This window comes from Nicotiana sylvestris, chromosome 2, assembly GCF_000393655.2.
Source record: "Nicotiana sylvestris chromosome 2, ASM39365v2, whole genome shotgun sequence".
Lineage (NCBI taxonomy): Eukaryota > Viridiplantae > Streptophyta > Magnoliopsida > Solanales > Solanaceae > Nicotiana > Nicotiana sylvestris.
The window spans coordinates 54402696-54474784 of NC_091058.1; the positions used below are offsets into that span (position 1 = coordinate 54402696).

Below are 72089 nucleotides of genomic sequence, written 5' to 3' on the forward strand. Positions count from 1 at the left end.
AATCCGACCTTAAATGGAAGGATAACCCTTGGCAAATAATGGCCAGGTATTTTGATACAACGTCATACGCTGCTCCTGCTTATAAATACAGGATGCACTATGAGATTATACTCTCAACAACAGGATCCGCTGAAATTCAACACTTTTATCCTGCTAATACTAGAAAAACTTATACTTTTTCGAAAATCATTCTTAAAAGGGTTATACCTTCTGATGAATGGAGTATCAGTACCCTCAAGGATCGTGAATATACACATCCTGACCAAAAAATTTCGGTCAAAATTAATTATTGGAACTATGTAGAGAGTTTTAATAAAACTTTCCTTTATGAAAATCCTAATAGGAAACATTCTTGGTTTAATAAACTCTGTCCTAATATGTTTGGACAGCAAATCCCAAATTGGTTCTTCAAATGGTGAAAGTTATACGGCCCATCATTAGAAATACTTCCAAGACTATTTAAAAGCTTATATTCTCAATGGGTAGATATATCTCCCAAAATTATTTCATTACAAAAAGATAATATCTTTTATGAGGGCATTGCTGCCATGTACTTTTTCATAGAATTTTCTATCCCGTGGATAATGAAAAGGGATGTACGAGTTGGTTAAACAAGTGAAGGAATTCCCTGTTTAAATAGAATCTTTTATCACAAGTTTTGGACAAAATTACTCCAGTCCAATCAGCAAGGGAAGTTATAAAGTGAAGAATTAATCCAACAAATACAGACCAAAATAGAGGCCTATGTCAAATTAGACAGAACACAGGTTGCAAAGGAAAAATTAAGTCCTTTTGAAATTATCACAAAGAAGCTCCAAATGAAGAAAGGGGCTATATCAAAGAAAGATATCCTTACCTCGTATTTTGAAGAAATAAAAAAGGATCTAACAAGAAACTTTGAAACAACAATTAGAGATGATATCTCTATGGCTTCCATTGAAAGCACTTCAAATGACGAAGTATGTATAGTAGGTGAAGCTTAGAGCCCCTCGGACACAAAAATCAATATTGAAGAAATTGAAGATTTTCTTACAAAGCTAAAGGAAAATGCCGAAGAATCTTTGGAGAAAAACGACAAAGGAAAAAGTAAAGTCTGAATTATTGAGGCCCCATCAGTTAAATTATTGGGGTAATAAAGACAACTTTAAAAAAGTAAAGGGTCCCTCCATTATTGAAAGAAATCTGATTTTATAAAGCAATTTGTCTGTTTGTAATTATAGAACTTTATCTTTTTATCGTGTCGGCCACACCTATAATTATTTTGTTGGCCAGTTCTACTTTTTAGTTTTGTTTATTTGTAGACTGATCCATTATATAAGGATCATTTTCCATTCTTTAGAGGCAGGCGTTAGCCAAAGTATAAGCTCTGCCTTCTCTCTAGTCTCTCACTCCACTTGTAAAGAACCACTTCTGTAATATTTTCCATTTTGAAATAAAATCAAAAAGGTCGCTTGGTCACAACTAAGGGTCTCTGGTCTGGTACTGTTCTTCTCCTTTTCTCTTCTATTCTTACGGTGTTGTTAGCCTAATTGATAGGCTAAACAGGTAAGTGTTAAACTTGGTTCTCGAAGGTTATTTACTATGCATGCTTGGTAGTTAGGAGTTTACTGTGTCAACCCAATGGGGTTTTGGGTTAAGAACTATATAGACCAGACAGTTACCAATCTCGACAGTAGACCTTGGTTAGGCCAATCTAACCGGTGGAGCTCGTAAACCCGTTTAGGCAGGTGGCCGTTGAAGGGTTGTAAGGAGCCTCATGGTTTAAGGTTTACTGTAGAGGTTAGTAGCTGGCCAAGACTGGTATTCTTGTAATTCATTCCTGATCCCTATTCGGAAGCGATCTTGTACCCCCTAAATTATCTCACTAATGATCAACGCTTTCAAATAATGGATGCAACCAAGACTGAAGATGAAAAGACTGTTCAAAACTCAGCCTATTCTTTAGTCATGAATATTATCGAACACTTTTCTGGAAGATAGTCTGATCATAGTGAGACCATTAGAACAATGCTCCAGAATTTGAGGTGTAAAACCCTCACATCTTTTAGATGGTATAAAGATGTTTTCTTGTCCAGAGTGATGGAACTGCCAGAGAGTAATAGTACTCATTGGAAGTCCAAATTCATAGATGGACTCCCTCCCTTATTTGCTGAAAGGATTAGAAAAGTCCTTAGAGGCACAGGGATGAGTATCGATTATAATAATTACTCATATGGTAAATTATTTAGTGTATGCACTCAGGAAGGTTTATCTCTGTGTAATGAGATCAAGCTAAACTAACAAATTAAGAAACATCATCTCACTGAGAGACAACAATTAGGTGAATTTTGTGAACAATTCGCCATTAATATACCATCCAAAAGAAAGAAATCCCATAAAAAGGATTTCAAGAAGAAGAAGGGTTCGCCGGAAAAACGACACGAAAAGACCCAAAGAATGAAGGCTTTTCATAAAGCCAGAAAGGATTGTATTAAATCTAAAAACCCTCAGGCCTGTTATAAATGTGGAAGAGTAGGCCATTATGCAAAATATTGCAAGATCAAAGATAAAATTAAAGAACTTAATTTAGATGATCATATCAAAGATTCTTTATGTAAGATCCTTTTGAATTCTTCTCCAGAAATATCTGACATTGATGAAGGATCTTCATTAACAAGTGAAGACCTAAAGGTCCTTCATGAAAAGTTATACTTCATCTTCTGAAGAAGAGCAAGAGTCATGTAATAAGGGTCAATGCTCAAATCATTGTTGTAATACCGACGATGAACTTTTTAATATTTACTCCCAATTTAGGGACTTAAAGATCAATGTCCTGTCTAATGACAATTTGATTGATCTACTAAGGGTTATTAAACACCCTAAATTAAGGTCCCAACTAATAGATAAAATTCATACGAGTCCAGAAGTAGGAACAGAGGTGGAAGAAATTCCATCTCAAGAAGGACCTTACACCATGTCTGAAATCAGAAAAATGGTGAAAAATAAATCTCAACCTGAAAGGCTTGCTACTGTCCAAGATTTAAGTACTGAGATAAGTTATCTCAAGAAAGAAATCTCGGAATTAAAGGCTTCAAATGTAGCTTTAGATGAAAGAATTTTCAAATTAGAAAATTTTGGGGTGATTAATACAGATCCCAGTATTAAGATTACTGAGATAGATAATATTGCTAGTTCTTCAGAAGAAAAAACTGCTAATACTTTACTGGCAGTAATGGATTTTCCTGAAGATGAATTTCTAGAAAAATTACAATATTTTATCACCCAAAAGTTTTTAATAAAAATAACTCTTTTAATTGACTACAATTTCAAAAAGAGTTTGTTGCTTTATTTGATAGTGGAGCAGATTTAAATTGTGTAAAAGAAGGAGTTATACCCTCCAGATATTTCCATAAAACAACTCACCGTTTAAAAAATGCTAGTGTATAAGCCCTAGGTAATTTGTATGAAATACCCATTGCACCACCACTAGCATTTTTTAAACGGTGAGTTATTTTATGGAAATATCTGGAGGGTATAACTCCTTCTTTTATACAATTTAAATCTGCTCCACTATCAAATAAAGTAACAAACTCTTTTTTTTGAAATTGTAGTCAATTAAAAGAGTTATTTTTATTAAAAACTTTTGGGTGATAAAATATTGTAATTTTTCTAGAAATTCATCTTCAGGAAAATCCATTACTGCCAGTAAAGTATTAGCAGTTTTTTCTTCTGAAGAACTTGCAATATTATCTATCTCAGTAATTTTAATACCGGGATCTGTATTAATCACCCCAGAATTTTCTAATTTGAAAATTCTTTCATCTAAAGCTACATTTGAAGCTTTTAATTCCGAGATTTCTTTCTTGAGATAACTTATCTCAGTACTTAAATCTTGGACAGTAGCAAGCCTTTCAGGCTGAGACTTATTTTTCACCATTTTTCTGATTTCAGACATGGTGTAAGGTCTTTTTTGAGATGGAATTTCTTCCACCTCTGTTCCTACTTCTGGACTCGTAGGAATTTTATCTATTAGTTGGGACCTTAGGTCTTTAATAACCCTTAGTAGATCAATCAAATTGTCATTAGACAGGACATTGATATTTAAGTCCCTAAATTGGGAGTAAATATTAAAAAGTTGATTGTCGGTATTACAACAATGATTTGAGCATTGACCCTTATTACAGGACTCTTGCTCTTCTTCAGAAGATGAAGTATAACTTTCTTCATGAAGGACCCTTAGATCCTCATTTGTTGATGAAGATCCTTCATCAGTGTTAGATATTTCTGGAGAAGAATTCAAAAGAATCTTACATAAAGAATCTTTGATATGATCATCAAAATCAAGTTCTTTGATTTTATCTTTGATCTTGCAATCTTTTGCATAATGGCCTACTCTTCCACATTTATAACAAGCCTGAGGGCTTTTAGATTTAATAAAACCCTTTATGGCTTTATGAAAAGCCTTCCTTCTTTGGGTCTTTTCGTGTCGTTTTTCCGGCGAACCCTTCTTCTTCTTGAAATCCTTTTTATGGGATTTCTTTCTTTTGGATGGTATATCAATGGCGAATTGTTCACAGAATTCATTTAATTGTTGTCTCTCAGTGAGACGATGTTTCTTAATTTGTTGGTTTAGCTTGATCTCATTACACAGAGCTTAACCTTCCTGAGTGCATACACTAAATAGTTTACCATATGAGTAATTATTATAATCGATACTCATCCCTGTGCCTCTAAGGACTTTTCTAATCCTTTCAGCAAATAAGGGAGGGAGTCCATTTATGAATTTGGACTTCCAATGAGTACTATTACTCTCTGTCAGTTCCATCACTCTGGACAAGAAAACATCTTTATACCATCTAAAAGATGTGAGAGTTTTACACCTCAAATTCTAGAGCATTGTTCTAATGGTCTCACTATTATCAGACCATCTTCCAGAAAAGTGTTCGATAATATTCATGACTAAAGAATAGGCAGAGTTTTGAACATTCTTTTCATCTTCAGTATTGGTTGCATTCATTATTTGAAAGCGTTGATCATTAGCGAGATAATTATCCCACCAGCCTTTCAGCTGACCAGTAAATCTAGCAATAATCATTTTTGTTATTGCTCTATCTGTATTTTTATTAACTTTACAGATAGTACTGTACACAAGCATTCTATGTACTGTTGTATATATTTGCCTTTCAGCAAGACCATCTATGTTCCATTCATAAATATCTGACCCACTATAACTTTGGTGGTATGGTCATTGTCCTGTTCTTCTATTAGAACATCTTGGGGGGTTGGTCTAGGATAGTAAAACATTCTTTGGTAAGGTTTCCAAGCATACTTTTCTAAGATTTTATTGATCTCGTCATCTACTTTCAGATTGCTAGTAGATACATGCTCTAAACTTAGAGGACTAGCTCTAAATTCACCTAACTTCTTAACAAGAAGTTCTTCAATATTTTCTAGACTTACGTCATCTAGACTTTTCAATTTAAAGTCTTTTACCTCAAGAGGTGGTTGGATACTTGTAGTACCGATTTTCTCTTTACCTTTAGTATCCTTCTGTTGGATTTTTTGGACCTCAGCTATAAGCTTGTCCAATTTCTCATGAATCTTAATTACATGTTCACTCAGAATACTCACATATATATTAGTCCAACTCATAGTATGCAGCGGATCTACCGGAATACCAATCCATAGTCCCAAATGTAAATATCTAATATAGGGGGAATCTATCGGGTGCAGTCCCGTAGTTCCAATGTAAATATGCAGGGAAATCTACCGGAATACCAATCTGTAATCCCAAATAAACAAGTAAGGGGGATCTACCGGGATATCGCCCGTAGTCCCAAAGTAAACACACAACAACATCACGAAGAATATTCAATTCTATCCAATTCCATACCAAGGAAAAACAGGTATATCTAACCTAGCATGTTGCATAGAATTCAAATAAGGCAGTTTGAGCAAGTAAACTAGTTAAGTCACTTAGACATACTTTCTTAAGCTAATACTAGGCTTAAATTGCAAGTAATGTACACCAAGGAAGAAAACACGATTATAGTTATTTAATGAAAACATGATTTTCAACAATTAGCACATGTACGCACTCGTCACCTCACGTACAAAGCATTTCATATATCAACAATACCCAATCCTAAGGGGAGTTCTCTCACACAAGGTTAGGCAAACCACTTACCACGAACCAGCTCAATCAACTCAATATCACGTTCTTGCCACGAGTACCCAACTTTAAATGGCCCAAATCTATTCAAAGTAATTGCATAATGTAAATATAACTTCAAGTAACTAATTCAGCTAATTAATTCGAAGCTAACACGCGAAATTAGGAAAATTGCCCAAAACGTCCCCCGGGCTCACTTCTCGGGATCGAATAAAATTCGCAAAACTAGAATCCTCACACTCTCACGAGTTCATACATATCAAATGCACGAAAATCGGACCACAAACAGCCCCTCAAATCCCCAATTCTAAGTCTCCAATTTCAAACCCTAAACCCCCAAATTTAACCCTCATTTTTCATAAATTTCTTGCCAAATCAGTAGAAAAATACCATAATAACGAGTTTGGGTTCCAAAAATCTTATCTCCTTGAAGCTCCCTTGAATCCTTTCTTAAAAACTTCCCAAAAAGCTCAAATTCTCGGATAAAATGGCAAAGAATAGGCTAAAATCGGGATAGAAACCTTATATAGGTTCTGGCCCAGGGTTTCTGCACATGCGGCCATTTCCTCGCACCTGCGGACCCGTACCTGAGGTCCTAGGTGTGCATCACGAGAATTCACTTAAAGCACCAAACCGCACCTCCGCTTCTTTTACCGCATCTGCGGTCTCACAGGTGAGCTCCAGCTCTAGCACCTACGACTTCAGAACTCCAAACGCCCAACCGCATCGAGGTTTCTCCATCACTTCTGCGAGCCCGCACCGACGGTCCCATGCACGCAGGTGCGGTTATGATAGATCCAACCAACTTCAGATTTTTCCTAAGTCCAATTCAACTTCCGTTAAGCACCCGAAACTCACCCGAGTCCCCCGGGACCTCAACTAAATATGCCAACCAATCCTAAAACATCATACGAACTTATACCCTCGAATCATATCAAACAACGCTAAAATCACAAATCACTCTCCAATCCAAGCCTAAGGATTCCCAAAACTTCCAACTTCCGCTTTTGATCAAAAAGTCTATCAAACCTCGTCCGAATGACTTGAAATTTTGTACACACGTCCCAAATAACACGACAGACCTACTCCAACTTCCGGAATTCCATTCCAACCCCGATATCAAAATCTCACTATCGAACTGGAAACTTCAAAAATTCGACTTTTGGCGTTTCAAGCCTAATTAAGCTACGAACCTCCAAATCACAATCCGAACACGCCCCTAAGCCTGAAATCACCCAACGGAGCTAACAGAATCGACAGAATTCCACTCCGAGGCCGTCTTCACACTACTCTGACTACGGTCCAAATTCTAAAGCTTAAGCTCTCATTTAGGGACTAAGTGTCCCCCAACACTCCGAAACTCAAAACTGTCGCGACCCAAATCTCGGTCGTGATGGCGCCCAACACACTACTAGGCAAGCCCGACCATTATTCAACACTTAACCCAATTTATCAAAAATAGCGGAAAGAAATATCAATTAAGCAAGATTAAAGTACTGAAGATTTTAACAAAATACACAATATAATCTCACTAGGACCCGGTGTCACGAATCTGAGCCTCTAGAATACAGAATATCATCCTAATACACGGTATATCCAAAGTCCGATAATGCGGAAATAAAGAGATAGGATAGGAGGGAGAAGATCAATGGCTGCGAACGCCGTGCAGCTACCTCGATACTCCCAGAGGCTGGATCTGCTGATCAACTGGATCTACTGAGCCTGAGACTGCCCTGGATCTGCACACAAGGTGCAGGGAGTAAAGTGAGTACTCCGACCCAGTGAGTAATAAAAGTAACTACAGTCCGAAGATAAGAAAATCCAGTAAATACACAAAGTAAGCTACAATCCGAATATACAGCAACATATGGAACTGAGCAGCTAAACACCAGTATAAATACAAATACATGAATGCAATGCAATGCATATGATGGTACATTCCAGTACCCACTGCGGCGTGCAGCCCGAGCCATCCATATTTATTTATCGTCGACGGCGCTCACTGGGGGTGTGTACAGACTCCGGAGGGGCTCCTACAGCCCAAGCGCAATATCTTGGTCAGTCATTGTTACCTGACCGGTCAGCCATTGTTACCTGACCAATTTATATCATACAGTGCCATTGTTACCACTGTTCAAGTATATCATCCAGTGTCATTGTTACCACTATTTCAAGTATATCACACAGTGTCATTGTTACCACTGTTTCAAGTATATCACACAGTGTCATTGTTACCACTGTTTCAAGTATATCACACAGTGTCATTGTTACCACTGTTTCAAGTCACTTTATAATCAGTCTAGAAAATAATATAATAAGCCCCTTGGGCATTTACAAAACAGAAGTTCCCAGCCCGGAATACATTTAAAAATATCATTTAAGTTTTCAACACTTAGAATTATGGCTGAGTTTGCAAAACAACATTTAAAACCTTGGACTGAAATTAAATGATATGCAAATCATGCTAAGCAGTAATATCAATCCTCGAAGGATTTTACAAATCGGCACAAGGCCCCAAACATGGCATCAAGCCCAGTAATATCAATGAAGTATGTGTATCAATCACCAGTATAGTATAAACATCACACGGGATGGACCAAGTCACAATCCCCAATAGTATCCGACCCCGCACTCGCCATGGAGTGCGTGTCACGCCTCAATATAGCGTTACGATGTGAAAGTCTGGGGTTTCAAATCCTCAGAACAGCATTTACATCTATTACTCACCTCAAGATGGCCAAAAGTCTACTCCGCGATGCCCTTTCCTTTCGAATCGACCTCCTCGCGCGTCGAATCTTGCCAAAACCACAAGAAATATATTACAATAGGCTAAGGGAATATAACCCAATCAAAAAGACTCGAAAAATATCGAATATCACGAAATTTGCAAAACCCGAGCCCCGGGCCCACTTCTCGAAAAATTACGAAAGTCATATCACCGGATTCCTCGTCTCGCCATGAGTCCGTACATATAAAATTTACCAAAATCGGAGTTCATTTGACCCCTCAAATCACCAAATCTTATTTTCAAATCCCTAGGCCTAAATCCTCAATTTTTCTATAATTTTCATGCTCAAATCCATACATAATTGATGTACTTAACTCAAAATAGGTGGGGATAACTTACCTTCACATTGATGATGAAAATCCCCTCTTGAAGCTCCCCAAAAATCGTCCATACTTTGAAGAAATGAAGAAAAGTGAGCTAAATCCGTGTATAAAAGAATCTGTCTGTGCTTCGTCGAGTTGTACCTTGCACTTGTGCTATACAAGTTGTATATCCTATTAAAATTGTTCCTTGTCGGACACCTTTTGTTTAAACACCCATAACGTCTTGTATAAATATCCAAATGACAAACGGTTTGAAGATTTAGAAACTAGACTCAAAGATCTTTAATTTGATAGGTTGTACACCATATAACTCTTTATATATCCCAAGATATGAGCTTCTAAAGTGCATCGTAAATTCTGCCGAAATTGCTCCAGCAGCCCTTTTCGATCCATCTTAACTTTCTGAGATGATATCCAAATCGCGAATGGTTTAACTTTCCGAAAACTAGAATGTATGGGCTACAACTTTTGTGTTTTGCACTTTTTCTGATTTCTTATAGATTACAAGATATAAGCTTCCAAACTGGACTACTCGCACCTAGAATTTTCTGGGCACAACAGAATTTTCTGCAATTTTTCCCAAGTCCGAAATCACTTCGAGACACCTTCGAAACACTCCCGATCCCTCGGGGCTCCAAACCAAATATGAACACTGACTCTAAAACATCACACGAACTTGCTCGAGCAATCAAATCGCCAAAATAACATCAAAATCAATGATTTGAGCCTTAAATCCAAGAATTCTTTCAAATTTCATAAACTTTCAAATTTTCCAATTTAAGGCCAAAACCCGTCAAACAACGTCCGTTTGTAACCAAACTTTACAGGAAGTGCTTAACCAACATATATGACCTGTACCGGGCATTGGAACCAAAATACGAGCCCAATACCATTACTTTCTGATCAAATTTCATTTTCATTTTCCTTAAACATTTTCAAAAAATAATTTCACGAAAAAATTCATTTCTCGGGCCTGAGACCTCGGAATTCGATTCCGGAAACACGTTCAACTCCCATATTTTTCTATGGACCTTTCGAGACCGAAAAATCACGGGTCCGGGTCCGTTTACCAAAAATGTTGACCAAAGTCAACTTTAACAATATTAAATATCAAAAAATTTCAAATTTTTCCCATAATTCATATATTTCAACACAAAGATATTCCGGACACACTCCTAAGTCCCAAATAACCTACCGAAGCTATCCAAACCATAAAATTCGCATTTCGAATCCGATATCAAAATTTCCACTTCCGGCCAAATTTTCTCAAAAACCTTCAATTTTCCATCTTTAGCCGAACGACTCCAAAATGACCTACGGACCTCCGAATTCACTTCCGATCGCGCTCCCAAATCCAGAATCACCATATGGAGCTACTCCCAGTCTCGGAATCCCAAACGGACATCAATAACACTGAAATACATTTTAAACCAAACTGATGCAATTTCTTCTAAAATGTTATCTTCCACAATAGGCGCCAAAACGCTCTCGGGTTATCCAAAACCCGATCCGGGCATACACCCAAGTCTGAAATCATCATACGAACCTGCTGGCTGCTGGAACCTTCGGATCCCAATGCTGAGGTCGTTTACTCAAAATTTCAATCCTAGTTCATTTCTTCAATTTTAAGCTTTCAAAATGAGAATTTCCATTTAGATTTGACTCCAAACTTCCTGAATTTTAATTCTGACCATACACACAAGTCAATATACCTGAGATGAAGCCGCTCATGGCCTCAAACTGTTGAATGACGTGCCGGAGCTCAAAACGACCGGTCGGGTCGTTACAATCGAATCCCCCCGAAAACTCATAATAGCATAAATAAACACGGGGAATGCAGTTAATAGGAGAACGTAATGTTAATTCTTAAAACGACCGGCCAGGTCGTTACAATACTTGATAATTTCAAGCAACTATAGATCAACTAGGAATTTGAATATAGTTTATAAAAAAAATTAGATCAAATACTAAGGCAGCTTGAGAGTTTTCATACACTGACTGGATTGGATCAAACGTATATTTTAAATATGGTTTATAAAAATTTTAAGTCAAATGTGATCCATACTTTTTCATGTTTAACAAATTTATATTATGAGCAATTCAAGGTTTCACTAGAACTTAGTTTGACATAACTTCTAATAGAAATTTTACTTTTTAGTGGAGTAAAACAATAAGAAATTGCTTCGAGGAAAGTAGAAAGAAAGAAATGAAAAAGAAGTTAATACGGGTATAGCCTGTTTGGCCAAGCTTTTCAAGAGGCCAAAGTTTTTTTTTTTCTTTTCCCAAAAGTATTTCTTTCCCCTAATTTTAGGTGTTTGACCAAGTTTTTGGGGGAAAATATGCTTTTGAGAAGAAGCAAAAACAGTATATAAGAAGCAGAAAAAAGTAGGTTCTTCCCAAAAGCAGAAGCATAAGCAGTTTTGACTTTTCTTCTTACCAAAAATACCCTTACCAAAATATAGTATATACCAATATACCGTTAGACCTAATACTTAGGATATTAATATATAAGTATTTTTTCTTATTTTTAGGATAACTTTATAATATATATAGTGACTTTAGGGGTGAATGCTTTTATATTTGTTGAATGATTTTTAATATATTTAACTTATATCAAAAGAAATAAGTACTTTTAAATTTTATTTTCATATTTTATTTAAATAAAATAAAAAGATTTAATTATTGCATGTAATAACAAATTTTTGAGATTATTTAAAGACTTATAATATTAACTATTAAGTAAATCTATTCATGTCCTTATTTGTAATTTAATACTTAAAAACAATTATTGAAAAGCTTGGTCAAACACAAATTATTGCTCAAAAGTGCTTTTCAAAGTGAATAGCCAAACACAAATTGTTTTTCTCCAAAAGCACATTTAAAAAAAACACTTCTCAAAATAAACTGATTTTTCCAGCTTGACCAAACATGCTATTAATGCTCAGACATTGGCCATTATTTTTAGGAAATAAAATTGATCAGTTTGGATTAGGGGTGGGCATCGGTCGGTACGGTTCGGTTTTGAACATTATTGGTTTTGCCTATCGGTTATCGGTTTACAAATATCATAACCCGATACCAAACCGATAAGATATTGGTTATCGGTTATCGGTTAATCTGTTATAATTCGTTATCGGTTCGGTTATCGGTTTACCCGATAAGATAAAACAACTACAAAAAATTTCAATATATAAAACAAAGAAATCAAACTGCCAGAACGTGTAAACTGCCAACTTTTGTTGTTTCTTAACAAAAACACGCTCCCACTTCTGTGCAGTATCTACTGATGTCTGGCGGAGAGCTGGTGATGAGTCTTGCGTCTTGACTCTTGGGGGTTGCGACGGAAACAAGAATGAGAACTGAGAGACAAACGACTGAAGACTAAAGAGTGAAGAGGGAATTAGGAAAATAAATAACCTTAGTATATACTTAAGGGTAAATTAGTAAATTACATCATTCTTATTGGGTTATCAGTTTTTACCCAATAACAAAAATGCAAACCGAGCCCGAACCGATAACCCAATAAAAAAAAAATTTAACTCGTTACTGAACCGTTAACCCAATACCGATAACCCAATAAATAATTAACGGTTCGGGTTATCGATTTTACCCGATATATGCACACCCCTAGTTTGGATTGTTCCAAAGTCTCCATAGAGCAAATAAGAATAGGTTAGAATCACAGGATTATGTTATTCCATTATAGACAAAGATAAAATTCAAAATTAAATTATATTAATCATATTGTAATATGACTTAGTTGCATATAAAGATTAAAGTTATATATATATACCAACTATTAATGTAATATAATACAGTTGTATATATTTTATTTTTATATTTAAAAATACACACTTACATTTTTTTATACTATAAAAATTATATGCAATATTAGTTTGAATAAAATTTATTTTCAATAGTATACGGGTGTACGGAATTTGATTTTAATATATAGAAAGTCGTAATTAAATCAAATGTTTGACATAATTTTTATTTTTTCCTAATTGATCAGAGGGATACTCTGGTCAAATAAATTTCCCAACGAGTTTTGAAGTTTTCTTCCCCAATGCAATGCCCCACTAAATCCTCGTGCCTTCCTAGAAACCTGAAACATAAAGTTACGGTCCGGACAGTTAATGACTCCGTTAAGAAAGCCCTGCATATTTTTCCAAAGAGAACCCACCGCCCGCATCTCTCCTCTCTCAAGTCCCGAGTTCCAATCCCCCCCTCTCTCACTATATATAAAGAAATATTTCATGAATTGTCAGATCTCTTTCTCCTCCTTTTCAATTTCTGCGTTTAATCGGATCTGAGTAACCCTTTCTTCCCTGTTTCTCCTCTTTTTTCGCGTTAACACTTTGTTGCATAGTTCAGACTTGACAGCTTAGACTTTGGGATGCATTCGGATAAAAATAAGGAGGTAATAGATGATGGAGAAGATATTGAGGTTGCGGATGATATTAATCAGTTCCCAACCGGTTTGGGACGAAAGTACAGTCCAGTAGTGGCTCACGACGTTAATGATAGTGCCGTTGTTGAGATGACTTCTATTCATCCCGGATCTTCCTCCTCTTTCCCTAAACACGATCTCAAGTACACTACTCTCTCTCTTCTCCTGTTGACTAGTATTGACTGGAAATATAATAATAACTCTTTGTGGGATTTATTGAGACCAAGTAACAACAACAACTACACCTCAGTCCCACTTGAAACAAGTTGGGGATATGAATACTCACTGATCATGTTACTCCATTTAAACCATTGCCAATATTATGCAAAGGATTTAAGTTATACAGTATACATTGAGAGTCTAAAGATATTTTTTAGTGAATTTTAACTTGTGATAGTCGGTTAATTACCATCACAGATTCTCTGCCCCTTGAACCCCCCAAACCACCCAAAAAGAAAAAAAACAAAAGTTGACCCTCAGAGGGTGATGTAGGATTTGAATTTGATGGGTTCGAGATGCCGTTGAACCCACTGACCATTTGAGTTATTGGGTTCGAAATTTAATATTTGTACATATTTGGTAAATTTCTTTAAATTGGGTGCTCGACTGCTTTCTCACATGCTCCATTACTCTGAATAGTTATTATGCCAAAATTGGGTGCATTGGCATGTCCACCATTGTTTCTAATATGAGTTTAAGGGTGTGCAGAGATGTCGTCTAGAATTTTGTTGTCTCTTTTATTTCTTGAAAACCATTTCAAGCATTGTTCTGATTGCACCATTTCTTTTCAGGAAAGTTAAAGTGGGTGTCCAGCCAAATATGGCCTCTGAAGAAAGAGAAGAGTCATTAGCCAATCAAAGCATCAATGGTCCTCAAAGAGAGTCCAAACTGGAATTATTTGGCTTTGATTCTCTAGTAAATATTCTAGGTCTCAAGAGGTAAGAGGTACAAAATTCTGTGTCTTTTTTGTTTCATTTTCCTTCTAGTCCACTAACTTTTATTTGCGGGTGAATAATTCATGAAATTCTTTCGATCTCTTTTGTTCTCTTTTTGCTTAATAACTTTTTAGATATAGTTGCATTTTGATATCATTGGAGTAGAATTTGAGTTTTCTGGTGGGTGCTGTGAATCGAAGTCTAGAGAGAGAAGCTCTTCCATCTATCTAGAATCTACTGATTAGAGTTTCAGGCTAGCGTCTCTCTTAGTCTAGGATGCTTCCTTCTTTTTGTAAAGATCTTGATCCCCCCAGTCTAGGATGCTTCCTTCTAAGAAAATTTTCCTCCAAAGTCCGTCTATCTTTTACTTTTCTGAGGCATATCGGCTTTTAGAATCTGTATCCGTTGATTCTTCTTTTGAAGTGATATTTTGAGTCTCCTCTTTTGAATTAAAAGTTTTGATATACAAAGTAACTTGCCTAGCTATAAGGTGACGAGAAATGGAAATCATCAGTCTTATATCATGTTCTTATACATTTTTCGATCGGGTAAATATTTCGTGTTCTTACTCTTCTTTCCTTTTATTTATTATACTGTCAAGATGGAGAGGAGAATGTTCTTTTCCCGGGTGAAATCATGTGAGATTTTAGAAGGCAATGCATGTAGATTCAATTGGTGTGAAAGAAGAAGATAGTTTGTTAGTAAAATCAATAGAGAATGCAGAAATTGCGTGGGTTTCATAACGCAACTGATATCAGCCTTAGAAGCAAGGGTTTGCTTTGCGGAAGATAGAGGAGAACGGGGCAACTTTTTGATTACCATGTACTTCAGAACTACAGTTGGAAAAGTGCTTTATAAGTTTCACGACCCAGGACCAGATGGGCCATGACTGGCACTTAGCGAGCAACTACCACTAGGTGAATCTTGAATCACTGGGGACAAGTTAAGCAAAATAGTTTGCATCTCATATAACGGAAACAGATGACATCCATTTATGCAATAATCATACAATAACAGAAATATAACCGTCAAAATAGTACTAGTCAATATATCCCATACGTATAGGCCACAATGTACATGGAGCATCTGAATAAGAGGCTAAGTGAGATGGGACATAACCCAATACTGAATATAAAGTAAAAAGAACTCAGACATAGTCTCCACGGAAAGGTGGATAGCTCACCACTGATGCTGGATAGAGATATGCAGACACTCAAATGTCGGCTGCTGTATCTGCCCCAATATCTATAGGAGCCAACCTGCTTTAGGTAATTTGGACATAAAGGAATGAAAGAAGTATTAAAGAAAAAGCAGAATCAATAAATAGAGTTTGATACAAATGTTATTTTCCGTCTTTTTGGTTTAACATGCTGGATGTATGTGATTTAGGCATACTGCTTGGTTTCCTAAGCTCCGATTATGTGTTATGGGAGACTGGGATTTTGTACTATAATTATTCTTCTGCTCTTGGTTGCAGTTTATATGAAATAAAGTTGCTTACTTATCAAAATATAAAAATGTCCTTAACAACTAAAGTACTTTCTAACTTCAATTTTCTCTCAATTTTGCTGGTTAAATAATGGAAGAGTTCTTATCAATCTTGTTGTTCCAGTATGACAGGGGATCAAATTCAGGCACCGTCTAGTCCAAGAGATGGTGAGGATGTAACTATCACATTTGAGCAACCTAAGGTACTTGAACTGATTTGTTGAGCATCTATTTGATTTCCCTGAAGCTTTTTTTCATGCACAGTTAAGACTGTTTCATGTTCACAAAAGTTCTGGAATTTATTTTCAGTCTTTATTCCTGTGGCCTTCATTTTCATCTCCTATGCATTCGTCAGTCTACATAGGGGTAAAAAGTGAGTGATTATTTCCTTTTGAATGAACAGTAATGCACAGTAGGCTATAATATTGGCTGTACGATCAAGCTTATAAGAAGACAAAGAGTATGGTAGTACTTAGGTTTTCTACTTAGGATGTCAAATCTTGTACTCCCTCTATCCCAATTTATGGACATTCATCCCTTTTTACTCGGTCCCAAAATTAATGACATCTTTCTACATTTAGTAATAACTAGTCTTAGGTTACGCGCTTTGTGCGTGTACCCTATATTAATGAGTATATAATTAAAATAGTTAATACTATTAAACAACATGGTTGAGTCATAAAGTAAAAATTAAAGAAAAAATGTAAGTTCCTAAAATGATGAATATATGTTGATCTATTTAGCTACTTCAATAAAGGAAGAAATCATGTCCTACAAAAGGCCTCGAATATAAATGAATGTTGATTGTATTTAGCTAGTTCTATAAAGGGAGAAATCACGTTCTACAAAAGGCCTCAGATATCTTACTATGATTTTTTAGAACTAATATTTGCACCAATCCAATAGGTTAGAGGACTACACGGTGTTAGAAAAGAATACACAGAATTGTAACCTGCAAATCTTATCCAATATTAATCACAATAACATGTTCATGCTAATTCTTGAAAAAAAATCAACTGCAATTAAAGAGGAAAAGCAATTCAAAACCAATTCGACGAAAGAAAGCAAAGGGAAAATTTCTATCCGTAGAAATACCTAAATAATGTCGTTAATGAAGACAGTTATGTCGTTTGTGTAGAGGTGGTTGGACTAAGAGAAACTTACCGCAGAAAAAATCTTATTGTTGATTTGCTTTTTCTAACTCAAGAATAATTCTTATTAGTTTTTGCATGATTAGGAATAAAAGACTCAAATCCTATCTATCGAAGACTCAAATTTAATTGCATCAGACTCCATAAAATTAATAATGGTGAATTGCGTATATTTAATATTTATATTATAAATCTTTGTGAGAAGGCACGAGAGAAAATATGATATATTGATATTGTATGTTCAATACAATACAAGAGGTCCTTATTTATAGCTATACTATACAAGGACATACTACTATTCCAATGTGGGACAAGACTACATTATGTACATATCTTAACACTCCCCCTCAAGCCGGTGCATACACATCATATGTACCGAGCTTGTTACACATGTAACTAATACGAGAACCAGTAAGAGACTTAGTGAAAATATTTGCGAGTTGATCATTCGACTTTACAAACTTTGTAACAATATCTCCTGAAAGTATTTTTTCTCCGACAAAGTGACAGTCGATCTCAATGTGTTTAATCCTCTCATGGAACACCAGATTTGACGCAATATGAAGAGCAGCTTGGTTATCACACACTAGTTCCATCCTACTGATTTCTCCGAACTTTAACTCCTTGAGCAACTGCTTGACCCAAACTAACTCACACGTTGCCATAGCCATGACCCGATCTTCGGGTTCGGCGCTAGATCGAGCAACTACATTCTGTTTCTTGCTCTTCCACGAGACCAAATTACCTCCTACTATAACACAATATCCAGATGTAGATCGTCTATCAAAAGGTGATCCTGCCCGATCAGCATCTGTGTACCCAACAATTTGCTCGTGGCCTCGTTCTTCGAATAGTAATCCTTTGCCTGGAGCTGACTTTATATACCAAAGAATACGAACAACTGCATCCCAGTGACTATCACAGGGAAAATCCATAAACTGACTTACAACACTCACCGGAAAAGAAATGTCAGGTCTAGTCTCTGTGAGGTAATTCAATTTTTCAACCAACCTCCTATATCTCGTAGGGTCTCTAAGAGGATCCCCCTGTCTAGGCAGAAGCTTAGCATTCGGATCCATAGGAGAGTCAATAGGTCTGCAACTCATCATTCCAGTCTCCTCAAGAATGTTTAAGGCATACTTCTGCTGTGAAATAACAATACCTGAGCTAGACTGAGCATCCTTAATACCTAGAAAATACTTCAAACTGCCTAGATCCTTAGTTTGGAAGTGCTCAAGAGATGTTTCTTCAGATTAGTAATACCATCCTGATCGTTGCCAGTAATAACAATATCATCAACATAAACCACCAGATAAATACACAGATTCGGAGCAGAATGTCGATAAAACACAGAGTGATCAGCCTCACTACGAGTCATGCCGAACTCCTGAATAATTGTGCTGAACTTACCAAACTAGGCTCGTGGGGACTGTATCAAACCATATAATGACCTGCGCAATCTGCATACACAACCACTAAACTCCCCCTGAGCAACAAAACCAGGTGGTTGCTTCATATAAACTTCCTCGTCAAGATCACCGTGGAGAAAAACATTCTTAATGTCTAATTGATAAAGAGGCCAATGATGTACAACAACCATTGGAAAAAAAAAGACGAACAAATGCTATTTTAGCCACGGGAGAGAAAATATCACTATAATCAAGCCCAAAAATCTGAGTATATCCTTTTGCAACAAGACGAGCCTTAAGCCGATCAACCTGGCCATCCGGATTGACTTTGACTGCATAAACCTAACGACAACCAACAGTAGACTTACCTGCAGGAAGAGGAACAAGCTCCCAAGTACCACTCAAATGTAAAGCATACATCTCGTCAATCATAGCCTGTCGCCATCCAGGATGAGATAGTGCCTCACCTGTAGACTTAGGAATAGAAACAGTGGACAAAGAAGATATAAAAGCATAATGAGGTGATGACAGACGATGATAACTTAGACCAACATAGTGAGGATTAGGATTAAGTGTGGACCGTACACCTTTGCGGAGTGCAATTGGTTGACTAAGAGGAGACAAGTCCGCAGTAGGTGCAGAATCTGATGCAGGACGTGAATCACCTGAACCTGATGCTGGATGTGGACGACGATGATAAGTCAAGAGTGGCGGAGCTGCAGAAGGTTGAACTGGATTATGTGGAGGAACTGGACCTATAGGTGATGGAACTAGAGCTATAGATGGTGGAACAGGAGCTATATATGGTGGAGCTAGAGATGTAGAGGAAGATGGATGGGAGATCGTGACTGGATCTCCAAAAGAAGAGGATGGTAGTACCTCAGAAATATCTAAGTGATTACCTGGACCTGTGAAGTATGATTGGGTTTCAAAAAAGGTAACATCAGCGGACATAAGGTACCGCTGGAGGTCAGGAGAATAGCATCGATACCCCTTTTGTGTTCTCGAGAAACCAAGAAATACGCACTTAAGACCACGGGGAGCTAACTTATCTGTTCCTGGAGTAAGGTTATGGACAAAACAAGTGCTTCCAAAGACATGGGGTGGAAGAGAGAACAAAGGTAAGTGAGGAAACATGACAGAGAATGGAACTTGGTTCTAGATAGCTGAAGATGGCATACGATTAATAAGATAGCAAGATGTAAGAACTGCATCCCCCAAAAAATGCAACGGAGCATGAGATTGTATGAGTAGAGTACGAGCAGTTTCAATAAGATGTCTATTCTTTCTTTCAGCTACCCCATTTTGTTGAGATGTGTACGGACAAGATGTTTGATGAATAATCCCATGAGTTTCATAAACCGCTGAAATAGGGAAGACAAATGCTCTCGGGCATTATCACTACGAAATGTGCGAATAGAAACCCCAAATTGATTTTGAATTTCAGCGTGAAATGTCTGGAAAATAGAAAACAACTCAGATCGATTTTTTATCAAAAATATCCAGGTGCACCTAGAATAGTCATCAATGAAACTGACAAAGTAGCGGAATCCTAATGTAGAATTGACCCGACTAGGACCCCAAACATCTGAATGGACTAAAGTAAAAGGTGACTCTGCTCGATTATCAATACGTCGAGGGAAATGAGAGCTAGTATGCTTACCGAGCTAACATGACTCACACTCTAGAGCTGACAAGTGAGATAAACTAGGTACCATTTTCTGAAGTTTTGACAAACTGGGATGTCCCAATCGTTTATGTAATAAAGCTAGTGAATCAGTAACAGGACAAGTTGGGGATGGAAGACAAGATGCGAGTCCATATGATTTAGCAAGGATAAGGTAATAAAGTCCATTTGATTCACGTCTGGTACCAATGATCCTCCCTATATTGCGTTCCTGTATAAAAACATGATCATCAAGAAATAAAGCGGCACATTTAAGTTATTTGGCTAGGCGACTAACAACTATGAGATTAAAAGGACTATTAGGGACATAAAGAACTGAATCTAAAGGTAAGGAAGGAATTGAGCTTGCTTGACCTATTGCAGTTGCCATGGTTTGAGACCCATTGACCATTGTGACTCTAGGAAGAGATTGAGAATACGAAATAGTAGTGAAAAGAGATTTGTTACCAGAAATATGATCTGATGCACCTGAATCAATGACTCAAGGCTCAGAGGATGAAGATTGAGAGACACAAGTCACACTATTACCTGTTTGAACAACGGAAGCTATCTCATAAGATGTCTGCTTACCTGCTTTGTATTGAAGAAACTCAAAATAATCCGCTAAAGAAACCATCCAACTATTTGAAGTATCGGTTCCCATGTCGCTACAATTAATAGTAGTAGGGTTAATTTGAAATAGTGGAAATTAGTTACTCCTTTGGAAAAACTGAAGAAATCGCTAAGAAAACACTGTTTCTGCCCCGGAAACTTAACATTGTTCTGCGTGGAAAAAACTGTTCATGCCAGAAATACTGTAGCAACCGGAAAAAATTCAAAGTGGTCGGAATGAAATAAAAACAGTAGGAGTAGGATCGGAATTACCAGACGACCCAACTGTTCTGAAGAAATTTTTTCAAAAAATGGCCGGCAGTCCACTTCTGAAATCACTGTTCACGTCGGAAAAATATAAAAGTGGTCGGAATTTGGTGTAACCTGGATGGGTAGGCTCGGAATTGCAAGGGAATAATCTGTCCTGAAGAGTCGTCGCCAAAAAATGGCCGCAAGGTGGCCCATGCGACGTTGGAACTTCACCGGAACAGTTTCTTCCGACAGCTACAGTACTGCCGGAGATTTTCACTGGGGTTTGGTCGCCGGACAGTGACTACTCTTGTGGTAGTGTTGGATTTTGCACAACACTGACCGAGACAAAGCAGAAGCAAAACAACTTTGAAAAATCGCCGGAAAAAAAGGTTCCGGTGACTAATTTCACTTCCCGGAATTGCTGGAATTTATGCACAACGATAAATCTCTCACGATTGCTCTGATACCATGTGAGAAGGCACGGGAGAAAATATGATATATTGATATTGTGTGTTCAATACAATACAAGAGGTCCTTATTTATAGCTATACTATACAAGGACATACTACTCCTATTCCAATGTGGGACAAGACTACATTATTTACATATCTAACATCTTAAATCTTAAAACATAGAATTTAGTCTATGTTTAAATTAATTCTAACAAAACATAGAAAAGGAAATAAACAAAAGCATGGACAGAAGCAATATTCTCACCACATTCACCTGCAAGGAAATGAAGCTAATTTTAATGTAATATGACAGTATAAAATGATTAAATAACTCTAATGAAAATAAAAAGAAATAGATAGTAAAAATTTGAAAAGAAGCAAAGCATTCCTGTCGTATTCAGTAAAGTCTTCGTATAAGGAGTCCTCTTTTAATTAGTTAAAAATGTTAGAAACCTAGAGAAAATTTGAAAATAAACAACATTATGATTACATTCCTAACGTGTGCTGTAAAGTTTATGTAAATTAATATCGTAACATTCTTCTTCTATTAATTAAAATGGTCAAAGAATTTAGGAAAAGTAAAAAAATATTGAAGAGTCAAAGCGAAAAATTACTACTCAATTCAAATAAGGAATAGTTTAGTAAAACTATTTTCAAACTCCTAAATATTAGGAAAGCAATTTAAAGTTAAAATTTTATTCAATATGAAATCTCCTTTTAAAGGATAAAAAAGGTGAACAACATTACGATACGTGCGATGTGTGTACCCTATATCGATGTGTATAAAATTATAAGAATATAACCCTTGAAAATAAAATTTTAAAAAATATAAGCTCTTGAAAATGACGAATATTGATCCTATTTAGTCAAAAAGTAGTGAATGGCCTAGCTAAGCATGAAAACAACCAAGACAATCTTGAAAGATTAGTGTTCTATTATGTATCCCTTCTTTTATTTTAATTTTGTATCAAAATGAGCGTTTAGGTACTTATTATAGACATGTCAACTACAAAAAGAAAAAAATTAGCGATGGACCAATTATGTAGCTAAATAATAAAAATTCACCGCTAATCATATTTAGTGATAGAATAAGTGACAAGTTATAAAAATATCCTATTATCTACAAGATGAATTTTGTAACTAACTCCTATTTTATAAAGTCAAATTATGTAATAAACTTTCTTAGTAATAATATTTGTTTCTTTTTTTACCAAAAAATAATAATTTAGGTACTTCTGTAAATTAATTATGGTAATTAATTTTTTTTATCACAAATTAATAATTCCTATTTTCTTTTCCACAATAATTACTATTTTAAAACATAACGCCGTAGTAAATTTTAAGAATAGAAACAAACGGATTTAACAACCAAGCTTCTAAAAGAATACATCGTAGATTTTCCTTGTTGGAAAAGAAACTTTCCTCCTACTTTTTTGTATTCTTTCAGTGTCTTAATATTGTGTATCCTTATTAGGAGAAGATATCAAACACTAAATTATATTTTAAAAAAACTTCTTTGATTTGGAACTCCTAAATATTAGGAAAGCTTTGACTTTACAATTTTATCCAATGTAAAATATATTTTTAAAGGGTAAAAAAGACGAACGGCATTCCGCTAAGGGCCTTCGTGCTTTTAATATAATATAGATTTAACTTTAAACTTCTCATTTTACCATTAATGAAATAATTTATAACTTTCATAAATTTCTATGCCTTGTTTTTTTATCATAAGTTTCAAAAGTCTTTATTTTTCTCCTAAACTCCGTGCCAGTCAAGCACCGTCACTGAAATTGGGGCGGAGGGAGTATGTTCTATAGAATTTTGAGCTTTACGTCACACCGTTCCATATTCATTCTTTCATCAAAATAAGTTTAAACATACAATTATTCTCCTTTGTTTAAGAAGAATTAACCTAATTAGCTGCACACCCAACAACTTAAACTAAAAATAACCCGTGATGTATAATATATGTATAATTCATGTAGATAATATGTGTATTAACCGTGTATAATTTATGTATACTGGCTAGAAAAAGTAAACTGTGAATCCGGCTGGCTATTTGTGTAAAATCCCTTTCTTATGAGAGAATTTCCTTCTCATCGATTTTTGAACATATTGGAGATAATTTAAACTTTAAAAGCTGGTTCTGTGCGATAGCAAGGATCGTTTAAATTTTTCGTTTAGCTATTCCTAGGTTTAGATTAGTTGTTTAAGTGGCACAAGCGAGCGGTAGTTTGCTAATTCTTCATTTTTGCGACAGTCCTGTGGAGAACTTATCTGAGGCAAGTTATCTATTGTTTCCCTGGATTATCTGTCGTCCTATTTGTTTGAGGAGTTCAGTTGTAATTCATATAATTGGTTGTATCGTAAAAGGATTTTAGCCAGCTCATAAAAACTATGCATCTGGTGTTTAATTTAATATGGGGAACTTTATTTTGATCTCCAATGGTTTTCGCAGAACCTTTTATTGCTTCTTTGGTGCTTTATGCAACCTTACCTGAGGAGGTTATCCTAGGTAATTCTAGCTTCTCTGGTTTACTGCTTTATTGCATTGGTGCTGTATTGCTGATGCTTGGTGATTTCCCTCTTATCCTCCATCAGCTGTTGTTGGTTCACACTGAACTTCCCTAAAGACCATTCCAGATTTAAATATGTAGCTACTGCTTGGTTCTTCTTGTCCTCCATCAATCAATCAGCTATTGTTGGCTCATATTAACTTCCTAAGGAAGGACTATTCTAGCTTTAGATATGTAGCTTACTATGTTGTTGCAATATTCTTTATTTTTTGTAAAGAAGAGGAAGAGTTACTCACATGTTTCTTTCCAATAACAGTAAGGATACATATGGAACTTGTTAATGAGCTTTAGATATGCAGCTAATTGCTTGGTTGCACTTTTCATTCTCTTGCAAAGAAAACAAGAGCGACTGTCACATGTTTCTTTCCTCTGAGAAAATTTAGCCGTGGAATTTGTTGATGTTTCCATGTTTTCGTTGACACTTAATCATTGCACATACCTGGCCAGTAAATTTTGTAACGATGGATTGCTTAATGAAACTTTGAGTGCTTTTTTAACATCTCTCTATGTCAAATGTTTTTTAAGCCAACTGCTGATAAGTCGGGCACATGGATGGGAGTGTTCATGCCATGCTTGCAAAATATTTTGGGGATCATTTACTACATTAGATTTTCATGGTAAGTTGCATACTATCTGGTGTAGTACCAATCAGCTCTTCTCGTTACTCCATAAATGTGTGGTTATATTGATATTATGATGTACTCAAACTGATCTGCTTTAGCCAACACCTCTGACAATCCCCTCCTATAAAAATTGATTATTGCGAGTAGATATCGAAAGGGAGAAAAGATATCTTCGGGTAAGATGAGGAAGTGAAAAGTAACAGGAAAAGGAACAAAGAGCAAATGCTCCCACTACTTTGATCTACTTGTGTTAGTTTGATGATACGCTCTAAAATGAAATAACCGCTCTATTTGCTTCGGTTTGTTCTGTGGATACTGCAGGATTGTTGGTATGGCTGGCATTGGAGAGTCATTGTTGCTGGTTGTGTTCTGTGGATCATGTACTTTCCTGACTACAGTATCATTAAGTGCGATTGCCAGCAATGGTGCCATGAAGGTGGGAAACTGTTCATCAGTTCGATGCAGATTAAGACGATAGATTTCCAATGTCGCTTCACAGTATAACTAGCGGCACTGATATGTGTATTTCTGTTGCCCAACATTGGTTAAACAAGGATAGGGATGAGTCAGTGTGTGGCCATCTCATCTAAAAGCTTAAGTTGTTAGAGAGAGCACACTTTTGATTACTTAACTACTATGTCGTCAACAATGTCCTTGTGCTTATTTGGTTAATGATATCCTTGATTTGTTTTCTCTAATCTAGGGTGGTGGGCCTTACTATCTCATTGGTCGTGCATTGGGTCCAGAAGTTGGTGTCAGCATTGGGCTCTGTTTTTTCCTTGGGAATGCAATTGCTGGAGCAATGTGAGTATACATCACTTTATATTGGTATGAAGGAGCTACTAACTTGGCGGAGGTGCCAAAGTAGGTTAAGTTGCTTTCATCATTTCAAACTATCTAAAAAAGAATTTTTTGATGTCTGTATTTACATGTGCCTGCTGGTTAGGTATGTACTGGGAGCTGTTGAGACTTTTCTAAATGCTGTACCAAGTGCTGGCATCTTTAGAGGTATTTCTTAAGTGAGATTGATTTACTTGATTTGTTACAAGTTAGTAATCCAACTTCACTTTAAATTCTGGTTTTGCTATGTCTGCTTTTTAGAAAAATGGTTTGGCTGTTGTATGTACTTTTACTGCAAAACCATCTGATATCCTACTTGGCTTTATCATAACATTGATACAAGTAATTTATTGTTGATTTTTAATGGATAATACATTATTGTTTTCAAATTCATTTGTATATCTGAACTTAATTTATCATCGATGCAGAAACTATCACACGAGTTAATGGCACAGATATTGCAGAGCCCATTACAAGTCCAAGTTTGCATGACCTGCAGATTTATGGGATTGTCGTCTCTATTCTTCTCTGCTTTGTAGTTTTTGGTGGAGTAAAAATGATCAATCGCGTTGCACCGGCATTTCTTGTACCCGTTTTATTCTCACTGCTTTGCATATTTGTCGGCATCTTTTCTGCGAGGCATGATCGTCCTGCAGGTTTATGCTGTCTATGCCTTCATTCTTGCTCTTTTTCTGTCTTACTCTTTTCCTGTTTTCCTCGAGAGGTTTTTGAAATCTCTGTGTGTAATTCTTGTGTGCTATACACCTTCTCTGTATGAGGTCTCTATTCCATTTTGTATGATACTCTTTCTTTTCCAGTTTGTTCCAAAAAGAATGACAACTTTCTAGATTTGGAAACTCTTTAACTTTAAACTTCTTATTTTATTCTTAATGACATGCTCTTATAGTCACAGAAATGTCATGACATGTTTAAGATCACAAGTTCTCAAGCACTCTTGTTATGTGGCAAAAGTCTTCCTTTCTTTTTTAAATTCCATTCCTAGTCAAATACCACTCTATAAACCGAAACCGAGGGAGTATAATTTATATAAGAGCATGCTTGACACTGATGGTAATGCAAATTCATCAGCCTTGGCCCTGTTAGTTGAGTCTATGTTTACTGGTATTGGTAAAATGGTCTTTAATTCTTGATCAGAACTTGATATCTCAACCTCAGGGGTTCTCACCATTTTATGTTGCTTTAGTGATGACCCTTCCATGGTTCATACATCATTCTAGCTCATCTTATTAGTTTGAGGCCATCTTGGAGTATAGTAATGTTGAACGTTTTGTTGAACATTATGTTTCTTTGCTTTAAATAAATTGCATCTTTGAAGCTGCAGATGGAAGTCAAGGGCTACATATTGGTGATAACAGAAGGCTGTAGAATACAAATTAATTACTGTTTTTTATAAGAATAAAGTCTCTTAAGAACTCTAACTACAAGCAGACTGGAATCCTAAAGCTAACTTAGAATGCAATCAAATAGCATCGAAGAACTAAAACTACTAAGGAACAACTATAAAAGTTACAAAAAGGAAAAAAAAGTCCCAACTGTAGATGGCGAAAGCCTTGGCTACAGTAACAGCTTTGTTACACGAACTGTGAATAGTAAACTTTGCACAGTGCTTTCATGGACGGTACTTTATTTGCTCCCTATATTCCTGCATTATTTGCATTTTATGAGAAAGAATTTGTGTGCTCCTTTACGTATGATTCGTTTGTTAAATTATAACATGAAATTTGAAAAGGCAATGGATGAATGAGATTTTTGAAATGGAAGCCCGAAGATTAATTCACTTATTTCATCTTCGCTTTAGTGGGATGGTTTCCTGTGTCATGATATTTTGAGGACTGGCGTAAAGTTAAGATGGCTTTTACTGACTTATCACTTTAGCGATGGATATAGAAGATTCATATAGCCAATCCAAAATTATATTGGGATTGAGGTTTAGTTGATTGAATTAAGTGATATAAGCTTTGTCCTCCCTGAAGTTTTGTTAATCATGATTTTCATTTCTCTATATATGTATATGTGACACCACTGTTGCTATGCATGGTACAGTTGGGATCACAGGGTTGAGTTTGGAATCTTTCAAAAATAACTGGGGATCTTCTTATCAGATGACGAATAATGCTGGAATTCCAGATCCCAATGGCAAGATATACTGGGATTTTAAGTAAGGCATGCATTTGTTCCTTCATTTTACACTATCCTTTTGCTAGGATACGTCATTCGTTCTTCTTTCTACCTTTTACTTCAATGTGCATAGTGAAAGCATTTGGAACTAGGTCTAACATTTGTTTCCTTCTTCATGTTAGTGCATTGGTAGGTCTCTTCTTCCCTGCTGTGACTGGGATCATGGCAGGTTCAAACCGTTCAGCATCACTAAAGGACACTCAACGTTCAATTCCTGTTGGGACCTTAGCTGCAACTTTGACTACTACTGGTTTATATCTGGTTTCCGTGCTATTATTCGGAGCTGTTTCAACTAGAGATAAGCTTTTGACTGACAGGTAGCATGAAGTGACTTTATGATACATTATCATACTTCGTGGTGCTGTCCTTGTTCCTACCTGCACTTGCAGCTTTGAGTGATTGCTTTTTGAAAATGAATGTTGAGTATGTTCGGTAGAGAAAGATATAGCAACAACAACAACAACAAACTCCGCCTCAATCCCTAGCAAGTTGGTATCGGCCGTATGATACCTCTCTATCCGTGTTACTCCATGTAGTGTAATTTTTAACTTTACCTTTCTAAATCGAGTACGTAAGGGAAGTGGGTTAAGACATCTCTTTTTCTAAAGTGGACATCATCAAATTATTAAGACACACTTTATTTCTTTTAAAGTTCTAAAACTCAGTTTAGAGTGTGATATGAATTTTTTTTAAGAGGAACACCTCTCTATAGCCTCTCCATATTTAATCATATTTGTTGGGAGGGAAAAAGAGGAAGGTGTGAGGTGAGGAAGTAAAAAAGGGAAGGTAAAATTATTTCCCTTTACTCAGCTATTGGAGATGATGACATTCTACCTGAAACTGCATCTAACTCTTCATTTTGTGTGGAAGAGATTATTTCATGATGCTTAATGGTATTTGGTTCAATGATCAAGAAATCTTAAATTGGGATTCACTGCATTACTAAAAGTATTTGTGCAGGTTGTTGAGTGCTACAGTTGCATGGCCACTTCCAGCTATTGTTTATGTTGGGATAATCCTCTCAACCTTGGGGGCAGCCCTTCAAAGCTTGACTGGTGCTCCTCGTCTCCTTGCAGCAATTGCAAATGATGACATTCTACCTGTTCTTAACTATTTTAAGGTGGCAGATGGACATGAGCCTCATGTGGCTACTCTCTTCACTGCCTTCATCTGCATTGGTTGTGTTGTTATTGGGAATCTAGATCTTGTCTCACCTACTTCAACAATGTTTTACCTCGTATGCTATGCTGGTGTGAACTTATCCTCCTTCCTTCTGGATCTGTTAGATGCTCCCAGCTGGCGACCTCGATGGAAATTTCACCATTGGGGCCTCTCTCTTGTTGGAGCATTACTTTGTATAGGTATCTTCTTTGCTTCAGCTGTTGGATAATGGTTTTATTTTCCTAGTTATGGATAATGTAGATGGCAATAACTAAACCATTGATCCTAGTTGGGATTTTATTTTCCTACTTTACCTTTTTGTTTCCTGAGCCGAGGGTCTATTGGAAACAATCTCTCTATCCTCACAAGGTAGGGATAAGGTCTGCGTACACATTACCCTCCCCAGACCCCACGGTGTGGGATAATGCTGGGTATGTTGTTGTTGTTGTTGTTACCTTTTTGTTGAGTGATATACCAGTTCCACATGGACTGTGTAAGTGCTTCCAAAGGAATTTATAGAGGTCTTGGCCTGCTCTCCCCATTCGGAATTTATAGAGGTGTTGGCCTGTTCTCCCCATTCGCTTAAGGTTTTGGGTTGGCTGGTCGGATTCTTTCACATTGTATCAGAGCGAAAACCTATTTCTCACACTCGCAAGTCCACGTTAAAGTTCAAATGTGAACCCAAAATCAGGTTATACATGTAGGAAGGTGTTGAGTGATAAAATTTCCTATATAAGTTGTATAAAGGATTCCAAAGGGCATCCAAAGGGGTTTTACACATCTTCATATTTTTTCTTTGATTTAAATATCATGAAGAAGTTTGCTTTGTTAATTTTTTTTTCACTGTCCCAAGATTCCGGATTCTCTCAATTTTTATAAGTTCTGAACAAAAGTTTTCTTTAGACCACCAAATAAGTTTCTCTTGGATATTTCAATTTTCAATCATAGCATGTGAAATGCTCATGGGTTCTATCCATGTTTTTGTAAACTTGTCCGAAACCAAATGTCCTATGGTTGCTGTCACTTTCCATGTTTTTCTTCTTCTACAAGTTGGTCATTTCAGTTTGATGATCTAAGCAAAGTAGACTAAGGGATCTTATTGATATCCTCATAGCTCTTCCTTCCTTTAGTTTTCTTTTGTTGGTATTTATTCAGTCCTTTTTTCTTCTATTTGGCATGTGTGTGATGCTGCCAGAGCCTGCTCATCCTTTTTGTTAGAGAACTTTGTGACTTGTGAAATGACCTTGTTGCTCTGAATTTCTGCCCTTGTATACTGTAGCATGTGGGCTGGCCTCAACTCGCAGACTTTATACGAATTGATATGTCATTCTTTCTTGGGTACTCTATGCCATCTTCACTTAACTTTTGCAATTTGAACTTATAGTGGGACAGGTCATGATCGGAATTTGTAGAATAATTGAACAGGCAGTGGAACTTGGGAAGTTTGTTTTTTCTTCTCTCTAGACCCTCATGATGTTCTCTGATATCAAAGAGTAATATTGGTTTATTTAAAATTCTTGATTTATAAAAGTAAGATGTCTATTATGAAGGATGGACACTTTCTATACCTGAATAAGATTAAACTTTGAGCACCCCTGATGGAACCAATATTCTCAGGTCATCTTCGTGCTCGAGGACTCTTAGATGAGTTCACTGTGTTAGTCTTGACTTTCCACCTCTGCTACCCAATCCAAAGATTGATTCAAATAGTAAAAACACTATAGTTTGCTTTTCTATAATTTATCCTATATTTGCACCTTTAGTGATGTAGTTGGCTAGAATAAGCTATGGGACAACCTATAGAGGTGGTCGACTTACCTTGAATTTAATGTTTTCACTCATCTGATCTCTTCCTCCAGGTCAGAGTTTGTTTATGTTTTCTTTCTATTGTTTGTTTACAGTGATCATGTTTTTGATTTCCTGGGCATTCACCATTGTATCACTAGCCCTGGCAAGCCTCATATATTATTACGTAAGTATCAAGGGGAAAGCAGGAGACTGGGGTGATGGTTTTAAGAGTGCGTATTTTCAGCTTGCTCTTCGCAGTTTACGATCTTTGGGAGGTATGTATGAGTAGTTTGTATAATTTACTTATTAACTTACACAGCTCAGATTCTTGTGTACTGGCCCTTCTTTTGTTTTCTCAAAACTTACTGTTTCCTCCCCTTTGTTGTATCTTCTTATTTGAGCAAAGATTGAGTGAGGGAATACAAAAGTTTAGATTGTCACTAAAGGAGCCATAATGTATTCATTGTGATAGGTTGTTTCTCTAATTTGTTATTTAAGTGAAACTGCAGTTTGTTTTGTTTCCAGATCCTTGTGTTGCTTTTGGGGATCCATTTGATTTAAAAGTTCCTTTTTTTGTGAGAGAAATATGAAAGGACGTGAACTCTCACCATCTCTCATTTAATTGTTGGTATATAAAGGGCAATTATGGTACTTTACATATATGTGTCAAAACTCTTTCTTTGGTTTTAAATTCCATGACCGGTCAAACAACGCCACATAAAATGGAGTAGAGGGAATAATTGTTTGAAGGGTCAGTTTTGTTATCTTTTTCCTTATTAGTAATTTAATAAGTAACTTATTGCTACCTTCCGTTTAGGTTAATGATAGATGTGAACCTCCCTCCAGCTTACGAAATTACATCTAATAGACTAATACCCCCATTTGTCTCAAAATGCATTACTGAAACTGTGAAACCTCAGCTCGCTTGCTTTTGGAGTGGTGATTCCTCTTTAACAAAAATTCAAAAATAAAAGTCAAATCCCAATTGCCCATTTCATATTATTATTAACTTGACTCGTTACCTATTATGTGGAGGTACATAAGCTTAGGAAAAAAATATAAAATATCCCTTTTGTCACCACTCACCACCGCCTAACAAAAAGAATAACATCAACTAAGTGCTGAACTTTAAAATTGTTGAAATTTTATTTTTTCGATTAAGTGAAAACTGCATTTAACATCTCTTTATGTGGTCAAAAAGAACTTTCACCCAAAAGAATTATCTTAAGAAAAGCGTGCTTTCTAATTAAAAAAACTCTGAGAGGTTTAGATATAATTTAGCTCATATAATTTGAATAAGAAAATGAGTGATGCCACAATATAGGAAAAAGAAGAGAATATATAGGAATTAGGCAAAGGCATAAATGTCTTTATTTTGGTATAGTTTTTGCCTTTAAGGAAGGGAGCTCCATGTATGCATATTAGAACAGGAAGGGTATTGTTGTCTGTAATGTTGCTAAAGTAGATGGTTGGTACCTGTAGTTTACCCCTTATTTAACAATATACCCATCTCAGCTGGTCTACCGCTATCAAATCAATTTTACATTGAATTCGCACATTTAAGATGCTGTAAGTTTCTTGAAAATGGAAGAGTAAAATAAAGGATAAGCTACAGAAGAGTTGGAGGGTTAAAATTATGAGTCATAATTCTGGCTCTGCGACCACTAATAGTGTTATAGCCAATGATAAATCTGTTTTGGAGATGGAGAATATTTGGTTACTTATCTGTTTCTGCTCTATTTCTTATTCTTTGGGTGATTGCTTAAATTGTAATTAGCTAATTAGCAGAGTGCAGATTAGTTGATTTTTATGTTCTGTTTACAAGTATGGTTTATGTATAGATTTCTCCCTGTAGAATTCTGAGTCATGGGTTTTGGCATCGTACAATTCTTTCCTATAAAATCAATGAATTCAAACTTTTAAAAGGTTTAAGTGGATGAGTTGCCTTATTCTTCATCAATTTCTGTTTTCCGCATAGACACTGCAATCCTACTGCTATGTAGGGCATAAAATGTACTTCTAAGGGTGATTAGCTGAATTTGTTACAATCAAAGTGTTGGTAAAGCATGAATATTTGTAAAACGATGAGAAACTACCTAGGTAATATTTTTCTCCAATTTCTTCATAAGCATCGAATTGTATAGCTGTAGTAAATTGTTACTCCTACTTAATACTCCTCCGTCTCAATTTGTATGAAACTTCTCATTTGGGACATCCGGAAATGGTTGATATCGTCCATTTTTATTGCAACATTCACAACTTTCAAGAATTAAATTCATTAGACTATATTTAACCTTTGATGTGATATTTTCTATATTCAAACTAACTTCGAATCATTATAAATACTTTCTCCAATATCATTGATATAACATATAAGTTAGATTAACAATTTAAACTCTGTGCAGTAAAATAGTCTTAAAATGGGAAGGAATGTGTAAAAAGTTGTTGGCTATTACTTGATTGGAAAAAAACGTATATATTGGCTATTAACTTTAAATGGCAAACCTTGCCTCCTTCTCCATTACTTTTCCTGTGGTTATTGGAATAGCCTGCATCACTAGAAATGCAAATACTTTCTGCGAGTATTTGTAATGCATTAAGTTATTAATTGTACAAAACCGAACCTATTGAATAATAATAATATTTGTACAAAACAGAAATTGAAGAGTTTGTGACTTATCATTGGGGAATTTCTTCTCTTGGTTCACTATGCTTAAGTATGTAAGATTTTATTCTTATATGATTTTATTTAGTGCCTCTTGATGTGATGACCTGCAATAAATATTCAATTGTAAATGCAGCAAACCAAGTACACCCGAAAAACTGGTATCCTATCCCGCTTGTATTTTGTCGTCCATGGGGCAAGCTGCCAGAAAATGTGCCGTGCCATCCAAAGCTTGCCGACTTTGCCAACTGCATGAAGAAAAAAGGCAGGGGAATGTCCATCTTTGTCTCTATTATAGATGGAGACTACCATGAACGTGCTGAGGATGCTAAGGCTGCTTGCGAGCAGCTAAGTACCTATATAGAGTACAAGCAATGTGAAGGTGTAGCTGAGATTGTTGTTGCCCCCAACATGTCAGAAGGCTTTAGAGGCATTGTTCAGACTATGGGTCTCGGAAATCTCAAGCCAAATATAATCGTAATGCGGTACCCTGAGATTTGGCGTCGTGAAAATTTGACCGATATTCCTGCTACCTTTGTAGGAATAATAAATGACTGCATTGTTGCAAACAAGGCTGTTGTCATTGTTAAGGGTCTAGATGAATGGCCAAATGAGTATCAAAGACAGTATGGTACCATCGATTTATACTGGATAGTGAGAGATGGTGGTCTTATGCTTCTGCTTTCTCAGCTCCTCCTTACAAAAGATAGCTTTGAGGGGTGTAAGATACAGGTGTTCTGCATTGCAGAGGAAGATTCTGATGCAGAGGGTCTCAAGGCTGATGTAAAGAAATTTCTTTATGATCTCCGGATGCAAGCTGAAGTTATTGTCATTTCGATGAAGTCATGGGAAGCCCAAGGGGAGCAGCAAGAATCTGTTGAAGCATTCAGTGCTGCACAGCAGAGAGTTGCTAGTTACTTGGAAGAAATGAAAGAGCAAGCGCGGAGAGACGGGACCCCTTTGTTGGCTGATGGAAAGCCTGTGTTTGTTGAAGAGCAACAAGTAGAGAAATTCCTCTATACCACTCTAAAGCTGAATTTAATGATACAGAAATACTCGAGAATGGCTGCAGTTGTGCTCGTAAGTCTACCTCCTCCCCCTTCCAACCATCCTGCATCCTTCTACATGGAGTACATGGACCTGTTGGTTGAAAATGTACCAAGGCTCTTGATTGTTCGTGGATATCACAAAGATGTTGTCACTTTATTCACGTAGTTCTTGTTCAAATACCATTTTTTTTTCCTTTAGCTAAAAACATCCAATTTATTTGCCTTAACTTCATTTCTTTTTTTACTTTCCCTCCGCGAGCAGGAGGGGTGTACAATATAGTTCATTGTATAATTCTTTCTTTTTTAACCCGGAAATCTTGACGAAATTTTGTGACCGATGAATCTCAGGTCAATGCAGCCTTTTATACAACTTTTACCTTGTCAACTGTACTATGGTCCAAGTCACAGACTTGGTTAACCTGTTTACCTTTGAGGAAACTTGCTCCTCATCACCCTATTTCTCCTCCCCCCGGAAAAGAGGAGATACTCTAAAGGCTCTTTGTCTCTTATTTCAGCTATCATCGTTTTGTAAAAATTGCACGGGGCATCCTATTTGGTCGCCCTCATTTAACATGTATCCACTATTTTAACTAGTACCCAAAGTTTAAACAACTTCAGGTCTTTTCCTCCTCTTTCTTCTTCTTCTTATTCGGGTGACAGTGATTTCATATGGTGTTTGTGAACATATTTTAAGGCAGTTTATGATGTTTTACAACGGTAAGTTGCTGTGACGCTTTATTTTTACTATTGCTTAGGATTACTTCTTTTTCTTAATTGCAAAATGGGTTCGATAGATTTATTGTTGTTTTGACAAATTGATAATTGAGGCTTGTTCTTGATGATATTTGGAGGTTATATTTCAAATTTGAGCTTATTTGGAGTAGATTTAGGTGTTAAATCGTGTATTGGATTGTTAAAATTCGAAGAACAAATTTCTATTTCTGGGCAATTTGTACTTAATGTCTGTTTGGCCGTAAGTGCACGAAAACGTTGGTTGTACTTCAGACCTATTTGGCCTTAAGTGCATCTGAAGTGTAATTTTTTCACTCGAAACTTGTTTGCCTTAAGTATATAAAATTATTGGTTGCACTTCAGACCTATTTGACCTTAAGTACATTTGAATTGCATTTTTTTTTCACTTCAGACTTTTTGGCCTTAAGTGCATGAAGCCATTGGCTGCACTTCATACCTATTTGCCTTAAAGTGCATCTTAAGTGCAATTTTTCACTTCAAACTTTTTGGCCTTGCGTGCATGAAATCATTAGTTGCATTTCAAAGCTATTTGGCCTTAAGTGAATATGGAGTGCAATTTTTCATTTCAGACTTTTTGGCCTTAAGTGCATGAAACCATTGGTTGCATTTCAGTCCTATTTGGCCTTAAGTGCATCTAAAGTGCAATTTTTTTTCACTTCGTACTTCTCTTACCTTAAGTGAATGAAAATATTTATTGCACTTTAGACCTATTGGGCCATAAGTGCATCTTAAGTGCAATTTTTGTACCTTTAGACTTAATTTGCCTTAAGTGCATTGCACTTCAGACTATTTTTTTTAACTTCGGACCCGATAAGTTTAAAGTTGATCCTAAAATGGGTAAGTTTGTAATTTTTTTTTCAAAGTGAGTATAGCTTCAACTGTGATCCCAAAACCGAGTATAGATGTAAAACCCCCCATCGTTTTGCATCATTGGCCCAAAGGTAGCAAAGGGATTTGGTTTAGGACTCTTTGGTCTCAATGTTTTGTAAAAATTGCACGGGGCTCCCTATTTGGTTGCCCCCATTTAACTTGTACTCACTTTTTTTTTTATAACTTATATCCACTGTTTAAACAACTTCTTCGGGCAACAATAATTTTATATGATGTTTGTAAACATATTTTAAGGTTGTTTATAATGTTTTACAATGGTGAGTTGTTGTGGCGCTTTATTTTTTACTATTGCTTAGGGTTTCTTCTTCTTCTTTTTCTTTTTCTTAATTGCAAAATAGGTTCGTTAAATTTATTGTTGTTTTGACAAATTGATGATTGAGGTTTGTTCTTGATGATATTTGGAGGTTATGTTTCAAATTTGAGCTTATTTGGAGTAGATTTAGGTATTAATTCGTATATTGAATTTTTAAAATTCAAAGAACAAATTTTTGTTTCTGGGCAATTTGCAGTTCAAGCCTATTTGGATTTAAGTGCATGAAAGCGTTGGTTGCACTTCCGTCCTTTTGGCCTTAAGTGCATGAAAATAGTGGTTGCACTTCATATCTTTTGTCCTTAAATGCATCTGAACTTAAGTGCAAATTGCCCAGATTCTGAAGTATAATTTTTTACTTCAGACTTATTGACTTTAAGTGCATGATTACCATTGGTTGCACTTCAGACCTATTTGGCCTTAAGTACATCTGAAATGCTATTTTTTCACTTCAGACTATTTTTTTTAACTTCAGACCCGATAAGTCTGAAGTTAATCGTAAAGTGGGTAAGCTTGTAATTTTTTTTGCAAAATAGGCATAGGTTCAATTGTAACGCCAAAATTGAGTATAGATACAATCGGCCCTTGGTTTTAGGTTAAGGTAAAGTAGCTGTAATTTCTGTATCCATTTTTTTTTTTTACCTTACTATGTGGATTGAATTGTTTCCTGTAACTAAGGCAAGATACCTTATTTCAAAGTAATGGCTTGATCTAGAGAAGAGAGTTAGGAGGTGGTTTTATTAGCTTAGACTGTAATATTTCTTGTGCTCTCTATAATATGATTATTTAATTCTTTAAGATTTCACTTCTTTCGATTCTTTGGATCATTTTATAAATGGCAAAATACCTTAAAATCCTCTTAAATTTGACACGTATTATTGATTACATCCTTAAACTACTCGTGATATTAATTACTCCTTTATACTTGGTTATTCGATAGTTGTTACTCCTTGGACGATCTCATCCTAGGAAAGTGACATGCACTTGTCTGCCACATGAATTTTCCTGTTCATGTGGCTTTTTTGAAAAATAAAATAATATATTTTATACCTTTTTAAGTGTGTTACTTTTTTAGGTAATCTTTTTCTTATAATATTTATAATAAAACTTAGTAAGAACTACATTATTTAGGCTAATTTTTTTATTTGGCTAAAAATAATAAAGTTTTAATTATTGTTTTTGAATTTGACTTGAAAATAAAGATTTATACAGTTGAATTGATTAGTCAAGGCATCTAAAATGATATAAAAATATATAGTTTGATTTTTAATATTTTGGCTATAATTTTTTTATAGCTCTAAATTATGGAGCTCTAATTTTTTTTACAGATATTACAGGAATATAAAAATACACAGTTAAAATAAATAGTCATTGCATCAACAGAAGATATAAAAAGAGTGTACAATTGCAAATTTATTATTTTGGCTATACCTTTTTATTTGGTAAAAAATAATGAGTTGTAGTCATTGTTTTTACTGATTTGATTCGAAAATAAAATTAAAATAAATAGATATTATATCTAAAGAAAATAAATAACTGAAAATACACAATTAGTACTCCATTATTTTTGCTAAAAGTTTTCTATTTGGCTAAAATGTTGGAGTTCCAACCAAATTTTTACAAATTTGGCCCAAAAGAAGAAAATATGCAGTGAGAACAAATATACATTATATCTATAGAAGAAATTAAAAAGAATAAAAGTTAGAGTAAAGTTATAGTAAAATCTACATTATATGTCAAGATGAAATAAGAAAAAATACATACTTGTAACAACTGAATTATTATATATGACCACATGCAATTAAAAGCTAAAAAATAACCTACTTGTAAGCTGATTTTTTAATTTTTCTTCACTCCCACGCGCTAAAAAGAGAGTGCACCCACACTTGCCATATCAGCATTCAGGGAGGTAATGACTCTCAAAAGGCCAAGTTCAGGGGATAATTAAGACTCCGAATAGTTTAGGGATATAACTAATAATTCATATCAAGTTTAGGGAGGTTTTTTAGGTATTCCGCCTATTATAAATCGGTGTTATTTAGTTTTATCTTATTATTACTTCATCCAAAGGTGCTCGGTGCTGAAAAATTAAATAAAGATAAAGTAAATAACTAAACACAATTTTTCGTTCAGTTATTTGTTTCATTTTTTGGGGCTTTTCTAATAACTAGTTTCGTCGTACGTGCGTTGCACATGTATTTAGAGTTATGTAGTATACACAATATTATAAAAATAATAATTAGAATAAATATTATACATGAAAGAAAAAATTTTAAGTTCTGATAATGATCAATGTGAATTGTCGTGTGAAGACTTATTTATCGAGGCCAAAATTGAGTATATATGTTTGAACTTATAAATATGCATAAGATTTCTTGATCAATGCCATGAAACAATACCCTTTACATATAGAGTACATGGTGTACATGATGACAGTAACATTATTAAGTGATATCAGATATGTAGTGGTCAAGTGTACCAAAAGATCAAGTCAGTAGTAATAAAATATTTCTTGGTGTGCTGCAAAGGATGATGAAAATAGTAATTATGTCAAAAAATTCAGAAAACATAAGTTCGTAGTTCTAACTTCTAAAAAATACTTACCTATTTGAAGCCCATTTTCATGGTTGCTTAAATTCTTAATCTTCTCCTGGTTGTCGGCTTCTAAAAAAATGGTAATATTTTCATAGGGATAATTTCAAAACCTCTCTCTATATTTGACTTTTTAATACTAATTTTTCTTGAGGTATACACTATTATATTTACGACTCTTATTTTGATTTCTTTGTAACAATTCTATCAACATATTTGTATTTAGCATAAAAGTATCGAATTTTGACTATTTTTTCCATATTTGTGTATTACAAAGAAGGAGATGAGAGTTGAGTAGAAAATAGACGATTTCCGGCAGCACATATTTCTTCAACAGCTTCCCAAACCTCTTTTCCATCATCAATACTTTATCCCTTGTAATTTCTCTTGTTTTCTTTTTCTTCCTCCCTTTCTCTATTTTCTACCCAGCATATTATAATCCTCTAACAGCTTGTTTGGATGATGGAAACATCGTTTCATAATATATCGTATCGTATCATATCGTATTGTACTGTATCGTTAGACGAATACAATGTTTGGATGGATTGTGTCGTTTTGGCGTCGTTTCATGGTATCACACACCAGTAATATGATGAATAAACTTGTAATATTATAAAGAAAATTATGATACGGTATATAAAAAGGTAGGGTAAATGATAAAATAAAATTATTTAATAATAGTGAAGGGTGAGATTGAGAGAAAAACAAAAGAAAACGTCGCGACCACACCAAATCGGTCGTTACATAAAGTAGCACATTTCATCGTTACGTAATGACGGTTTTAACGATACAATACAATAAAATTTAAGTAACAATCAAAACAAACATTGTATTTAAAGTAACAATATGATATGATACAATAGATAACAACCATCCAAACAAGTTGTAAATGGGGTTTCTTACGCCAAATTCATGAGTAGAACTTTCTTGTATACTTCTTTTTCGAGTAAATTTTATGGGTGGTTATTCAATTTTATGTTCATTACACAAAAATCACTTTTCTTTTCTTTTTTTGTTACGTAAAAATCATTCAACTTTGTATTAATTACCTAAAAGTTAATTTTTTTTTCTTTTATTATACAAAAATTATTTTACTTTGCTCTATTTATCACAAAAGTCACATTGGCCAGATTTTATAATACTTTTATTTGATAAGTCTATTATGCCATTGACATTATAGATCATCTCATTTATGTGATACCTTCTATATATGCTATATAATATACTTTTACCCAGGTATTTTACTTATAATTAAAATAACTTGATTTTTTATATTATTTTTATAATATATTCGTACATTTAATTTTTTTTAACGTTAGTTTTAAAGATATATAAGTAGCATTATTAAATTTCTCATTACTGTGAGCAAATCTCAAGTTCATACTCTTAACCATAGTTAATAATATATTTTTAATGAAAATCATAAAATCAAAGCTCACTGATTTATCAGTCAAGCCATACTCATTAATCCAAAAAATAAAATACGTACATTTAGTACAGTGACACACCATATTAAAACTTTTAAATAAGTAATATTAGCAGATAAATCTTTAAAATTTTTAATTTTAAATACAAATATATTTGAAACTGTTTTTAAATTTTATTGACTATAAAAAAACTATCATTTATTAAACAAATCTGTTTGTTATTATTTTACATAAATATTAAAAAATAACTATTTTTTTATCATTCTTATATTTAAAATATGTTCATGTTTAAATATGATTAAATAAATTGAGTTCCATGAAAAAATTAAATGTATAGATATATTATAAAAATAATAAATAAATAATTAAAGTTATTTTAGTTTTAAGTAAAATACTTAGATAAAAATATATTATATAGTATATAATATATAAGGTATTACATAAATGAGAGAATTTATAATGTCAAGAGCATAATAGACTTTTAAAGTAAAATATTATAAAATCTGGTCAATGTGACTTTTGTGATAAATAGAGCAAAGTAAACTATTTTTGTGTAACAAAAGAAAGAAAATTGACTTTTAGGTAATGAACACAAAGTTGAATAATTTTTACGTAACAAAAAGAAGAAAAATACTTTTTGCATACAACAACAACAACAAACTCAGTAGTTTCTCGCAAGTGGACACAAAATTGAGTGACCACCCATAAAATTTACTCCTTTTTCTTTTATGTGATATGCTCGAAGAGCTGTTTATGAAAAAAGATGTGAAAGGAAATTAAGGAAAATGGCAAATGTATACAAATCCAGTTTAAAGTTTCTGCATGAAATAAAAAGTTGCATTCAACAATTTGTTTTTGTTTATATCAGTACAATCATGTGGATAGACATCATTTTATAGATACACCTCTTTTGTTTTCTCGGGACAATATGTTTATTATTTCTACCTTTCAAAATAAATAAATAGTTTAACTGAAAAACAGTAGATAAAATATCTAACCAAAAGTATACCAGAATGAATAAGAAAAATAATGAGGTAAATCCCTGTTTTGCTTTCAAGACAACCCCATCCAAAATAAATACAGAGAAAAAAGGCAAGCAACAGTAATTAAGGTTTTGTTCCTATTTTGAAAATCTAAGCAACAATTTTTCTCTTCTTTGCTGAAAAGGAAGCACCGATTAGAAACCAAATTAAGGGTGTGAACCTTTGTTGGTGCCGCTGGCAGGCTTTTTTTTTTTTATTTTTATTTTATAAATAGGGTAATTAGATTATTTAGAAGGGTATGTTAGTCATTTAATTTTTTAGTTAAAGGGTTCCCACTTTTATAATAATATAGATAGATAGATAAATATAGATGTATAGTATCGCCCAATTTTTTAATAATTGAAATAATTCAAATTCTTTGAATGAAAGACTCTTGAAATTTTTTATATTATAGTTCAGGAAAGGAAAACTAAATAGTCACCACCAAAGGATGTGGTGCAGTGGATGAGATTGTTCATCCCTTAATCAGAGGTCTCGAGTTCGAGCCCTGGGTATGAAAAGATCCTTGGTAGAGATCGCTTCCTCCCGAATGGGGCCCTATACGGCGCGAATCCGGATATATAGTCGGGCTCCAATGGGTACCAAACATGGAGTGAAACAAAAAAAAAAAAAAAAAAAAAAAAACTAAATAGTCAACACAGCTGAACTGGATAAGGTAATTCTAGTACTAGTATCTTTTAATATAAGTAGGAAAAGACTAGCAACTTGCGTCTGAATGTAAGACGCAAACCTGGAAGTCAATGCTGTTTTAATTCCAACTGATTGGGTCGATCTTTTTTTATTTGACCTCAAGGGATTCCGGAATTAACTCTAGGATAATGTCTATGGTCTTTGTTTTTTCCCTTTCTTTTTATATATATCAGTTACGTATTGATTTATGTTTTACATTATTGCAATACAAATTGCAATATTTACATTAGCACCAGTTGACAACTTATTGATTGATTAAATAAGCAACAAAACTCGTCCAAGATCTTAATTTGTCCCATCACATTAAGAACAAAACAATCTTACAACTCTTTCACACTCATCCCTCCTAAGTCCTACCCCCACCCCCACCCCCACCCCCAACTATATATAGTCATAAAAGAAAATCATTCATACACTATTGGTTGCTCTTTAATTACTCATTCTGTTTTAATTTACGTGGACTTATTTTCTTTCTAATCCGTTCCGAAAAAAATGATCCCTTTCTAAATTTGAAAACAATTTAGCTTAAACTTACAATTCTACCCTTAATGAGAAGCTTTTATAACTACACGAATACTCTAGCTCCCTTTTTAATTTATTTAGGATCACAAATTCCGAAAGTCTTCATTTTTTAAAATTTCGTGCCCAGTCAAATAGCAAGGGGAGCAGAATCTTTTGCGAGACGACAAATCAAGGAGATCTGGTTCACACACACGACGCAACTCTTTATATATAGACTATAATACACGACTATTCGTCTATGTACATGCATATTACTGTGTCTCTGTGAATTCTCTTGGAGCTTTTAACCAAAATCCGTTTCTAATAGGTACTGTTTATGGTTTAACTTCTTTTTCTTTCTTCTATTTTCTTTTCTCCAAGTATTCGGGCCTATATGTTTTTTGAATATTTTCAAGCAGTGAAAGAAATTTGTTTTTTTTTTCCACATTAATCTTTATATTTCATATTTTTGGATCTGAGATTTTTCTTCTTTTATTTTATTTAATTAATGAGTTATGAAGTTAAAAATATTACCAGGAGTCAACGTTGCGTTTCCTTGAATTCCTCCTGACTCAAAGAGATTTTAAGTTTTCTCCATCAATGAGAAACAGATGATCTCCCTACAATCAACTCATTCAACATCTTTTTATTTTTTATTTTTTATTCCCTTTCAATTTTCTCAGAAAACAAACATAAGTTTAATACTAACTGACACATATTGAATTTTTTTTTTCATTTAATTACTATATTATTACTATGTTGCGATTCACTCTTATAATATAATCAGCTTTTTATGTACTACTATACGGAATAAGCAGAAAGTGAAGCATGGGGACAGGAAGTGATCAAGCAATTACAGAATCAGGCGGAGGAATTAGGAGAAGAAATTGTTTTTGCACAAAAGATGATTTTCTACCTGAGGAGTCATTTAAGAGCTGGAGCAATTACGCGAACGCACTGAGGGAAACGCCGACGAGGTTAATAGAACGGGTACTGACACGATCGGGAGATGAGGCGGAGCTAGAATCCAAGTCACGAAGTCAGCACGAAATGAAGAAGACACTGAATTGGTGGGACCTGATATGGTTCGGGATGGGAGCCGTGATTGGTGCAGGAATCTTCGTACTGACGGGGCTTGAAGCGAGCCAAGACGCTGGCCCTGCTGTAGTTCTGTCATATGCCGTTTCCGGTGTCTCCGCCTTGCTCTCCGTCTTCTGCTACACTGAATTTGCCGTTGAAATTCCGGTTGCAGGTAATCATCAGTACACTATTCTGTCCATCTTATGTTCCTTTTAATTTCCTACAGATCATTTAACTTATAATCCGCGGGCGTAGACAAAATTTTAATTTTATGAGTTCTGAATTTTAGAACAATAATTTTAAGTTCTACTAATTTTAAATTTAATATTTAAACATAGTTAATAATTTTTTTAACACAAATACAATAAGTTCGGCGAACCAACATTCAGGCTTCTAGTTCCGCCACTGTTTATAGTGCATTGATAGTGTAAGTGTACATAGATTAAGCTCTTTTCTTAAAATCATTTCTCAATGGAAAAGTAGACGCAGGTAAAAAATAAATCGAAATATAGTTACTTTTTAAAATTTAATATAGAAATAGTTTATGAATTTACGTTTTCCTATATTACTATTATATATGTTGAAAGGAAATTAAAAAATATTAGGCAAAAGTACTCCGTTGGACTAACGGGGACTTAAAATGATAGTGACAACTGTTTGAAAGCGGATTATTATACGTCTATAACATGATTTATTTTTCTTCCATTTTTGTGTCTGTATTTCTTTGTTTCTTCTTCTTCTTCTTCGTTTGACAGGTACGGAATTATAAAAAAGAAAAAAAGTTAAGACTACGAATCTTTTACCGTTCTAAAAATGAAAATACTAATCAACAGCTAGCGTACATGCATTTGCCTTGATTGCCCAGTGATTTGCACTATGTGTTTAAATAATGTCCGAAGTTTATGGAACATTTTACTTCGAGTTAAAAAAACTGGATCCTAAAAAGTAGAAGTAATATTTAATAAATTAAAAGTCTACATCTCTTAAATAATCCCACGGTCACTGCCAAGTGCCTGCCACCATGTTGCTGGTATTAATTATTGTATTGTTTGTATCTAAGGCTTTAAATAAGGTGTATGTTGTCATGTAGCTATGTTTGGTTATAAAATCTTTTACGATACTTATAGTTGTCATTTGTATTTAGGCTGAAAATTCTGAAGCGTCATACATTTTCTGTTTATTGCAAATTCATCAATGAAGTCCTCTCCAATTTTTCTCAAGAATGACAAAACCATTTCAATTAATTAATGAATACAACTGTGCATATTACTACTTTGGTGTAAAGTCATGGTCCTATAGTATCTCTTTCTACCAATGGCAGATCTACGCTGTGGTAATGGTTGCTTGAGCACCTGTTACTTTTAGGGGTCGTTTATAGGGTGTATAAGAATAGTGCTGAATAAAATGTATTAATAATACATGAATTAGTAATGCATGGATTAATAAGGTGTCCTTTTACTGTTTTCAAATCTGTGATGATTTTACATTTAGATATTATATTTTTTTTTCTTTTCAACACCCACTAAAGGACTTTTAAAATACTCCATAATACACTTAATTATGGGGGAATCTCCAATATAATACTGAAAATGTAGTGAACCCAAAGGTTACAAACTAGGAATTTGGATCTCTCACTTGGCTTATGGCAGTGTTACCAATGGTACGGCGTTGAAGAGTCAAAATTCCAGGTTGGAAAATGGAAACACAACCCTCCAACGTAACTACGTCAGCTTTCATTTCTTTCATTTTTTTGGGGTCAACTTACGTCTTATAATTATTAGTGTCAAAAATTGACGAATGGCTTTGAATTATAATTTCCGGCTGCATTATTTGACTTTTAGGATCTTTCTCCTTGATTCTTTTTATATTTTGGGGGGACTACTAAAGGGGAGAAATTAAAAAATAGCCAGATTTATAAGTGGTCATTTAAAAATAGCCACAATTTTAAAAATAATCGAAATTTAGTTACTTTTCATGTAAAAAAAAAAATGAACGAAAATTGTTCAAAATCCGAAAAAATACTCCAGTATATTATACCGGAGTTCCATTATAATATACCGATCCAGCATAATATACCGGAGATTGGAGCACCGATTATATTATACTGGAACTTTTTGCGTGTTGGAGTTCCATCATAATATGCTGGAAGTTCATACACAGGTGCACCGATCTCCAGTATATTATGCTGAAACTTTCCATTTTGCAGCAAAATAATGACTATTTTTCAATGATTTTGCAAATATTGGCTATTTTTGAACGATCGATCTGAAAACTGACTAGCCCGTGCTATTTTACGTAGTTTGGTATGCGGGTAGTGGATGACACAAATGGGAATAAAAAAAGTCACCATTTTTTTTTATTACTATGGGAAGCATGAGATAGAATTTTGGAGTAGATCTCTTCGGATAATGTTAATATAACACATTGATTTGTCATGTGGGAGTTAAATGTATACCATGAGTTCAAAATTTTTCATAAATAAAAATATGATATTTAAGTGAAAAAAGAATTAAAAAAGAATCCATTATTCAACAAGTGTCGAATCTTGCAACATAGACCCTCTGAAATTTTTCTAGTCATAAAAAAACAGTTATATATGGATGTGGCCATGTGGGTTATAGTTCTTTTACCCGTTTACACATTTATATTCCTCCCACTATCACGTCCATTCTTTTGTCTTTTTTGATGTTCTTTTTTCAAAGCATATAGTTCAACTCCTAACTAGTTATAATTCTTCCGCCATCCAAATTATTTTGAACTAATTGTAAAATGTTTCTCTATTGAATTTCGATCAGCAAAATCTGGTTTCACATTTAATTATCTCTTGTATAAAACCCTTAAACATTTTATCACTATGACAATCGTTCACAGCAACTTATAATCACAGTCAACCCTCTCTGTAACAATCTTGTTTGTTCCGATTTTTTTTTGGTTTTTATAGCGAATGGTTGTTATACACCTATAACAACATTTGATATTTAAATATTTTGTGATTGTTATAAATAAAAATTATCCAAAAAGCAATTATTTTTCTTTTTTTAATGTTACATGGAGTATAAAATATAAGAAAATTATTCAAATTTAAAGTCTCAAAAGCTATGCATATTTTACAAGTCAAATATTGAAGAAAGCTAATACAGTATTAATAAATTTATAACTAAACGTATAAAGATTTAAATTCTAAGGTAGACGTTTTAAAATTACCTAGAAAAATAAATTTTTTCAAGATTGATAGAATAACTTTGTAATTATAACTTGTTTTGTAGATTTCATTCTCTATAATGCTTGAATTGGCGAAGGTTTGTGTCCAAATTTTCAGCAAAACAGTATCCAATAATTTTTCCTTAAAGACAATCTAAGAGCTTAACGGTTAAATTTTCTATCTAATTTTTTTTTGAAATTTATCTAATGAAAAAGATATCATGTGCAAATCTTCAAATCTTATATCTTATGCAATAGAAATTTTATTTAATGGAAAAGATTGTGCATAGTTTTAGAATTATTATTAGTAATCTTAAAGCTTCTATACGGCTGTTATAGAAAGGTAATTTTATAAAGAGCGTTCAATTATAAATATGGTTGTTGCTATTATACGTACAATGCTGTTATAGAGAAGTAAAATATAACTTAAAAAATCGGTTATGAGGAAAACCTGGCTTTTATAGTGAATAACTTTTTTTATATAGGGGTCTTGATGTATTATTACAATCCCCTCTTCTCTGTGCATAGGCTATCTGTAATCTGATTAAACTAAAAGAAATTAAAGCAATGTTTCTTTAACTGAAAATCTCAGATTAAGAATTGTATAACTACATGAACAATCACGGTATCCCTATTTTTTTAATTACAATATTAGGCGATAACACGCAGATTAATAATCTGCGTCTAGACGAAATGACCCATGACAGATAATCTCCATCGAATATCCGTGATAAGTAGTGCTTATACTTTGACACTTGAATTTGCAATAAGTCTAATCACTAACGCAAATTAGTATTTTTTGAATTGTGTAACTAAAAAGGCAGCTCGGTGCACTAAACTCCCGCTATGCGCGGGGTCCGGAGAAGGGACGAACCACAAGGGTCTATTGTACGCAGTCTTGCCCTGCATTTCTGCAAGAGGCTGTTTACACATCTCGAACCCGTGACCTCCTGGTCACGTGGCAGCAACTTTACGCACTTTTGAATTAGTGTAACTATCTCATCTAAATGCCTAAACATTTAGTGAAAACGCACTTTTATTTACTTAATTATGGCTTTAACAATATTGATGTGGATGTTTTGTTAAGGAATATTTACTAAAGTTCTGGAATTTTCATTTTATATAGGTGGTTCATTTGCCTACTTGAGGGTGGAGCTTGGTGACTTCGTGGCCTTCATTGCTGCAGGCAACATTCTCCTTGAATACGTGATTGGTGGAGCTGCAGTAGCTCGTTCTTGGACCTCTTATTTTGCAACTCTATTAAATTTCAGGGCTGACAAATTCCTCATCACTGCAAACGGTTTAGCCAAGGGTTACAACCAACTTGATCCAATCGCAGTTGGAGTTTGCTTCATCATCTGCATCATTGCAATTCGCAGCACAAAGGGCTCTTCTCGTCTCAACTACGTTGCCTCCATCATTCACATCGTCGTGATCATTTTCATCATTGTTTGTGGCCTAATCAAGTCTGACACCAAGAATTACACCCCCTTTACGCCATTTGGCGTGCGTGGTATTTTCAAGGCTTCTGCGGTTTTGTTCTTTGCTTATGTTGGTTTTGATGCTGTTTCAACTATGGCTGAGGAAACTAAGGATCCGGCTCGAGATATCCCTATTGGCCTAGTTGGTTCTATGGTGATTACCACAACTATATACTGTTTATTGGCTATAACACTCTGTCTTATGCAGCCTTATCAGAACATTGATCCTAAGGCTCCGTTTTCTATCGCGTTCAAAGCTGTGGGATGGAGTTGGGCGCAATATATTGTTGCTGCAGGTAGGGGAAGAGTTACAGCTGCGTTCAAATATTAATTTTATTACATGTACAGTATTAAACGTAGAATACTCTTAGCAAAATTCCTGACTTTGCCATTGACTACAGGTGCGTTGAAAGGAATGACATCTGTTTTGCTGGTAGGCGCGGTTGGTCAGGCTCGTTATCTCACTCACATTGCACGGACTCACATGATGCCTCCGTGGTTTTCCTATGTTGATGCAAAAACAGGAACGCCCGTCAATGCCACGGCCGTCATGATGAGTGGTACCGCGATCGTTGCCTTCTTCACGAAGCTCGAAATTCTCTCCAATCTTCTCTCGATCTCAACACTTTTCATTTTCATGCTCGTGGCGCTCGCTCTCCTCGTTCGTCGTTACTATGCGAGCGGCGTGACAACAAATGCAGACCGCAACAAGCTAATTGTGTGCCTATTGCTCATCCTCGGGTCCTCAATTGCCACGGCTGCTTATTGGGGACTTAGTGAGAATGGATGGATAGCATACTGCATTACTCTGCCTGTTTGGTTTATGGCAACTGCGGGAATTAGCATATTTGTTCCTCAAGCTCGTAATCCAAAGCTATGGGGTGTGCCTCTTGTGCCTTGGTTGCCATCAGCCTCCATTGCCATTAACATTTTCCTACTAGGCTCAATAGACAAAGATTCGTTCATAAGATTTGCTGGCTGGACCGGGTTTCTTTTGGTGTATTACTTCTTTTTTGGGCTACATGCTTCTTATGACACCGCAAAGGAGTTGGAACGGAGCAAAGGGTGGAAGAATAATATTGAAGAAGGAAATGCGGTTAGCTCTAATGTGTTAAAACATGCTTCTCCTGTTGCTTCTGGTAACTGAATTGTGTCTAAATGTTACAGCGTTATGTTCCTAGTGCTCCTATTTTATTTGCCTTGATTCATGCATATGATGTTAGTCCGTTGTACAGACTGTTTCTACAGTAAACTAGTGAACGATGCTGCAATGTACCTAACGCTATCGTTGAATTAACTTAGGAAGAGTTTTAACTTCTATGTACTGATAATATAAAAATATGTATCCGATCAGGTCATGTGTTAGGTATATAGGTAAATTTCTCGATAAACATTAATTGTGAATATGATTATGATTGGTAAAAAAACATATAGGTTAAATTAACAGTATCTTTATAAACAACAACGTTAGCTTATCCGAGGATCTGATAACTGTTTTCCACAACCCCAAAATACAAAATCCTCTCTTTCTAAGGTCAACCTCCAAAAAAGAAGAAGGAAAAACCAGCCCAGCCTAGGGCTGCTTATCGAGCGGTTATTTACTCTTAACGGTTCAGCTTATCGATTATTGGATTTTAAATGTATTAATTAATTCACTAGCCACCGATAAGATCGGACGATTTATAGGCCTAGTTGAATATGTATTAGAGAGGACTATTTTGGTCTTTCGTATTACACTGTTACTAGTAAATACTAGCAAAAAGCCAGTTTACTTTGCATGTATTCCCACCATTTTTACCGTTACTTCAATGGTCGTAAAACACAAGCCACTGCTTGTTAGTCATCGATGGATTTTAACTTAATCAAACTGCAGCACATTGGATGAAATGTATGATCTCTCGACAGAATTGGATGGATAAATCATTCCCCTCGAGGCCAGCCACTAAAAAAAGATAAAGAAAATGGTGCAACAGAAAAAAAAAAAAAAAAAAAAAAGCTTCAAAGTTTGACAATTAGAGATAAAACCGATAAGCCGTTAATTTTTTATATATATATATATATATATATATATATATTCTTAACGGGTTAACGGTTTATCTGATAAGAAAATTGAATAATCCGCCTTAAACCGATAAGCCTTAATAATAAAATTTCAATCTGTTTCCCATCCGGTAAACCGATAACCCAATACCAATAAGTCATTAAGCCACTTTTGCGGTTTAGTTTTCGGTTCCGGTTAGGTTTTGAACACCCCTAACACAACCCATTTAACCATAAAACCAAGGGGGAAAAAATTAAAAAAAAAGCCAGATTCACAACTGGTAATTCAAAAATAGCCACAGTTTTAAAAGTAATGAAAATTTAGTGGCTTTTTCATGTAAAGAATAAATCTGAACAAAGACATCCTTAAAAATCCGGAAATATTCTTACATAATATGCTGGAGTTCAAATATTTTACATATGAGCTTACTGCATAATATGCTGGAATTTCATAATATGCTGGAGTTCCAATATAATACGCGGGATGTTTATATGTAGGAGCTCCATAATCCAGTATATTATGCTGGAACATTCCGCATGCTGGAGTTCCATGATAATATGCTGGAAGTTTATATGCTGGAGCTCCATGAGCTTCATAATCCGCATATTATGCTGGAACTTTCCGTGTGCTGGAGTTCCAACATAACATGCTGGAAGTTTATATGCAGGAGCTCCATAATCCCGCATATTGTGCTGGAACTTTCCATGTTTCAGCAAAACAATAACTATTTTCATTGACTTTACAAAAACTGACTATTTTTTTATTAACAGTCCAAAAACTGACCAGTCCGTGCTATTTTCACTAAAACCAATTCTTCCTTGGCCCTTTTCCGCTTGAGATCAAAACAAAAGCCAAACCCTAAGTGCCCTTTTCCACTTTCACCAGAATTAAACCTCTGCGATAAGAAAATGTTATTTCAACTCCTTTTTCAGGAAAATAACGAGTATAAAATCATACCAACTAGCGGAATGAGAAATTTAAGTCAAATTATGACAAAACAAGCTATCAATGAAATTCAGATAATTAAAAAGTAACGAATAATAACAGGCTAACCAAATATATATTACATATATTTGGAGAAATAGATAATAATACCACAAAATCATCCACTTTAACAAGGAATATAATAATAGTATAGTTTTACAAGTCGATTCTGTGTTCCGAGACCTCAAAAATCTCTTTTTGTCTCACCTCGATTTGCGTGCGCAGTCTGGGCGTGTATCCGGAAAGTAATTATGTGAAAATCTATGAAAAATGATGAATTTTGCTTTTAAAATGAATTTAGGTTGACTTCGGTCAACGTTTTGGGTAAACGGATCTGGACCCGTGATTTGACGGTCCCGGAGGGTCCGTAGGAAAATATGGGACTTGGGCATATGCCCGGAATCGAATTCCGAGGTCCCAAGCCCGAGAAATGAATTTTTGAAGACCGTTTTCCGTGTGTAATTGTTACCTTAGAAACCTTGTTGGAGGCTGTGTAGGTTATGCCGTGAATATCTTCTCCCCCACTTATCACATTCACTGTCCTCTTAGGTGAAGTAGGTTGTGGTGGCTCTTGCCTATTTTTCATATAAGCTTGTTTTCCTTTCTCGCTAAATAACTCAGTGAGGTACCCTTGCTTCAATAGATGATCCACTTCACTCTGCAAGAATCTACATTCTGAAGTTTTGTGCCCGTGATCATTGTGGAATTCGCACCAATGATCTGGATTGCGTCTATTTGGATTTGACCGCATCTCTTTTGGCCACCGTACCTTATCTCCCATGCTTCTTAAAACAGCCACGAGCTCGGAGGTAGAGACATTAAAATTATATCCGCCGAATCGTGCCTTTAAACTTCTGTCATCATCTCGTGATTCTTGTCTATTCCGATCATTCCTGAATTTTGAAGAAGAACCAGAGTCGCTGTTCCTCGATTTTTGATCATATTGCTGGCTATCTTGTTTCGACCGTGGGTCTTTTCCTGCATGTCCCATATATGGATCGTACCTGTTTTTACCTGATCTTTTTTCGGTTTCTGATCTTCGGGGACCACCCCTTTCTTTATGATGAAACTTAGGTACGGTATCTTCTTCAATTCGCAGCTTCATACTATACCTGTTGTAAACATCATTCCACGTGGTTGCAGGAAATTCTCGAAGGCTTTCTTTGAGTCGTCTCGTGGCTTCAGAACTTTTGTCATTTAAATTACTTGCAAAGGCTATTGCAGCCCAGCTGTCAGGCACACGGGGTAGAGTCATTCTTTTACGCTGGAATCTATCAACAAAATTTCTAAGCAACTCCGAATCCCCTTGTTCGATTTTGAAAATATCTTCCATTCTTTTCTCAACCTTTTGTGCTCCCGAATGTGCTTTAATAAAAGAATCTGCAAGCTCAGCAAAAGAATTAATAGAATTTTCAGATAAAAGAGAATACCAGGTTAATGCACCCTTGGTGAGTGTTTCTCCAAATTTCTTGACCAGTACTGATTCAATTTCTTGTTTGGTCAAGTCGTTGCCTTTCACGCCTGTTGTAAATGCAGTCACGTGGTCACGTGGGTCTGTAGTACCATCATATTTCGGGATGTCAGGCATTTTGAACTTTTTCGGAATTGGAAGGGGAGCAGCACTTGGCTTCCATGGTTGTTGTGAGTATTTGTCCATGTCTACTCCTTTTATTACAGGCGGAACTCCAGGGATTTGCTCAATACGCTCATTTTGTTCCTTAATCAGTTTCTGCAAGGTTAGTACTAAATTTTGCAAATATGAATTATTTGAATTACCTGGTCCCCCTTCCTGTGGTTCACTGGGGGTTGCTCCGTTTCCAGAATTATCAAGACCAGAACGGGGATTCTCCAATGTATTATTATTAGGAGTTGGTGTGGGTGGTGCAGCAGGCAATCGACTAACAAGTGCCTGAAGAGCTTTGCCGACCTGTGCATCAATTAGCTTTTGTAAAGCTTCAGTTGTAACTCCTTCAAAGTGTTCAGATTGTTCTTGTTGATCAGCACGAGATTCAGTAACAAGAGTGCCTTCACGAGATTGTCGTGGTGAATCTGGAGGGGAGGGAACCACGTCACCTTGATTTTGATGGATTTGATTTGCATGGTTTCCCAATGTGTTATTACTGTTATTGTCGGTGTTGTTGTTTGACATGGTGACGACAATGGACAAGATATAGCTTAAAAGAAAAGATTATTAGTTTTTCGGTAACGGAACCAATTTGTTTAACCAAAAAATCTGAGTCTTTGATCAAAGCTAAAAAGAAATTCGGGTTACTGATAATCAGGAGACAAAAATAAAATATTTGTATGAATGATGGTAAAGCAATAAAAATTTTGTATTTCAGTAAGATTCTAATAGTATTCCCCCCCCCCTTTACAGATGGTGAATTCTTCTCCTTTTATAGCTAATCCTAGGAGAAGATGTAATGCCTTTGTCTTAATGAGGCAATTATGAGCAATAAATGACATTAAAAGAAACGTTACACAATCATTTCTTTTTAAAACAAATATTCTAAAGTATTTGATATTTTATGTTATATTTAAACTCTTTTACGTCATCAGATTCGTATCTTCAACTTCTTCCGATCTTCGGTCTTTAGATGACTTGGATAGGTACAAGACTCGTACCTATTTTAGTAACGGTCCGCACCAATGTTGCTTTCTTTTTCCCTTATCTTTTGTCACCCGTGCCTCTTGGCTATTTATTGTGTTTTGACCGTTTGACCAGTCCACGTGTCATGTCACGTCACCTACAATGTAAATTCAGTTTTTTCCCAATACAATACCTATAGGAGTTCTATTAGTATACTTTCGGGCATAGACATTTAATACTACGTATTAGCATGCATGTAAACCTAATACGTTAGATTTTTTTTTTTAGTATTTTGGTTGACTAAATTGGAGTACTATTGGGTCTTAGCAAAAGATTGTAACGTAAAATTTTCTATTAAAATGTTTTGTCGTCTTACAAATTAGGTTTTGGCTCATCCAAAAAGGTCGTGATGCTTTTGATCAGTACCTTTTAATTTATTAGAAGGTGAAAAGGAAATCAACGATAACTAATTTTTGTCTTTATGAAAATAAAAGTTAATAAATTAATCTATATGTATCTATATTTATCTATCTATCCATATTTATTATAAAATTATGAATACAATATTGATGTATAAAAATAACCTTATAATATTAAGCATAATAACAGGACATACCCGGAATTTTAGACATTAGCCTTATAATCCTATTAGTTTTAGGACATATACCACACGTTAGGAATTATACATGATATCCTTAAGGAGTCCTATTAGTATAATTACTTTCGACATAGACATATAATGTGATGACCCAAAATGTCATCTTTAATTTAAATAATTATCTCGATATTTTAAGACCTTGAAAAGCGCTATCAATAATTCCTCAACTTGCGTGTGCAATCCGTATAATTTTTCGGAAGGTTTTTATGTAAAAAAAAAAGGATTAAATTGTGAACTAGAGCTTTAAAAACTCAACTGAGTTGACTTCGGTCAACATTTTGAGCAAACGAACATGGATAAAAGTTTTGACCATTCCGGTAGTTCCGTATCGTGATTTTGGACTTGGTCATATGCCCAAAATCGAATTTGGAGGTCCCTAGATCAAATTATCGCCATTTAACGTAATCTAGAAATCTAAGGCTATAGATTTCTTAAGTTTGACCGGAGATTTGGCTTTTGAAAAAAAGACCCCGGAATGGAATTTTGATGATTCCAATAGTTTCGTATGGTGATTTGGACTTAGGAGCATGTTCAGATTTGGATTTGGAAGTCCGTAGGACAATTCAGCGCATTTTGGCGAAACTTGGAAAATAGAAGATTTTTGAAAAAGTTTGACCGAGAGTTGACTTTTTGATATCGGGGTTGGAATCCACTTCTGAAAATTTCCATAGTTTCGTTATGTCATTTTATGACTTATGTGCAAAATTTGAAGTCAATCGGACTTGATTTGATAGGTTTTTGCATCGAATACAGAAGTTGGATGTTCTTAGTTTCATTAGGCTTGAATTGGGGTGTGATTCACGGTTTTAGCATTATTTGATGCGATTTGAGGTTTCGACTAAGTCCGTATCATATTTTAGGACTTGTTGGTGTATTTTGTTGAAGTCTCGAGGGCCTCGGGTGGATTTCGGAAGGTTAACGAATATAAAAAGGCTGCTGAATTTTCTCTTTGGATAGCTGTTGATTTTTTTTATAGCATGTGAACAGTACCCGTAAATAGTACCCATGAACAGTACCGTGAACAATACCCGAAATTTTCTGGACAGAATGTTAAGTTCTGACCCATTTTCCATTTTTCCCAAATTGGAGCTCGTGGAGTGGTGATTTTCGGGAGATTTTCAGAGAAAACAACGGGGTAAGTGTTCTTAACTTAATTTTGGTTAGATTACCCGAATCAATTACTAGTTTTGGCATTAAATATGTGAATTTAGTTGGAAGAGAAAACCCTCTCGGATAGATTTGAGGATTTGAGGGTCGAAATATTATAGCGAAATTTAGTAATTTTGGTATGGTTAGACTCGGGGTTGGATGAGGTTTTATATTTCACAACTTTCGTCGAATTCCGAGACCTGGGCCCCACGGGCGAATTTTTAGTGCAATTTCGGGTTTTTAATGAAAAATGTAGAATTGCATATGGAATTAATTCCTATAATTTTTATTGACTGAATAGAATTGTTTATGACTAGATCTGAGAATTTCGGGCACGAATTCGCGAGGCAAAGTCTTGTTGGAATTTTGAATTGGTTGCAAAGCGAGGTAAATATTTGGTCTAACCTTAGCTTGAGAGATTAGGAGTCGAGTCCTATTTTCTATGTGATATTTGTTGAGTACGACGTATAAGTATGGTGACGAGTATCTATACGTTGGTGTCAAGCATGACCGTGAGTCTTAAAGTAAAATTGTTGTGTTCTAAATAAATGCTACGAATGCCTAAGTTATTGATTCTATATGTTGAGCAAGGATTATGATAATTCTCGTGGAGATTACTTATGATTGAGTGTTGGTGCTAGTTGAGGTAGTTTGATGTTGGAACAAGTTTGGTTATAGTTGATTTTTCCTTGCCGAGACGTGTTTACTTTTACTATCGATTCCTTTGCCGAGATAGTGTTGTTCCTTTATAGAAATATTATTGTTCCATTGTCGGGATGTTATTGAAAAATTATTGTTCCCTTGCCGGGATGTTGTTATTTTGCTCTTGTTCCCTTGCCGGGATTCTTTGTGAGTGTTGTTGATTTGTAACTGGGAGCGGGTGGCACGCCTGTCACAAGATAAATGAAATGGGAGCGGGTGGCACGCCTGCCACAAGATAAATGAAATGGGAGCGGGTGGCACGCCTGCCACGAGATACATGAAATGGGAACGGGTGGCATGCCTGCCACAAGATAAATGAAATGGGAGCGGGTGGAACGACTGCCACGAGATACATGAAATGGGAACGGGTGGCACGCCTGTCACAAGATAAATGAAATGGGAGCGGGTGGAACACCTGCCACGAGATACATGAAATGGGAATGGGTGGCACGCCTGCTACGAGATATATGAAATGGAAGCGGGTGGCGTGTGAGATATATGAAATGGGAGCGGGTTGCACGCCTGCAACGAGATACGAGAAATGGGAGCGGGTTGTACGCCTGCAACAAGATGTGAAATGAAAGTGAATTCTGCCTTTGTTTTCCTTATCTTTGTACATAGTTGGATTTTGGTTCCTTTGTAATCCTCATGATATTCTGTTGTTACCAGTTATTCCCCGAAGCATGTTCCCCCCCCCCCACCATCTTTACTTGTATATTTATATTTTACTTTCTGCTATATATTATATAACTGCACAGGTTTATTTGGTAGTATGGTCCTAGCCTCGTCACTACTTCACCGAGGTTAGGTAAGACACTTACCAACACATGGGGTCGGTTGTGCTGATACTACACTCTACACTATGTGCAAATACTGATACCGGAGTGCTTGGACCGCAATGAGGGTGCTGTCTTCAGCCCACACAGGCTACACGAGGTGGTCCTGCAGACATCCGCGGGCCTTGACGTTACCTCCTATATTTTCCTTTATCCTATTCCCTTTACTCATTTAAGAAACAATGTATTTATCTTTCAGACTTTGTATGTAGTATTCTTAGACCGTCTGTGAAGCTGTGACACCAAATTCTGGGTAGAGTTGCATTTAGACTTCCGTAGTTTTTGTAACGACCCGACCGATCGTTTTGAGCTCTAGCACGTCGTTCAATAGTTTGGGGCCATGAACAGCTTCATTTCAGGTATTATGACTTGCACGCATGGTCGGAATTGAACGTCGGGAAGTTCGGAATTGATTTAGAAAGAGAATTCTTATTTCGGAAGCTTTCTAGTTGAAGGAATTAGCTAAGATTGGAATTTTTAGTAAACGACCTCGGAATCGGGTTTCGAGGGTTCCAGCAGGTTCGTATAATGATTTCGGACTTGGACGTATGCCCGGATCGGGTTTCGGATGACCCGGGAGCATTTTGGCACCTATTGTGAAAGTTAACATTTTGGAGGAAATTTCATAAGTTTGGGTTAAAGTGCATTTCGGTGTCATCGATGTCCGTTTGGGAATCCGAGTTTGGGAGTAGATCCGTATGGCGATTCTAGAGTTGGGAGCGCGATCGGAAGTGAATTCGGAGGATCGTAGGTCATTTTGAAGTCATTTGGCTAAAGATAGAAATTTTAAGGTTTTTGAGAAGTTTGACTGAGAGTTGACTTTTTGATATCGGGATCGGATTCCGATTCCGAAAGTTGGAGTAGGTCCGTAATGGCAAATATGACTTGCATGCAAAATTTGAGGTCAATCGAACATGATTTGATAGGTTTAAACATCGAAAGTAGAAGTTTGAAATTCTAATGTTCATAAAGCTTGTATTGGAGGCCGATTCGTGGTTATAGGGTTGTTTGATATGATTTGAGGCCTCGAGCAAGTCCGTAATATATTTTGGGACTGGTTTGTATGATTGGTTGGGGTCCCGGGGGCCTCGGGTGAATTCTGGGTGGTTAACGGATCGAAAAGAAATTTTTGGAAAAGGTTGAAGCTGCTGATTGTTGCCGCTCCTGCGGCTGGTAAACCGCAGGTGCGATACCGCAGAAGCGGCCCAAGGCCAGGCAGCCCAAGGCCGCAGATGCGGCCCTAAATCCACAGAAGCAGAATTGCAGAAGCGGTGGGCCTGTCCGCAGAAGCGTCCCAGACCGCAGAAGCGGTCTTCCTTCCGCAGAAGCGGTGGTCGCAGGTGCGGCCCAAGACCGCATATGCGGAAATCGCAGAAGACAGTGGCCTTCATTTATTCGGGCTCTAGGCCATTCTTGCTCATTTTCACTCATTTCTTGGGTGATTTTGGGAGCTTTTGAGAGAAGACTTCCACCTAGTATCTTGAGGTAAGTTATCCCACATATTGTTAGTTCAATACTTTAGTTTTGGGTAGATTAACACATATAAAAATTAGTGAAAATCATGGGAATAGAATAAAACCTAGGGTTTTGTTAAAAATAAAATTCAACCACAAAATTTGTTATAGAATGGAGTAGAAATCATATATTCTTGATCCATTGGTTATAAAGAACAACCTTTTTCGAAAAATTTCGGAATCCGGGCATGTGGGCCGGGATCGGATTTTAGGAAACTTGTGTTTAAGGTTGGGAAATTGCTTAAATAGTTAGAATGCGATCTTGCGAGCTTGTATTGACTAGTTCTTACCTCGTTTATTTAGTTTTGGATCGTTCGGCTCCAAATTGAGAGTTTGAGCTTGTTCTTGGTATTGGAAGTATGCTTTGGAGCGAGGTGAGTTTCCTTTCTAACCTCGTAAGAGGGAATTGTCCCCATAGGTTAAATAATTGGTTATGTGTTCCTATTTGTGGGGGCTACGTTCGCAGGAGGTGACGAGAGTCCGTGCGTAGCTACTATTATGCTATTGTCCGGGTAGTCTAGGACCCAAAAATATGCTATACTTGGAATATCTGTAACCTTATTTACAGTTGATTGCTTAAATCCTATCGAATTGGTAAATGAATTTCTAAAAGGATTAAACTTCTTTTCTTAAATCATTAAAAGAGGATTGGCTTTTATTTGGATAAATGTTCCCCGATAAATTCTTAATCGACTGTTTGAGCATGTGATTCTATGTGTACCTGCGTCGCATATATGGTTCGCGAGTAGGGTGTTTGTTTATTTTATGTTGACCGTGTCACATGGAGGATTCGCGAGCGGGGTAATAGATGCATCTATGGTTCGCGTCGTTCGACCCTCGGCAGTGCACATTTTATATTTCTGTTAGATCGGGCCGTACGATCTCAGCATGATTTGCGCATGCTTGTATTGCTTGCCTTGAAACTTATTGAAGTTGTTAATGCCTCTTCCCGGCTTAAAAATATATGTATAAATGATGAAAAGAAATTTGGAAATTTCCTATAAAAGAAAGAATTGTTTACTTGCTTCACCCTATCGAATTACAATCATGTTTATAAAAATCCACAATTTAATATATCATTGATATAACATTATTGGACCACTAGTAAGTGTCGAAGTCGACCTCTCGTCTCTACTTCTTCGAGATTAGACGGGATACTCATTGGGTACACGTTATTTTCGTACTCATACTACACTTCTGTGCATTTTTGTTGCACAGACACATGCATCTCTAGTGGCCTAGTGAGCATAACAACATGGTTGATACGGAGACTTAGGTGAGCTGCATTTTCCCGAGACGACCCGCAGCCAGCAAGTCCCTTTCAGATTACTGTATCTGTTTTCTGTCCAATATTGTATTCCGAACGGTTGTTCTATTACATTATTTCTTAGAAATTGCTCATGAACTTGTGACACTGGGTTCTGGGATGTCTATGGGTTTATTCAGAAATTTTAAAAGTTGTTAAATGTTTCATTATTTATTCAGATGAATTTACTATGCACTATTTAAAACGTATAAAATAAGTGATTTCGGAAATATTTAAAACGAGAATTTAATTAAGTATTTTGGTTGGCTTGTCTGACAGCGGTATCCGGCACCATCACGACCCTTAGTGGATTTTGGGTCGTGACAACATGGTATCAGAGCACTAGGTTCCCTTAGGTCTCACGAGTCATGAGCAAGTCCAGTAGAGTCTCGCGAATCGGTACGGAGATGTTTGTACTTATCTTTGGGAGGCTACAGGGCTATTAGGAGTACTTCCCTTCTCGATTCCTCATCGTGCAATTTGATCCCTTGAGGCTTATGCCCTTGTTTCCTTCCTACTCAATCTTACGCGACGAGAACTACTGGTTATAAATCGAGAATTGAATGATTATAATGGCACTACAGATGTGGTGTGGGATGTTTCTCCCGGTATTATTGATTGGTCTATTGTCGTTGCCTTGCGGGAGAATGTCTTGTCATTTCAACTCAATATCAGTATTCGTGAGAGCTTTGAGACTATGCATAGATCGCTATGATTGCTCATGATTGGTTATCACACAGTACTGTCTTGATGGTAGGATACTTTTCTATGTGTTGGGGCAGTGAATAATTTGAAAGGAAGTCTACTCAGTGCATGATTCAGAGACCTGATATTTCATTTCCGGCGGAGGGAAAGCAATTGGCCTATGAATGTCTAGATTTGGGGTGATGGAGAAACGAGACTTGGTATTTTCGAGCGTGGTGGAATTTTCATCCACAATGTAGTGTCGTCGTCCTCGATTGTATGTGTTAAGTTCGCCGGTGTTATGGTCTTCTGCAATTCGTCTTTGGGGTAAGATATTGTGAAATAATATTGGAGAAACGACAGTTGGATATCGCGAGGCGCGATGGTCCATGATTGAATCGGTGTTTCTAATATTGACGGCTCGAGAAAGATGATCTCCGAAAAAGTTTAAGGTTAGTAGCGGTTTGAGGGTTCAAGTGCTGCAAAGATAGATTTTATTTAAGGCAACAACTGAGCAGCGAAGGATGAGGAAGGACATGTGGGGGTGTCAGGCGGTGGTTAAAATAACTAGAAGGCCAAGTATAAGAAGCAAAGGTCGAGTAGTCAGTTAAAGGGGGGAGTTCCGCCAAAGTGGGAGAGTGGCAGAGTTGCATATGGGCTTGGTTGTAGGATGACTACGCACCTTAAGGAGAGTTTGAAATGGTTTGGGAATTTTAGTGAGGGGTGATTGGGGTCTATGAATTTAAGCTGAAGTATGGGCTATTATGCGGTAGAAGATTTGGTATAATGGAAAGGAGCTGCTTGAAATAAAGAAGGATACAACTTAACTTTGAATTGGAAGGATGTTGTTGCACCTTTAATTGATGTCCACGAGGGGTGAATGGACCTGTACAGCTAGAGAGTGAGCTCGGACTCGGGATGGGTTATTGATGTTGTAGTGATTTTACCCCGTGCAGCAGCGTTGGAAGATGTCGGGAAGTGATTTCCACAGGTGGGTTATTCCCTGTGAGTAGGTTAGCGGTCGTGTGGTTGGACAGGCTTCTACGAAGAATTCTATTGGTTGTACAACAAAGAGATCGGTCGTGCGAATGTGGTTGATGATTCAAAGTATAAAAGGGGTTTTACAGGAAGATTTCGAGAATTTTGGCGGTTGGTTGTGCAAGGTTATGTCAATAAGAGATAAAGAATCCTGGTGAATTCCAGAGTTGTGTAATAGTGGCTTCGAGCTAAGTGGGAGAGTCCCACCGCCTATGATTGGGTTGCATGTTTAACTACTTGCGAGGTTTCTGGTTATTAGCATATTGATGGGTTATTTCAGCTACGGGAAAAGAACATAAGTGGTAATTTGAGCAAAAGAATTGTTAAAGGTGTGTTATGGTTGGCCTTATTGGCTCATGTTTAGACTTGGGGAAGGATTTAGGATTTATGCCTTGTATAGGTACGGGTTTTAAGGGAATTGATTCTGCCGGGTGCTTTGTTGAGAGGGTATTCATGTGCTAGAAGATTCATGGAGTTGATTATATTCGCGGCCAAGTCAGAGAAGGTGGCTCTCAAGAACGACCCTAGTGGGTTCAAAGGGGTAAAATGTGGTGCCTAATGATTTCGAGCCTAGAGGTACGGTTAAGAAGCAAGCTTTGTAGCAGTTTATAAGAAGAGGAACAAAATATCCTATGATGTTTTGACTTGTAGTGTAGCATTTGGGGGGTATGATTTAGAAAGAGAATTCTCATTTCGGAAGCTTTAAGTTGAAAGAATTAGCTCATATCAGAATGTTTAGTAAATGATCTTGGAATCAGGATTCGAGGGTTCCAGCAGGTTCGTATGATGATTTCGAACTTGGGCGTATGCCCAGATTGGGTTTCGGATGACCCGGGAGCGTTTTGGTGCCTATTGTGGAAGTTAGCATTTTGGAGAAAATTTCATAAGTTTGGGTTGAAGTGCATTTTGGTGTCATCGATGTCCGTTTGGGATTTTGAGTCTGGGAGTAGCTCTATATGGTGATTCTAGAGTTGGGAGCGCGATCGGAAGTGAATTCGGAGGACCGTAGGCCATTTTGGAGTTATTTGGCTAAAGATAGAAATTTTAAGGTTTTTGAGAAGTTTGATAGAGAGTTGACTTTTTGATATCGGGGTCGGATTCTACTTCCGGAAGTTGGAGTAGGTCCGTAATGGCAAATATAACTTGCGTGCAAAATTTGAGGTCAATCGGATGTGATTTGGTAGGTTTAAACATCGAAAGTAGAAGTTTGAAATTCTAAAGTTCATAAAGCTTGGATTGGAGGCCGATTCGTGGTTATATCATTGTTTGATATGATTTGAGGCCTCGAGCAAGTCTGTAATGTGTTTTGGGACTGGTTGGGGTCCCAGGGGCCTTGGGTGAATTCCGGGTGGTTAACTGATCAAAAAGGAATTTTTGAAAAAGGCTGAAGCTGCTGGTTGTTGTCATAACCGCACCTGCGGCTGGTAAACCGCAGGTGCGATACCGCAGAAGCGGCCCAAGGCCAGGCAGCCCAAGACCACAGATGAGGCCCTAAATCCACAGATGCGGAACCGCAGAAGCAGTGGGCCTGTCCGCAGAAGCGGTTTTCCTTCCGCTGAAGCGGTGGTCGCAGGTGCGGTCCAGGACCGCACATGCGGAAATCGCAGAAGGCAGTGGCCTTCATTTATTTGGGCTCTAGGCCATTCTTGCTCATTTTTGCTCATTTTTTGTGCGATTTTGGGAGCTTTTGAGAGAAGACTTCCACCTAGTATCTTGAGGTAAGTTATCCCACATATTGTTAGTTCAATACTTTAGTTTTGGGTAGATTAACACATATAAAAATTAGTGAAAATCATGGGAATAGAATAAAACCTAGGGTTTCGTTAAAAATAAAATTCAACCATGAAATTTGTTATAGAATGGAGTAGAAATCATATATTCTTGATCCTTAGGTTATAAAGAACAACTTTCTTCAAAAAATTTCGGAATCCGGGCATGTGGGTCTGGGGTCGGATTTTAGGAAACTTGTGTTTAAGGTTGGGAAATTGCTTAAATAGTTAGAATGCGATCTTGCGAGCTTGTATTGACTAGTTCTTACCTCGTTTATTTAGTTTTGGATCTTTCGGCTCCAAATTGAGAGTTTGGACTCGTTCTTGGAATTGGAAGTACGCTTTGGAGCGAGGTGAGTCTCCTTTCTAACGTTGTAAGAGGGAATTGTCCCCATAGGTGAAATAATTGGTTATGTGCTCCTATTTGTGGGGGCTACTTACGCACGAAGTGACGAGAGTCCGTGCGTAGCTACTATTATGCTATTTTCCGGATAGTCTAGGACCCAAAAGCATGCTATACTTGGAATATTTGTAACCTTATTGACAGTTGATTGCTTAAATCCTATCTAATTGGTAAATGAATTTCTAAAAGGATTAAACTTCTTTTCTTAAATCATTAAAAGAGGATTGACTTTTATTTGGATAAATGTTCCCCGATAAATTCTTAATCGACTGTTTGAGCATGTGATTCTATGTGTACATGCGTCGCATGTATAGTTCGCGAGCGGGGTGTTTGTTTATTTTATGTTGACCGCGTCGCATGGAGGATTCGCGAGCGGGGTAATAGATGCATCTATGGTTCACGTCGTTCGACCTTCGGCAGTGCACATTTTACATTTTTGTTGGATCGGGCCGTACGACCTCGGCATGATTTGCGCATGCCTGTATTGCTTGCCTTGAAACTTATTGAAGTTGTTAATGCCTCTTCCCGGCTTAAGAATATATGTATAAATGATGAAAAGAAATTTGAAAATTTCCTATAAAAGAAAGAATTGTTTTCTTGCTTCAACCTATCGAATTACAATCATGTTTATAAAAATCCACGATTTAATATATTATTGATATAACATTATTGGACCACTAGTAAGTGTCGAAGTCGACCTCTCGTCTCTATTTCTTCGAGATTAGACGGGATACTCATTGGATACACGTTGTTTTCGTACTCATACTATACTTCTGTGCATTTTTGTTGCACAAGCACATACATCTCTAGTGACCTAGTGAGCATAGCAGCATGGTTGATACGGAGACATAGGTGAGCTGCATTTTTCCGACACGACCCGCAGCCAACAAGTCTCTTTCAGATTACTGTATTTTTTTTCTATCCAATATTGTATTCCGGACGGTTGTTGTATTACATTATTTCTTAAAAATTGTTCATGCACTTGTGACACCGGGTTCTGGGATGTCTATGGGTTTATTCAGAAATTTTAAAAGTTATTAAATGTTTCATTATTTATTCAAAGGAATTTACTATGTACTGTTTAAACGTATAAAAGAAGTGATTTCGAAAATATTTAAAACGAGAATTTAATTAAGTATTTGGTTGGCTTGCCTGACAGCGGTGTCCGGCGCCATCACGACCCTTAGTGGATTTTGGATCGTGACAGTTTTGTATTAAAATAAATTGTCAGATTTTGTCTTCCGCTTAATTATTTTCGCTATTTGTATGATATCTACTCATCACTGATAATGGTTTAAAACTTGAAAAGGTTAAGTAATTAGAATAATTTGGCTTGCCTAGCTTTCACCAGTAGGCGCCATCACGGCTTTCGAAGGTGGGAAATCCGGGTCGTGACATATAATACTACATGTAAACTAATACCTTTAGGAACACGTTAGGTTTTCTTTTGGAATAATTACTTTCAGGATAGAGACATATTTTTAGTCATGTACTCCTATTACTTTTACGTTATACTTTTAAAAAAAATTCTATTACTAATTTAATTTGAAAACCTATTATAATGTCCTATTACTAATTTAATTTGAAAAGGTATTATATTGTTCAAATACATTTAGAAAAAAGAAGAATCTATATCTATCTATATCTATATCTATCTATCTATATTATTATAAAAGTATGAATACAATATCAGTTTACCAAAATAGCCCTAAAATATAGCTATAGTATTGGACATAATTGTAATATTTCCTTTTGTATCCGATTTGGTTTTTAATTTAGTTTAGGTTTTTTTTTTCAACAAAAATATATTAATGTAGCCCGTGTTTAGTAAGATTCGTATGATTCCAACTTACATTCCAAAACCTAATGATATACGAACCTATTCAAGTTTTATAAATATCTTTATGAATTCTATTGATAATTAACAACAACGAAAACAACACTCGTGTGCATGCTTCTATTCGAATTGAATTCATTATGTGCTATTGATCTAATTTTATGATTTGAAAGATAAAATATTTTAAAAAATAGTTCAATATTAGATAATATGGTAATTAGATAATATTAGATAAAAATGGTAATATATATTAGATAATTGTAATATTTAAGAATCCAATATTTAAAACTTTGAATTCAACTAAAAGAAACATTATATTTGTACCTTTAGGCCGCTAAACCTGTATTTTGTGAATTCCAACAATAAGCTCTAGACTTTGCTAATAATCTATGTCTATATTATCTATCCATCTATCTATCTATATTATTATAAAAGCCTGAATATAATATCGGTTTACAAAAATAACCTTATAATATTAAGCATAATAACTCGCAATAAAATGACATAACCAGAATTCTAGACATTTGTAATCCTATTAATTTTAGAATATAATACTACAAGTTAGGAATCCTACATGATTATATTTAGGATTCCTATTAGTATAGTTAATTTAGAGCATAGACATATAATACTGCATGTTAACATGTAAACCTAATACCTTTAGGAACACGTTAGATTTTCTATTAGTGTAATTATTTTTGGGATAGAGACATATTTTAAGTCATGTAATCCTATTACTTTTAAGATATACTTCTTAAAAATTTCTATTACTAATTTAATTTGAAAACATATTATGATGTGCTATTACTATTTAATCTAAGAATGTATTATATTGTTCAAATTCATTTAGAAAAAGAAGAGTCTATATTATTATAAAACATGAATACAATATTGATAGACCAAGATAGTCCTAAGATATTAAATATAAAAACTCATAGGGAAGGAACGTAACTAAAATAACATATTTTTTTGGACTACATGACCTTCTATTAAATTTTTTAATATTTAATATTTTAAAATTAAATTTATCTATTAACTTCTTATTAAAAATCTGTAGGAAGGTTAAATAAAATTAATTTCATAAGAATTCTCCATATTGACACTACATTACCACTCCATAATATCTAATACTAAGGGGAAAAATATTAAATGGACTACACAAGCCATTGAAATTGAGAAACAATATGCCCATAATATATTTTTATATTATATTTGAACTGTTTTCCTACTCAAATAATATACTTATTTTTTAATCAATTATTAAAAAATATACCCAATTATTAAACAACAACTAAGAAAATATTTAAAAATATAAATGCGTGAGAAATAGAAAGAAAAATGGTAGGTAAGAGTCAATACCACTAATGATTCTGCAAACATAAAGATCTAAACGTGAAATGCCAAATCGATCTTTTTACTCTTTGAAAAGAAAATTTATGGTGGATAAAATTATAATTAAGATTAAATCTTTAAAACATGAGATGAACTAATAATAAGAATCTCAGATGAACTAATAGCAGAGCAACAATGCTAAATTTATAAGGAAAACAAAATTGATAATATATAATGAAGCGCTTATGGCTAATGTTAAATGATCGAAACAATTGCCCCCGGAGATATATTGAATACCAGTGAACCATTTGGTGAAAAACTAATGGCTTGGAAGGTGATTTCTGTCATGTACTATCAATAGTTACAAAATCGACGAAATTAAAGACCGTAAAAATTAGCTTTCCAAAATTATATCTATGACCTCAAATAAAAAAGATTTAACTGATAAAGATAATTTTCAGTATGTTTATATTTTGCAATTATAATAAATAAAGCACAAAGATAAACTTCCTAATATATTAGATTATATTTATTGCAATATGTTTTCTTGCACGAACAACAATATGTTGCACTTTCAAGAGGAATGGATATCAATATCGACAACAAGAGTTCTGGTTATGACAGAGCAATTCCAAAGCATTAGAAGGAAACATACACAAAAAAATCATCTAAAAAGAAGTGTTCGGTAAGATACCATTAAATTAAATACTGTTAAACTATAATACGTAATTATCTAACTAACATGACTAAATTGATCATTTGTGTAAGTTCTGATGATGTCCTTTTATTTTGAATTCACATATCATGCTAATGTAATAATATTTTTCAGCTTTCAGATGATTTAAATGGTTAAACCATCACCTGCCATTATTAAATATTAGTTTAAATAAAAAACAATTAATAATGAATCCATATCAGACGAGTGTCGAACCTTGCATCATAGACGCTCTCGAATTATTTGATTGTCATAAAGAAAAACGTAAGATAATGTTATATATGGATGCGGCCTTGTGGGTTAGGGTTCTTTTACCCGTTTACACATTTAATTCCCTAACTGTATGCACTCATTGGATTATCATTTTTTTTATCAATAGTTCAAGTCCTAAGTAATTAATAATTCTTTCGTCATCTAAATTATTTTGAACTAATTGTAAATGTTTCTCTATTGCATTTCGATCAGCAAAATCCTTACTTGCGAATCACACACAGTTTTTCATGCATATTTGTTTCGGATAGTCATTCCCCATTCATGTGGGGGATTGTTGGGTTTTGTTATTAATAACAAAAGAGGTGTGAATGGAAAATGATGGGAAAAGAAATGGAGGGAAGTGAAATTTTGAATTAGTTCACTTTATTATTACACTTTGTCCCTCGTTGGAAGAAGGAAAGAAAATCTTTGTGTATATATATAGAAGCTCATCTTCTAGCTCTTAAAGAGTTATTAAGAAGTGGTGCCTCGCATCGTCGTCATCGTCGCTCGCTCGGCTCGGCTTCGGCTTCGGCTGCGGCTTCGGATATGGTCAATTGATTTGATTGATAATTTTTTGGACCAAATTTATTTCCTTTTCCATTATGTAACATTTACTTTTCTAAATATTTTTTGCGTTGGAAGATCGCAGAATCATTTTCGAAGAGAAACAGCTGAAATGTTTCATTCAACAGCTGAAGAGAAACCTTATCATTGAACAGGCACCTTTGCACCTGTTGGGACTCAACCTTGCTGGCTATAAATAGAGAGGCTTAGCCTCATTTTCCACAACCGAAAAAACTGAAATCACTCCCCTCAAACTTCTACATTCTGCATTGTTTTCAAAAACCAAAACGTAAGCATTTTTGTGTGATTTGCTCCGCCAGTTTAGTTCGTCAAAATTCTGTAATTTGAAGTGCCGCTATCACAGAATAGTTATTTCGTTCTATCCTGGGAGGAATTAATCCGCAACCTTGGGCATTGTGAGGGGATTAAATTCCTTAAGGAAACACAAGAAACTTGTGTGGCTCGGAAATTTTTCTTGTTTTTTAAACTAACGTTTCTATTTTTCTGGTTTTTTGAATACAGAGTTCTAACAGCCATAAACCAAATAGGCAGAGTAATCCAGTATGTGATCCATCCATTCTCACTCAGTCCCCAATAAGCAGCCATGACAATTGAGGAAGTGAGGATGAGCAATAGGCACGCAATTAGCTTGTTGCGGTCCGCGTTAGTCGTCACGCCGCTTGCATAGTAACGACTAACGAGGAGAGCGAGAGCCACGAGCATGAAGATGAGAAGTGTAGAGATCGACAGGAGATTGGAGAGAATTTCGAGCTTCGTGAAGAAGGCGACGATCGCGGTAGCACTCATCATGACGGTCGTGGCATTAACGAGCGTTCCTGTTTTTGCGTCAATATAGCAAAACCACGGAGGCATCATGTGAGTTCGCGCAATGTGAGTGAGATAACGCGCCTGACCAACCGCGCCTACCAGCAACACAGATGTCACTCCTTTCAACGCACCTACAGCCAGTGGCGATGTTAGAAATTTCGTTAAGGGTGTTCAAGAGATGGCATAGTTGTAAAAAAACTAATATTTGAATGCAACTCTGTCTTTACCTGTATATCTGCCTTCACCTGCAGCCACAGTATATTGCGCCCAACTCCATCCCACAGCTTTGAACGCAACAGAAAACGGAGCATTAGGATCAATGTTCTAATAAGGCTGCATAAGACAGCGTTATAGCCAATAAACAGTATAGTGGTGGTAATCACCATAGAACCAACTAGGCCAATGGGAATATCTCGAACCGGATAAGGAATTTGTCAGCCCTGAAGTTCAATAGAGTTGCAAAGTAGGAGGTCCAAGAACGAGCCACTGCAGCTACACCAATCACGTATTCAAGGAGAATGTTGCCTGCAGCAATGAAGGCCACGAAAAGTCACCAAGCTCCACCCTCAAGTAGGCGAATGAACCACCTATATAAAATGATCATTTCAATACTTGGGAAATATTCCTAAATAAAATCTCCATGAATATTGTTGAAGCCATAATTAAGTAAATAAAAGTATGTTGTTAAAAAAAGTTTAAGCTTTAGATGAGATAGTCATACACTTCAAAAAATATTTGCAAATTCAAGTGTCAAAGTATAAGTCCTACATGTAGTTATACAATTCTTAATCTGAGATTTTCAGTTAAACAAACCTTAGCTTTAATTTCTTTTAGTTTTTCAGATTACAGATAGTCTATGAACAGAGAAGATGGGACTGTAATAATATTTATAAGTTGCAGTGAACGATTGTCAGGGATAAAATGTTGAAGGGTTTTATACAAGGGATAATCAAATATGGAACTAGATAATCGCATCTGGATAAGTAGGTTTCCCTTTGAACTTTTCGTAGTGAACATATGTCGGATATACTCGATCAATCGGTAGATTTAATATCTTTGAACCGTCGAACTTTGGTATATACCTAGACAGTCATATGTCACATAATCAACCCTTAACCATCTTTGGTTCTCATTGTTGTGTTCGTTTCAGCCATGAACACTGCCTGGTTTCATAAGTGCATAGAGAACTGGCCCTACAACATTCTCCTTGAAGCGACTTACACTTCACACTTATATAGGTGATTCCTAAATGTATTATCACGTAAATATACTATTTGATATACCCCATATCAAATTTAGAAACCATTATTGTCTGCATCATGAGAATGGACCAAAAATTTATTTGACAATGTTGAACCGTCATTAATAACTTTGTTTGATCTCCTTAAACCTAGATCTTGGGATCTCCAGTATTCTAGGTAGAGTTACCGCCATAGTGACTTGACCTCGACCATAGTCTCATTCCCTTTGATGACTTCTCAATCGCCTCTCTGGGTAGGCCTTTTGTAAGTGGATCCAATACATTATCTTTTGACTTTACATAGTCAATTGTGATAATTCCACTAGAGAGTAGTTGTCTAGCGGTATTATGCCTTCGTCGAATGTGACGAGATTTCATGTTATACATAATGCTCCCAGGCCTTCCTATTGTTGTTTGACTGTCGCAATGTATGCATACAGGTGCCAAAGGTTTGGACCAAAAATGAATGTCTTCTAAGAAATTCTGGAGCCATTCAGTTTCTTCACCGACCTTATAGAAAGCTATAAACTCAAACTCCATTGTAGAGCGAGCGATGCATGTCTGTTTGGACGACTTCCAAGACACTGATCCTCCACCAATGGTAAAAATGTATCCACTTGTGAATTTTGTTTCCGTTGATCTAGTGATCCAATTTGCATCACTATATCCCTCAATAACTGCGGGATAATTATTGTAATGCAATGCATAGTCTTGAGTATATTTCAAATATCCCAAAACTCGTTTCATTGCTATCCAATGAGCTTGGTTGGGATTGCTTGTGTACCGACTAAGCTTGCTTATTGCACAAGCTATATCAGGTCGTGTACAATTCATAATGTACATCAAATTTCCCAACACTCGAGCATATTCCAATTGAGATTTGCTTTGACCTTTATTCTTTACAAGAGTATGGTTTAAATCAATTGGCGTTTTTGCTTCTTTAAAGTCCAAATATTTGAACTTTTCAAGAATCATTTTAATATAATGAGATTGAGACAAAGCTAGACCTTGAGGAGTATGAAGAATCTTAATTCCCAAAACTAAATTGGCAACTCCTAAGTCTTTCATATCAAATTTACTAGTAAGCATGCACTTAG

At 35.7% G+C, this 72089-nt stretch overlaps 2 protein-coding genes across 4 annotated transcripts; both read left to right on the forward strand.

Annotated features, from left to right (window-relative positions):
• The first annotated feature begins 13351 nt into the window (after nt 1–13351).
• Nucleotides 13352–34948, forward strand: LOC104217534 (cation-chloride cotransporter 1-like). Of its 3 annotated transcripts, XM_009767810.2 has the most exons (13): nt 13352–13855; nt 14504–14650; nt 16260–16338; nt 24779–24870; nt 25198–25312; nt 25580–25680; nt 25823–25884; nt 26145–26372; nt 27781–27895; nt 28038–28232; nt 28876–29276; nt 30978–31139; nt 33666–34948. In XM_009767810.2, the coding sequence occupies exons 1-13, from the start codon at nt 13659–13661 to the stop codon at nt 34742–34744; spliced, it is 2973 nt and encodes a 990-aa protein (XP_009766112.1). In that variant the 5' UTR covers nt 13352–13658; the 3' UTR covers nt 34745–34948. The 3 variants fall into 3 exon arrangements, with proteins under 3 accessions (XP_009766112.1, XP_070023990.1, XP_070023991.1); XM_070167889.1 differs by lacking the exon at nt 13352–13855 and having other exon boundaries at nt 14556–14657; XM_070167890.1 differs by lacking the exons at nt 13352–13855; nt 14504–14650 and adding an exon at nt 24136–24192 and having other exon boundaries at nt 16266–16338.
• An 8098-nt stretch (nt 34949–43046) lies between these two features.
• Nucleotides 43047–49818, forward strand: LOC104217533 (cationic amino acid transporter 1-like). Its single transcript, XM_009767808.2, has 4 exons — nt 43047–43113; nt 43604–44037; nt 48193–48843; nt 48949–49818. The coding sequence occupies exons 2-4, from the start codon at nt 43614–43616 to the stop codon at nt 49692–49694; spliced, it is 1821 nt and encodes a 606-aa protein (XP_009766110.1). The 5' UTR covers nt 43047–43113; nt 43604–43613; the 3' UTR covers nt 49695–49818.
• Nucleotides 49819–72089: the final 22271 nt, after the last annotated feature.

What these genes read in the sequence shown, in the direction of transcription:
- LOC104217534 (XM_009767810.2), top strand. Translation starts at nt 13,659, where the DNA reads ATGCATTCGGATAAAAATAAGGAGGTAATAGATGATGGAGAAGATATT. An exon ending in AATATTCTAGGTCTCAAGAG is followed by an intron (nt 14,651 to 16,259) that starts GTAAGAGGTACA and finishes TTGTTGTTCCAG; the next exon opens with TATGACAGGGGATCAAATTC. An exon ending in AAGATATACTGGGATTTTAA is followed by an intron (nt 27,896 to 28,037) that starts GTAAGGCATGCA and finishes TCTTCATGTTAG; the next exon opens with TGCATTGGTAGGTCTCTTCT.
- LOC104217533 (XM_009767808.2), top strand. Translation starts at nt 43,614, where the DNA reads ATGGGGACAGGAAGTGATCAAGCAATTACAGAATCAGGCGGAGGAATT. An exon ending in CGTTGAAATTCCGGTTGCAG is followed by an intron (nt 44,038 to 48,192) that starts GTAATCATCAGT and finishes CATTTTATATAG; the next exon opens with GTGGTTCATTTGCCTACTTG. An exon ending in GCAATATATTGTTGCTGCAG is followed by an intron (nt 48,844 to 48,948) that starts GTAGGGGAAGAG and finishes CATTGACTACAG; the next exon opens with GTGCGTTGAAAGGAATGACA.